Below are 72,089 nucleotides of genomic sequence, written 5' to 3'. Positions count from 1 at the left end.
GGAACTAATTAAAGAATTATCCAATGTTTAGCTTCTCATAGATAAAGAAGCATAAGCTTTGAAGCAGAAGTGTTTGCAGTGAGCTTTTGAAAACTCTCTAAAGACTGAGCAGCTTAAGTCAGTTAAGCCTTTTCCTTTGCCAATTAGACAGCTTTTGAACTGTCTTTTAAAAATTATGATAGAAGCTGCCAGAGCCTCTGAAATGTGACCAATTTACTTCTTAATCTCTGTCTAGTGACACACTATAACATAATGCTATCAGCATGAAAACTGGCATTAGGTGGGGCTGGCAAGGACTGAAGATATCACCTTCTGAGACAGAAGTTCATTTGCATGTCTTGTGTATGCAACACTCTCTGTTGCTAAATTAAGTCCTTTTCCCGTTCTGGCGCCATTAGCAAACATCAGTCTCCTGGAGAAGATAATAGTCCTGGATAGTGGTGTAGTATTTGGGAAGTTGGACTGGAATTTGGGAAACCCAGGTTCAAATCCTCAGTGTGCCATAGAAGTGTATTTATTGTTTATTTAATAGTTTACAAAATTTAGACCACACCTTTCAGTCCTCATCTGGATCACGAAGGTGGCTAACAGATTAAAAACATACATAATAAAAACGCATATTTAAAACCAAACAAAAATACTTCATTCAAACAATTAAAACCAAATTAAAATACACACATGTGTGTGTAAAGTGCCGTCAAGTCGCAGCCGACTTATGGTGACCCCTTTTTGGGGGGGGTTTCATGGCAAGAGACTAACAGAGGTGGTTTGCCAGTGCCTTCCTCTGCACAGCAACCCTGGTATTTCTTGGTGGTCTCCCATCCAAATACTAACCAGGGCTGACCCTGCTTAGCTTCTGAGATCTGACGAGATCAGGCTAGCCTGGGCCATCCAAGTCAGAGCTAACATACACATACAATACAATAAAACACACATACATGAAAATGACAATTAAAACAGGGCAGGAAGGAGGGTTCATTGAGGGAACACCTGAAGGAGAAATGGTCAAGGCCCAGCCATATTAGAATGCTGAAGCAAGTAGTAATAGAAATATACTAGCCATGCATACACCTTTTGTATCTATAAGTACCAAGCTAGTTAGTTAGGAAAAGAATGTTTTTTAACCCCTACCCTACTTAGCTAAGAAGTTGCCAGCAGTATTTACACATTGCTAGTGTGAGACAAAAAGTTAGTAGGATTCTAAGAAAACTGTCACAAAAAGTCTTAGAGGTCTTGGAAGAGCAAGTGGATGGTGTTGTCTGATTGATAACTCAATACTGCACCAAATAAGAACCAATCAATAATTGGATAAGGTTTACTTTTCTGAGTGATGTAATTTTGTTTATATAAGCTGTAAGTTTTACTTTGTTCAAGTGTCAGTGACTTGACCTCATGTAGGGATAGATGCTTTCCTTGATCATGATCAGCCAAATAAAGATCTAAGCTTCTAAGAAGGAATTTGCTGTGACTTGCCTCCTTTGAACCCCTTCAGTTGAACCCAGTTTTTTCTCCATTACACCAAGTGAAACAAAAAAATCTTCACACAGACAGTAGATATCAACAGAAGGGGAGGGGCAATTCTCCCTGGGGAGAGGGTTCCAGCATTTTTGGGCCACAACTGAGAAGGCATTCTCCTGGGTTACCACCTGCCTAATTTCAGAGGTGAGGGCACCCGAAGCAGGGTCTCAGAATATAACTGTAATGGTCAAGTAGGTTCATAAGGGAGTAGGCGGTCCTTCACGTATGCTGGTCCCAAGCCATGTAGTCAAAAGCTCTACTCATTACCTGAGTTCAATCCCAATGGAAGTCGGTTTCAGGTAGCCGGCTCAAGGCTGACTCAGCCTTCCATCCTTCTGAGGTCAGTGAAATGAGTACCCAGCTTGCTGGGGGTAAAGTATAGATTACTGGGGAAGGCAATGGCAAACCACCCCATCAACATAGTATGCCTAGTAAATGTTGTGATATAGAATCATAGAGTTGGAAGGGGCCACCAAGGTCATCTACTCCAACCCCCTGCACAATGCAGGAAATTCACAACTACCTCCCCCACACACCCCCAGTGACCCCTACTCCATGCCCAGAAGATGGCCAAGATGCCCTCCCTGTCATGGTCTGCCTAAGGTCATAGAATCAGCATTGCTGACAGATGGCCATCTTAGCCTCTGCTTAAAAGCTTCCAGGGAAGGAGAGCTTACCACCTCCCTAGGAAGCCTTTGATTTTTCTTTACATTTATCTCTGTTGAAATGCATTTTATTAGTTTTAGCCCAATTCTCCAGCCTGTTAAGACCATCCTGCAACCTGTATCCTGGCTCTGTCTTCTACCATAATTGCTACCCCTCCCAATTTAGTATCATCAATATGATGTCACCCCATGGATCAGTAATGACCTGGTGCTTGCACAGGGGACTACATTTACTTTTAAGCTATGTAGGGCTTTAAAGGTCAACACCAGCACCTTAATTGTGCCCAGAAACAGATGGGAAGCCAGTGCAGATGAGCCTAGAGTGATATGGTCCCTAGGATCTACTCCAGTCAACATTCTGGCTGCAGTACTCTGCACCCTTTGAACACTTTTCAAGGCCAGTCACTCTCTCTCAGCCTAACCTATCTCCCAGGATTGTTATGAAGATAAAAGGGAAGAAAGGAGAACAATGATACCAGCTGCTTTGGATCCCTATTGGACCTCAAAAAAGCAGGGTATAAATACCTAAATAATAAGATTTCACTCTAATCCACTTTAAACTTAAAAAAAACACAAGCGAAAGCATAGCAAAAAATATATTAAGAGTTCCAGGTTCAAGTTCCATCTTTGTATATACAGCATACAGATGACACCTAACTCTATTTCTCTTTTACAGCAATGTCAGCTGTGGTGATGGATGTACTGAACCAATATCTGGATATAGTAATGGCTTGGAAGATAGTCAATAGAAACACAGTCCAGATAAGCCAGAGGTACTATTGGTCAACAATGTAGCCACTCAGGGAATCAACCTGTTTTAGTATTCCGTCAAAAGGAACAGGGTTGCCTCTTGGGGGTGCTATTAAATCTCTTTCCAGATGGAAGTTCAGTTCAAATTATAACTCCGCTCTGGCTAATAGAGCATCTGGTCAACTTTGGTTGGCTTATCAGCCAAGGCCATTCCTTGAGAGGCTGTGATCGCATCCAGGCTAGGTTACTAATGCTTTGTTTATGGGGCCGTCTTTGTATATCATTTGGAAGGTGCAATCGATGTAAAATGCAGCTGCAAGATTGGGGTGCCTCAGGCATCTTTGTTGGGACCGGTGCTTTTCAACCTGTTCATCAATGACCTGGAGTTGGGGTTAAACAGTGAAGTAGCCAAGTTTGCAGATGACACCAAATTATTTAGGGTGGTTAAAACAAAATCGGACTGTGAAGAGCTCTAGAAGGATCTCTGCATACTGGAAGAATGGCAAATGAGATTCAATGTAAGTGTAAAGTGATGCATATTGGGACAAAAAATCCCAACTTCACATATACACTGATGGGATCTGTGCTGGCAGCGACAGACCAAGAAAGGAATCTTGGGGTGGTAGTGGATAGCTCAATGAAGATGTCAACCCAGTATGCGGCTGCTGTAAAAAAAGGCAAATTCCATGCTGGCCATAATTAGACGAGGAATCGAGAATAAAACTGATATCATACTGCCCTTGTACAAATCTATGGTGAGACCACACTTGGAATACTGTGTACAGTTCTGGTCACCACACCTAAAAAAGAATATTACAGAGCTTGAGAAGGTGCAGAAAAGAGCAACCAAAATGATTAGGGGACTAGAGCAACTGTCCTATGGGGAGCGGTTAAGACGCTTAGGGCTGTTTAGCTTGGAAAGAAGGCGGCTGAGGGGAGATATGATAGAGGTCTATAAAATTATGCATGGTTTGGAGAGAGTGGACAGGGAGAAGTTTTTCTCCCTCTCCCATAATACTAGAACACGGGGTCATCTGCTAAAGCTAGAGGGCGAGAGATTCAAAACAGATAAAAGGAAGTATTTTTTCACACAACACATAGTTAAATTGTGGAACTCCCTGCCCCAGGATGTGGTGATGGCTGCCAGCTTGGAGGGCTTTAAGAGGGGAGGGAACATATTCATGGAGGAGAGGGGTATTCATGGCTGTTAGTTAGAATGGATACTAGTCATGCTGCATACCTATTCTCTCTAGTATCAGAGGAGCATGCCTATTATTTTGGGTGCGGTGGAACACAGGCAGGATGGTGCTGCTGCAGTCTTGTTTGTGGCTTCCTAGAGGCACCTGGTTGGCCACTGTGTGAACGGACTGCTTGGCTTGATGGGCCTTGGTCTGATCCAGCAGGGCCTTTCTTATGTTCTTATGTTTCTCTACTGCATTATGGGGAACATTTCTTACTAGAATCAAAAGAATGACACTGAGTAGCTGAGTTGTTATAAAGCCTTTTTTGCAGCTGCATTAACTTGCTTCTCCAGTAATAATGTTGAGTCCGGTATAACCCCAAGGCTCTTAACTGAGTCAGCAAGGGTCATCTGAACTCCATCAAAAGCACAATGTCCTTCAAGATTACTGCCTTCCCAACCTGCACTACCTCTGACTTTTCAGGGTTTCGTTTCAATTTGTTCACTCTTAGCCAATTTGCCAAAGCAACCAGGCAGGTATTCAGGACCTCTACCACATCACTAGGGGATTTGGATAAGGATATATAGAACAAGGTATCATCCACATATTGATGACAACCAATCCCAAAGCTATGAATGATTTGTCCTAAGGGCTTTACACAGAGATTGAAAACCATGGGGGATAGAATTGTGCCCTGTGGAACTCCACAGGTGAGGTCCCACACTGATAACTCGTTTCCAATAGCAACCATTTGAGCCCTATCTGTGAGGAATGATTTGAATCAGTTCAGCATCTCCTGATACCTACTTCTGCTTCCAAGTGCCTCAACAACATGGTACGATCTACTGTATCAAAGGTTCCAGGTAAGTATAATAATAATATTTAAGTCATGTACAGCTGAACATGTGATTTAAACCACATATTTATCTAGATGTTGGTCTCCAGTTTCATTTGTAATTGAACATGCATTGGCTGTTTCTTACAAACAGATGAGGGGGCATAGCTTAGTAGTAGAACATCTGCTTAGCATTCAGAAAGTCTAAGGTTTGGTCCCTGGCATCTCCAGTTTTCTTTAAAAAGGCTCAGACAGCAGGTGGTATGAAAGTCCTCTACCAGAGACCCTGGACAGCCACTGCCAGTCAGAGTTGACAATACTGATCCAGATGGACCAATGGTCTGATTCTGTATAAGGCAACTTCATGTGTGTTCAGATGCATGCAGGTACATGCAGGTGTATGTGCATTCACTGTGACAGGGCTACTACAATACTATTGGCTTGTGTAGCTCAGTCCTTGGACTGGCAACAGCTTTACAAGACTTGGGCAGAGCTCTTTTCCAGCTCTGCCTCTGGAGAATTGCATAAATATTCTTGTGATGCTACACATTGAATGGGAAATGTTTAAAAAAAATTACCAGTTTATGGAATGTGGGAACTTACTACAATGAGATTATTATCATAACCTATGACATAGGACCCACTTTTGAACTTTCCTCCCTCTTTCATGATTTGTTTTTTTTTTTTACTCATTATCAACATAAGAGGAGCCCTGCTGGATCAGACCAGTGGTCCATCTAGTCCAGCACCGTCTCACACAGTAGCCAACCATTTAACTCTGGAGGTCCAACAACGGGCACAGAGGCCAAAGCCTTCTGCTGATGTTGCCTCCTGGCACTGGGATTCAGGGGTTTATGCCTCTGAATGTGGAGGTTCCCTTTAGTCACCTTAGCTAGTAGCTACTAATAGACCTATCTTTCAGGAATATGTCTAATCCTAAACTGTCTATGCCTGTGGCCATCACTACATCCTCTGGCAGCAAAGTGGTTTTAATCACTTGCTGTGTAAAGAAGTATTTCCTTTCCTGTGTCCTGAATCTACTGCCCATCAGGTTCATTGGATGCCCTCACATTCAAGTATTTTGGGAGAGGGAGAAAAAGTTCTCTTTCTCAATTCTCTCCACCCCATGCATAATTTTATAAACCTCTATCATGTGTTTTCTAAACTGAAAAGTTCCAGACTGTAGGGAATTTCCTAGGGAAGGTGCTCCAATCCCTTAATCATCTTGGTTGCCCTCTTCTGTACTTTTTCGAGCTCTGTGATGTCCTTTTTGAGATATGGTGGCCAAAACTGCACACAGTAAGAGAAAGAGAGCAGATAAGATGATGAGAGTGAGCTCCCAGGAAGGGAAGCAGAATGTGAGGAGAAAATCATACTCACCTTGTCCTGGCCAGAAGGGTGCAATGATTTCAGCATCTACTGGTTGTGGAACAAGGGGTGTGGGAATCCTGTGATTTCAGTGTTAGAAGGGCTGGGAGTAGAACCAACTGTGTGTGTGTGTAAAGTGCCATCAAGTCGCAGCCGACTTATGGTGACTCCTTTTGGGGGGGTTTTCATGGCAAGAGAATAACAGGTGGTTTGCCAGTGCCTTCCTCTGCACAGCAACCCTGGTATTCCTTGGTAGTCTCCCATCCAAATACTAACCAGGGCTGACCCTGCTTAGCTTCTGAGATTTGACGAGATCAGGCTAGCCTGGGCCATCCAGGTCAGGGCAGAACCAACTACAAAAATGGAAGGTTTGGTTGGTCCTTCTTATGCACCTGGATTTACCTGGGCTCCATTGGGGAACCCTGCAATTGGCCGAGCTTGGTGCATAATTAGGATCTATGATGGCATTGGACCAAAAGTGCAGGATGTGGGTTTATTGGTGGATCTGGATTTTTGTAAAGGTAACAAGAGAAAGTCAGAAAATATTCAAATATGATCATAGGAAAGAAAAAGGAGTTGATGGGTGCCTGGTGAGGCAACAGGGAAGAACAGACAAGGAAATAGCTGATGGCCCTGGTTTTGGTTAGCATTCCAGAAAAGTTTTCAACAGTAAACAGAAAACCAGAAAGGTGGTACACAGCACTTTTTCTATGAGAAGTTCTGAAAGATTTTCTTCCCAAATCTGTTCAGCAGGACTGTGTCTAGAAGACCTTCACCACTAAGGAAATTTCTTGCTGCTTCCAATGCAAAGTCCCTTTCAGCCAAGGGGTAAGATTGATTAGGACTTGGGTCAGGGCCTTTTGAACTGTGGCCCTGTAGAATCAACTACCCTCTGATACTTGACCCTATAGGCCATGAGCAGACAATAAAAAAACATTTTTCTTAAGCATACATTTAGTGTAGCTAGTATTGTGGTTTTGAGAAGACAGAAGCCTGCCTGCGGCATAAACAGCTTGCTGCATGTACTTTCCAATGGCACGCTGGTGAGGGGGTGGGGAGAGTATATAGAGGCCCACAATACTTTTAAAATCAAAAGGGGGCGGGGCAGTCCTTGGGTTGCTACAGTTTGGGCGCCACAGTATGCTCTTTCTTCGTTATTCCCACAGGTCTTTCTGAACTAGCTTGTATTTTGCCCTAATCTTCCTTCAGTTTACTTTTTTCTATTGTATTTCCCAATTTCTACTCCTCCTTTACAAGTTTGACAGAAACAGGCACACAAATGTTTCAGAGATTGCAGTGGGAACATTAGCATGGAACATTGGTTCATACAATGTCTATGAACCAGAGTGATGTAGTGGTTAAAGTGTCAAGACTAGAATCTGGGAGACTCCGATTCGAATCTATCACAGAAGCTCACTCAGTGACCTTGGGCCAGTCGCTCACTATCAGCCTAATCTAGCTTACAGGGTTGTTGTGAGGACAAAATGGAGGCAAGGAGAACAATGAAACTGCTTTGGGTCACCATTGGGGAGAAAGGTGGGGTATAAAATAAAAATGCAAAAATGGAGTGGTGAGAAAGTGCCCAGCTCAGACACATCAAATCATAACACAATCTGAAAATGTCAGAACTAAGGAAACATACTGGCATTCAGAAGAGAGCATAGCTAGCTAGGGAACTATTATAAAAATGCAGTTAAATGATAAGTATTTTTCCTCCAGTGGCAGCTTCTCCAAGTAGCATATCAGCCTAAATACAATGGTCTAGGGTGAACCAACAATAATGAATGACAGGTTCACATGCCACTAAAATTCCCAGCACTATAAATCCAGGTGGGCTCCCATCCTCTCCAGGCTTCTCAGGAACCATGACACTGAAAAGATTAATTGGGGCAGTGCAGAATATGACATGACGAAGTGTAAATTGACTCCTGCAACACTTTATTGCATTCTACATTTTTTAAAAAAATAACATGAACACAAAATATGGGTTGGATGGCAAAATACCACAATGTGTTTCAGTAAACCACCCCACCTGCCAGCAAGGATGACCAGCATGCATCCTGGCAATAGATACGCCCAGAGTTCAGACCCAGAGAGATTGGTGGGGAGGAAGTCAAAGGAAGAGTGAAAACAATGATTTGCCAGCAAACGAGGCAATTTCCATGCAAATAGTGCTAGAAACAACTACGTTAGAAAAGTAATGCTATCCAGTCAACAGGGTTGGAGTAAAACACTAGGGTGAGAACAAGGATTGAATTCACAGAAGAAAATAAATTGAGATTAATACAAGCCTGTCAAGACATCAGGCTTTAAAATACAAATGAATAGCATTCCCCCCCCCCAATATGAGTAACTGGACTTCTTGCCCAACATTGATTTCACAGTGAACACTTTCTTTGAACAAGAACTTTGGAGGGCGTACAAAGAAATTGCTCTTGGAAGAACTCAACAGGGCTTACTTCTGAGTAAACATGACGAGGAGTATTCCATAAAGACTTCACTCAAGATTAAAATTGGTCCCCAGTTCATTGGTGGGCCACATAAATACCATTCTTCTTTTCAGACAAAACAAACTTATACATGAGAGCTCCCTTCCAGATTTTATTAAATATCAGGAGATAGTTTGCATTTCAGCCATGATTAATAGCCTGTTGATTTTGTAACAGTAAGAAATCTAAGTAAGTCCAATTGGTAGCGCTCAGATGAAACCAGCTTACTTATCTTTTAAATCTGGATCTTCAACAATAGTGATGGGATTTGTACTTGTTTATAATAACCAGAACAAAATGGTTTTTAAATAAGCATTCTGTGCTTCAGAACCTTACATTTATTGAAAAAGGAAATAAAGTTGGTTTTTCCTTGTAATAAGCGGTAGCTTTTGGTTTTTGTTGTTGTGCCTTGCTTACGAGAAATTATGCCCTTTCAGCTGTGTCTCCAGAAAGGCCCTTATCTAGTGGAGATTTTGGTTAAATAGCTGTATTAAAATTTGAAGAATTAGAAGTCAGATCAATTGATCCATCTGAATTGCCCCAGAAATTATAAAACTTTATAGAACCATGAATATCAGCACTTATTTATCAGCACTTCCCATGTGTCCTAAATGCTGTGCAGTTGCAGATATGTATCACTTGCTGGACTGAGAAATGGTATAAATTATATGCATGCTCAAAGTCTTTCCGCATTTAGTTTGAATGCATATAATGGCTTGTACACTTAATCACAGAACAATATCTCATTTCCACATGAGCAGAGCTAAGTCAGAGCATGAGCACAGTTGCTTCATAGATGTGAATGGTGGGCACCCTCGCAATGTCTATAGCTGTAGGATTATGCTGCTGCTTCATTTAATGTTCATTGCTTTGCCTGAATTTACAATATGAAACAAAAGTGCCTAGCAACCTTAATAATGCTAAATGTACAGCTACTCCACTTTCCTCTCACACCTTCCCAATTCCAGTCTCTGACCAGTACCTTCCTGTGGTGACAGAGGGACAATGAAGACAACCTTTGATCTTCAGGCTCTAGAAAAACAAGCAAATTAATATTTTCTTCGTTAATCCAATCATTTCATTAGATTGCTACAAACACAATTTCCTGCCTAGCTTTTGCATACGGATATAATAGTAAGGGCTTCTAAACAATTTCAAAACACTTTAAAATGTTGTAGTATAATCATATGGAAGATATCAATTTTGCATAAATATAAGCCAACAAAAATTAAGTTAAGACTACACTGATAGATCCCTGAAACGTTCCTTCTGATTACATCAGGCTTTCAAGTTTTGAAAGGTTCAAAGGTATGAACAGGCAGAACTTCCGCAGGAGATGAGGATTTTATAAAAAGGAAGAAGAAACAGGATATTACAGAAATACCCCTTCATCACAGGTCTCCTGGAGTCCCTGACAAGCCATGAGAAGGTAAGGGAATAAACCTGGAAGTCTCTTTTTCCATTTTGATTTGTTCCTAAATTAAGTCAGGGACACAGGTTCACAGGAAGAGGAAATTAAGTCAGGGACACAGGTTCACAGGAGGAGGAAATGTTCACCTCTGTAATCTTATGGGAAGATTACACACAGGTTTTTTTTGTCACATGTATATGTAATGGAAGCCTATTACAAATCATGGTTTCCCTACACATGCATGTATTGCAGAAGAGACATGTCTGCGATATTTACAAGTGTATAAATACAGATCTGTCTTTCTACACCCGTACAAGAGGAATGCCATATGTGAAGCAAACTTAATTGTGCTCCTTAATGTCTACAGCACAAATACATTTAAAACATTCATCAGTTGATTAACAGTGCTGACAGCCAGTAAGATTCTGGGGAGCATTTCAGACTGCCACAGGAGTGAGAAGAATATTGCATTCTGCATGTGGAAATCCTTCCATCAGTGAAAAAACTCTGGGAGATTTGAGCCAACATTTTTACATTTAAACACTTTAATCTGCTTGTAGCCAACATCTTCCTTAAATAAATTATATCTTGACTCCTTTAAACATCCTGCCATGCTGTCATAGGGTTGGAGCCTACAGATCGGTCCTAATTGGTGGTGGCTTTTCTAGAGTACAAGGAGCCTTCCACCAATCCAAGAGACTCTTCTGCCAGTGAAAGGTGCCTTGCACCAGAGGAAAGCATCATTAATTTGTAGAATCCAACCAACAGTAGCTAAAGGAAGGTTTACTTAAGCACAATTAGGGTGATCTTGCAAAGTCTAACCTGAGTCAGGCAAAACTGTAGACAGAGATGGGCGAGTTACATGGATGGTAGCTGCAGCACTATTACTTTTGAGATACATTGGCCACCAGTGATTAAAAAGAGAGAGAACACCTTTCAAACCTAACAAGTCTTTTTTTCCCCCCTTTCAATGGTAGTAGTACTGCCACAAAAAGACAGCTTTTTAAAAAGAAAAATCTTAGGTGAGGCAGATCACAATTCCAGCTGGTGCAGTGAGCTCCCCACTAGGCCCCTTCTGGCTAAACAACCCTGGGCTTTCTCCATAAAAACATCAGCACATCCTTACATATCCTTAAACGGCAAGAACAGAGATATTTCTGGAGGAGAGTTTTGGAAATTTTTCGCACTTGGGAATCTGGACACAAAAAAATAACAATGGTAACTTTGGGTAACTTACAGTTCTCGGATATAAATAGAATTAACTCACTCCTGTGCCTCATCTATGGAAGCCTGAGTGAGCAAATTACTTCTTCCTAAAATGCAATACAACCTTTATGTCCTAAGGGCACATGGCATGCTCACCATAGTGATGACAAGCTATATGGTTGCATAATACTCTTCAAGGGAAAATTTGACAGAAAATAAGCACATGAACACTTGAAGCTGCTTTGTATCAGACCACTGGTTCATCAAGGTCAGTATTGTTTACTCTGACTGTCAGTGGCTCTCCAGGGTCTCGGATAGAGGTCTTTCACCTCACCTACTGCCAGACTCTTTTTAACTAGCAGTACCAAGCATTGGACCCAGAACCTTCTGTATGTAAAGCAGATCGCTGAGTATGGTCCCTCCCCAAGTCACTCCATGGTATCTTAAACATTCAAACCCCAAATGCAGGCAACAGAGAACCCTCTTTTGTGAAACAAATGACTACCATTAAATATATTGCTTTTATATGCTGCACTGTTGTCTAACTGAAATATTCTCAATGAAATACGGTTAAGGCTGGGCCCTCCTTAAATATTAGTCTTGTTCACTGACTCCATTTCTGAGGAAGCAATGTGCTTGTCCTTGAATGAGGCATATAATGACAGCCATGTCTTCTTCAGCTGCACAAAAAATTAATAGTGGGAAATGAATTGGCTGAAGAAAAGATTGGTTAGTATGGAAAAGAAGAGTGGAAACTGCCAGAGTCTATTAGCATCCCTGGAAAGCTACCACATGACCACATGAAACTGCCTTACACTGAATCAGGCCCTTGGTCCATCAAAGTAAGTATTGTCTACTCAGACCAGCAGCGGCTCTCCAGGGTCTCAGGCAGGGGTCTTTCACATCACCTACCTGCCTAGTCCCTTTAACTGGAAATTCCAGGGATTGAACTTGGGACCTTCTGCATGCCAAGCAGATGCTCTACTACTGAGCCACAGCTACAGCACATGAAAGAAAATACATGCACTGCAAAGAACAAAGAAGGTGCTCTGACACAACATTGTTGTAGATATCAATGAAGATAATGAATTTATAAACCGGGAGTGTTTACATTACATATTCTTATGGAAAGAAGGATATCGTTGCTAGGCATGAACCAGTTTTTACTGCTGAGACTAAAAAACTTACTAAGTGAAATTATTTTATAAGTGACTAGTTCAGAATTGCATAACATGATCCACAAGCTCAACTCAACCAAACCAGCCAGGTATGGTAGCCCATTAGGGATTTGATGAACCTCCTGGTTTTGTGGCTCTCCTACCCTAACTAAGAATTGGCTAGCAGCTTGTAGACCACAATACAGGACTGGACTGAGAATTCTGTTAAGTAGGTCACAAATTCTTCAGGCCTGCTCTAGAATAGGAAAATCTATTCTTAGTTATTACTAATCCTGTCTGTGTTCACAACACGTGGCTCAAATGCAGGAGAGGGGGGGAAACTGAAGCTGCTGGGACCGAGATTGTTTTTTGCTCTGATTATACACAAAAGAATAAAAGCGCACAAAAATATGGCCTGCAGTGTGAATGCAACTTGGTAGCACGGAAGCTAAAAGCCCTGTTTCAGTACATCTTCACAGTGCATTTGCCTGCAGGGTAATGCTTTACGATTCTGCATAGGAATAGCAACTGGAATATCCCCTCTGAAACCTATTTTTTGCTGCCCCAACCAATCTACGAATTGGGCTGAAATAGTAAACACATGTTCTCATAGATTCAATAACAACCACGAATAGGTTTAAGATCCAATAGTACAATCCCTAGCCCCATTAATGGTAGTGAGAAATTGAATCACAGCTTGATTTAAGATTGCATCCTATATCATTTAATTGGCTGCAGTCATCTGCCATACATTTGCCAGTCTAACACACATAAAGCCGGATTCTCAGAGTTCCGCTTCTGTCATTCAATGCGTGGCTGGTGGAAGATCAGGGTGCTGGGTTTTTGTTGTTGTTTGTAAGAATTCCTTGGCATTAACACATTTCATTTGTCATCAACTTTCCCCAAAGTTAAAACATTTGGATGGGAACTGGAGGGACTAGTTGCTTTATGAAACAAAGTTTTCTCCAAAAGGGATACACAGACCCATCAGATTTTAGAAAGAGGATGTTTTCCGCAAAACAGTAGACAGCTGCATGACTGCCTCTGCCCATCCTGGGGCTCTGAAAGGCCAAGCAACGGAACCGCTGCTTCTGCCCAACTTCAGCATGTGGATCAAATCCAGGCAGTTTTATGGCAAGTGGGAGGCTTATCCTTTTTAGAAATTAATGATACAAGACAGTCAAGCGAATAGTCTGGATAGCAAAGTGACCAGGCAACCCATCAAAGGCCCCACGTTGAGAATAACAAAATTGGTGCTTGGCAAACACGCAGTTCTATATTTATCATTCCTGACTGCCATCTGCAGTCTGCCACTGAGGTTCTTTTATAAAGCTCCTTCCCATTGAACCAGAATATTTAAATAAAGTGCAAATAGGAGTCAGGTTTCCCCAACTATTTTGAATGTTTAGTATCTTTTAACACCAGTAAGGCTAAAGGCTAGTTGGTCAACGTTAGCAGGAGGGCTTGGTGATCTTCTTCACTTTCTAAAAAAAACCTGGTGGCATTCTTCTGTGCAAGGCAAGTAGAAAACAGGCGTGCTTTTATGCCCGATGGGTATGATAGGAAGCTGCCATGAGTACCATCAGTATAATATGCAAACATTAAACAGTGCCCAAAATAGTGCATATCTGCAGGTAAAAACAGTGTCCAGTAATCACCAGAAACAGACTATATCGTCTTTGGATCTTATTGCTTGCAAAGAGTCCCAAAAATATCACTACAAAAGAACTGCGCTGGGAAATCACTGCTCAGTCTTCACTGAGAACTGCTTCTGTCTTCCCGGCATCTGTAAGGGGGAAAAATGAGGACATGGTTAAAGGGCAGATCTATGCAAAACAAACAAGACCAAATGTTCTATACCTCCTTGGATAAAGTTGTTTTTCCTTGAGAAAGTCCTGAAATCTTGGATGTTAATGTGAGCTTTGCTTTTTATTTCAGTGAAGGCCCCACTCTCTCAAAAGGCTACAGGTTATAGAAAGACATGCAGAAAGAGTGGGCTATTGGATTTCTTTAGCGGACCAGGAAATATGTTTTTACTATTTCCTTACACTGTGACAAAACCTCAATAATTGTTATGGTGCTTTGAGTAACCCAAAAAATTTAATTTCATCTCTATTGCTGATTTAGGCAAAGAAAATGACAACAAAAACCCAGTCCTGGCTTTTATCTCAACTGGCTTTTTAGGGGCTCGGCCTCAATCTCTAAAGTGAGTAGATCACTGTGGTATACTGGTTAGGACTTGGATCAGGACTGGGACGACCTAGATTAATATCCCCACTTGGTTATGCAGTTGGATGATGCTGAGTTAATTTCTATCAGCCTAACCTATCTTATGAAGTTGTTGTGAGGACAATATGAGTGAAGAGCACTATGTACATTGTCCTGTGCTGCTTGGAGGAAGGGTGGGGCAAAAACATACTAGAGAGCTCAACAGAAATCTGCAACAGGAGTGAAACTAAAACAAACTATCTCACCCCAAACTATGCATTATGAGCAGCATGTGGCAACCACCTCCCTCTGGTATGATGACATTAAAGAAGACAAACAACATGATCTTGGTGAGTACAGAATTTCTCTGCCCCAATCTCTGCTTCACTGAATACTGCTTGCAGGGTACGGAGACACTCTAGGCTACAGCCAAAGGTGCTTTTCTGCAGCAGGTCTCTTCTATTCCCTGGAGGCCTGCTTTACACTGGAGTGATGTATGAGATAAATTATGCTAAATCCAACAATATTCTTCTGCTTGTGCAAGAATATACACAGTTTCTTACACAGACACAAAGATCACTAGAAGAATCTATGTATTGCAACAATGCATGTATTTTTGAGCATATTCTTGCACAAGTTTTCAAAATACCCCCTGCCTTCAGTACTTTTGATCAAGCCCCTTCTGAGTACAATGAGGTTACATCATACATTTCCTTAGCTTAACAATCTGCAATAAGCAGATGTGGCACTGGCAGAACACATGAAGCTGCCTTATACCGGGTCAGACCACTAGATCCACTAAGGTCTATACCATCTGTTCAGATTGCCTGAGATACCCCAGAGAGTGACTGCCAAAGATATTTCATATAGCCTACTACCTGATCCTTTTTACTGGAGATGCTGGTAATTGAACATGGGACCTTCTGCACGCAAAGCAGATGCTCTACCACGGCCCTTCCTCCAAAGCTACAGATTCCTCATAACATGCATTCTGGACCTCATTATAAAGAAACAACACCATGTGATCTATGTAAAGACCAGTAGCCAGTCAAGAGAAGCATAGGAGCTAGAAGACTATGTTCATGCTGCCCCTTCTGAAAACGCAAAGACTGTGCAAGGCATATTGGGTAAATGCATGCCTTTTTAAATGCATTACCCAATTTCTTAATGCAAGCAGCTGCATACTTAGTGCACTATTTCTTTGTGCAGAAATAGTCCACTTCCATATGCATATTGCTTTTGCAGGATCAGGCCACATAGGTGTGCTTCCCTCACAAATGAATTCCAATGAGCTGGAGATACCTCAACATGGTATATGATGGTTTTACAAGTTTGAAGATATTGTAAATAACTCATCATACCAACTAAATTCCTGAATTTCTTTTTGGCTTCTGCTCTTTCTTCAGCATCAAAATACCATACAGTCATGGCATATCTGTAAAAAGAGAAGAAATCAATTTACATCTTTGAAAGGTACCCGACTGTGAGCGGAACACTAGATTTCCCCCTTATACAAATATGATAATGAAACAGGGATTTGCTGCAACATTCAGAATACATTACTAAGCAACCAGATGAGTCCATGGGTGACAGGCATGCATAGCATAGCTCTATTCACACCAAGAATAAAAATAATAGGCAACTAAAACTGGTTTTCTGGCTCTGTCTCCCTCAGGTTTTAGATCTCTACAGAGATCAATGTGGCACCAGACAACTTACTTAAGTTGCATCTAGCAATATTACCTAGCAATATTATAAAGACCACTTGGTACTTGTCCAAAATGACCCTCCTAATCATCCAGGTATCATCTGTGTATTAGGTAAACATGCCACTGGGAAGAACCATGTGGTACAAATCTTTATACAAGTCCTGATCAGGGGAAGAGAAAACAACAACTAGCAACAACAATGGTAATAGAAGGACACATAAAAGAGATTTAAGACTTGAATTGCATAAGCCTGCAACACACACCCTTGTTGGTGTTTGTAGTGACATAGTGGATGTGACGTAATCTATTGCCCACAAATACTTTGCTGTACTATGGCATTGCATTTAAAACATCCACCATGCCAAAGCTGGTTTGTCTGTATCAAGCCTGGGTGATAAAGATATCAGGCATCAGGAATTTTCAGCATCCTGAGGCACAATGGAAACACTGTGAGCCATTGGGCCAGTCTTCCTGCCTATATTATTTTATACAACTTCATGCATTTATCACTGCATCTAACAGTAAAGTGGGTGGCACATTCAGTCATAAAAGCATCAAAACCGGCCAATATAAGTGTTTCAATCCACTTGGGAGGAGTTCCCAGTTGTGCAGAAAAATATGACCTTGCAAATTAGTCAAATGAACTCCACGATCTGACCTGATTAGGACCAAGCATGCTATAGAAAGACAAGATAGTTGAGAGCAGATGGAATTAGTCTAAAGGATTAGCCATAATCCTGGAGAGGGTAATTTGGGAGGTATGGGATAGGAATTTTCCAAATTGTTTATCCTCCCCTCCACATGCACTTGGAACCCATTCCTGAAGGGGGGCAGAGCTCTCTAGGAGCCAGCGTGACCCCACACCAGCGTAGGAATAAAGTAGTACTTATGCTGGCACAGGGCAAACACATTGGCGTCCAGGAGCCACTGGCCCCCACCACTAGCACAGCCACACTGGCAGGGATTTTCTGGGAGGGAAAGTCCATGCCAGCATGGGGGGGGGGAGTTTCCAGAGGGGAGCTGCTTTTAGGCAGTTTCCTAACCCTGTTTGCCCCGGGAATGCCTCCTCAAGCAGTGGCATGGCTGCACCACATTTTTTGGTGGCGCAGCCTCGCTTTGTGCAATGGGGCATTTCCCCCTTTTTCTGTTATTAATTTTTTTTAATACTGTAGCTCAGCAGTAAAGTACCCACTTTGTATCACAAAGACCCAGGTTCTATTCCTGGCATCTCCAGTTAAAAAGGGGTGGGTAAGTAGATGATGTGAAAAGCCTTTACCTGAGACTTTGGACAGCCACTGCTAATCAGAGTAGACAATACTGATGTTGTGGTCTGTGGTCTGACTCAGTGTAAGTAAGCATCATATGTTCATTGCTATCATATGCATAATGAATACCAATTACAGTGAGGGAAAAAGTATTTGATCCCCTGCTAAATTTGCCCGTTTGCCCTCTGACGAAGAAATGACCAGTCCATAATTTTAATGGTAGGTTTATTGTAGCTGTGAGAGACAGAATAACAACAGGAAAACCCCAGAAACCCAGAAGACAAAAGTCAGAATTGATGTGCATTATAATGAGTGAAATAAGTATTTGATCCCCTATCAACCAGCCAGGTTAGGGTTAGGGTTCTGCTGTCGACAGAAGCAATCAATCCATCAGATTCCAAACTAGCCACCATGACCAAGACCAAAGAGCTGTCCAAGGATGTCAGGGACAAGATTGTAGACCTGCACAAGGCTGGACTGGGCTACAAGACTATTGCCAAGCAGCTTGGTGAGAAGGTGACAACCCTAACTGTCAACCTCCCTCGGTCTGGGGCTCCATGCAAGATCTCATCTCGTGGAGTTGCAATGATCATGACAACGGTGATGAAGCCGCCCAGAACTACACGGGGGGAACTTGTCAATGATCTCAGGGCAGCTGGGACCATAGTCACCATGAAAACAGTTGGTAACACACTACGCCGTGAAGGACTGAGATCTTGCAGAGCCCGCAAGGTCCCCTTGCTAAGACAGCACATCTACAGGCCCGTCTGCAGTTTGCCAATGCATATCTGAATGACCCAGAGGAGAACTGGGTGAAAGTGTTGTGGTCAGATGAGACCAAAATCGAGCTCTTTGGCATCAACTCAACTCGCCGTGTTTGGAGGAGGAGGAATGCTGCCTACGACCCCAAGAACACCATCCCCACCATCCAACATGGAGGGGGACATATTATGCTTTGGGGGTGTTTTTCTGCTAAGGGGACAGGACACCTTCACCGCATCGAAGGGATGATGGACGGGACCATGTATCGTTAAATCTTGGGTGAACACCTCCTTCCCTCAGCCAGGGCATTAAAAATGGGTCGAGGATGGGTATGACAATGACCCAAAACACACGGCCAAGGCAACAAAGGAGTGGCTCAAGAAGAAGCACATTAAGGTCCTGGAGTGGCCTAGCTAGTCTCCAGACCTTAATCCCATCGAAAATCTGTGGAGGGAGCTGAAGGTTCGAGTAGCTACACATCAGCCTTGAAATCTTACTGACTTGGAGAGGATCTGCAAAGAGGAGTGGGACAAAATACCTCCTGAGATGGGTGCAAACCTGGTGGCCACCTACAAGAAACGTCTGACCTCTGTAATTGCCAACAAGGGTTTTGCCACCAAGTACTAAGTCATCTTTTGCAAAGGGATCAAATACTTATTTCACTCATTATAATGCACATCAATCTCTGACTTTTGTCTTCTGGGTTTCTGGGGGTTTTCCTGTTGTTATTCTCTTCTCTCACAGCAACAATAAACCTACCATTAAAATTATGGACTGGTTATTTCTTCGTCAGAGGGCAAACGGGCAAATTCAGCAGGGGATCAAATACTTTTTTCCCTCACTGTAGAAGTACAGCACAATTAGTCTTTGATAGATTAATTTTGAATTTTTAACTTTAAAGGTGAAAAACAATGACAAATTAAAAACAGCAAAGCCAGGTTACCCATAGACAAGGTACATTCTTGCATACTATAGGCATGCATTTTATTTTGCAAGTATCAGACCTAACATGCACAGCTTTTGTTGGAAATGAAGTAAAGTTTTGAAAAAGTCGATTATTTTCCCAACAGCAGGCCTAATTTCAGCCTTCTATGAACATAAAACTACTTTATGCAGAGGTCCATTCAGTTTTATAATAGTTACTGTGACTGGTAGCAGCTCTTCATGTTTCTCACTTCTGATAACTGAAATCCTGTAACTGGAGATGCCAAGGATTGAACCTGGACCTAATGCCTACAAATCATGTGGTCTACATCTGAGTGATGGGCCTGTTTCTCTGGATCCATGAACACAAAACCACATGATCATTACCTTGTTGCATAGGCAGGCTGCACTTCATGTGGGTTCCTTCGATCCGACCAGAAGAAAAGTAATCTATCAAAGATAGGTTCAACATCTGCTACGTAGGACTTCCCCTCTGGGAATATTCGGAGAATCCCACCATGAAGCTTTTTTTTTGGGGGGGGGGGAAATGAGAGAAATAAAAGAACTGTTCATTTTATACTGTTATAGGGTCATTCACAAGCATACCTTAAAAATCACATTTTCTTCTTAAGCACACAAGAAATGAGATAGGATGTTTAATTTAAAAAACAAAATTATGAAAGGTAAACTGCAACAGAGGGATACACAGCACTCACAACTTCCCTTCACCTGTTAAGATTAATGGAATTAAGATAGGCCGCCAATTGAATAAATATGAAATTGTTTCTCAAACAATAGTTGCATTGATGCAATCCTAAAAACACTTTCCTGGGAGTAAGCCCCATTGAATAAACTGAAGTAGGATTCTAAGCAAATTGTTTAGGATTGTTCTCAAGGACTAAAAACAAATCTAGCTCTATAAAAGGGATTTTATGATACTTTTATAGTTCCTGCTTACTTTCTTATTTAGCATGTATATAAAAGTCTATTATTTTATGGTGTTCAACTTCATTTGTGTATTGCAGCGATTGTGTTTTACAGCAATTTGTATTGTCCATAAAATCAATAAACTATTCACCGGGGGGGGGGTGAGAATGTGCCTTTGCCAAGACTTTAATACTCGATGTTTCTCCGCAGAGAAACAAAGGAAATATTAATGATGGTAAACTTCCTTGTGAACGACAAGATATAATGTTTTCACTGTTTAATGACAATGGTCCCTCACTCTTCTGCTGCCACCACACTTTGGTGTGGATTTACTCCAGTCTAATTCCACATATTTCGGTGGAGTCACTGGAGTAACTTTGTTGAGGACTAAACAGATAAATAACTTGGATAATTTATTTGTATAGCACAGCTGCTTGTTCAGTGCTCTTCACTACTGCCATTAACACCTACGCAAGTGCTGGTTAGAAGCCGTAAGGTATGTTTACACAGAAGCAGCTTATGATTTCTGTTCGGCACTTTTCTTCACAAGAACCACCGCAGGAAAAGGCAGATACTTTTTTTCCTCCTGGGAAACCCTATGCTGAGACCAGAAATCTAGTCAAGTAGTCTGCAAAGCCATCTTTGGTCCCACAGTCCCTCAAGCCAGACATGAAGATCTGTAGGGGGACTGAGCTGGCGAAGGCCTTGAGGCACAGGCCGATAATAAAAGGAATGGATCCTATGTACTTGAAAGTGATACATAAGATACATGTGTCTTTTATTGCTTACATTAGTTTGTAAAATGTCCTGTAATTGCAACAACTGATGCGGATTATAGATATTTTGTATCTGGGTATCACCCAGTACAAAAACTCTGGTAACAAGCCACATTTAGATTATTCTTAAATTACAAAACAACATGGGAGTAATATCACCAAAGAAATAAAGCTCAGGGTGATTTTTGTAAGAATTCTCATACCTACATGTTTTTTTCAGATTTGTAAAATGGAAAGAGACAAAGTTGCATCTTTGGACATGATAAGGGTCATTTCATGCATTATATAGAGGTAAAGCCAGGTTTACCATCAAATACAGACTCTATGGGGAATTGTAGGCAACCTTGGCGCTGAAATTTGTTACATTCACACTTTTAAAATGTTTAAGGTTACACTTGAAAATGGAGACATGCAAATAAAAATAACATGTGGAAAATGACATGACTGATAGGGAAATTTGCAAGCTATACAATGAGCTGCCCGGCAAACAGACACTAGTTTGAAAACCCAAATGGAAGATATCACTCTCCCACTCTCTACTCCAAGACTTTAGAACCTTACAGCTTCTCTCATTTTTCAAGCAGATGCTGAAGCTCTCCTTAACATCCACCAGGGCTGGACATTACTATTAAAGAAAATGTAAATGGGATTCCCCCCCCCCCCCCGCCCAAAGATTCAGGCTTTGAAAATCTATGCTTCTGATAGTTAGCAGCCCTAAGGACACAATGGGCAAAAACGTATGGTCACTTTAGCCTCCTTTATTCCCTGTTTCAGCCAGGATTCAACCAGGATCGAACGCATGCGTTTCACCGAACGTGCGTTCGATCCTAGCTAAATCATGGCTGAAAAGGGAATAAAGGAGGCTAAAGCGACCATGCGTTTTTGCCGAATGTTAACTTCTTTTCCAGTCAAGTGTATAATAACAACCTGCCTCCAAGCCCCTAAACAGGTATTTTATCAAATGCATTGCTTTCATTGCTTTTTTACGAGGATACCGTATGCGGGGCGGGGGGGGGGATTTACCTTTGAATCCCAATTCTTATTCAGGTAGTAAATGCATGTGATACAGCGTCCATCTCCATTGGGGTTGTCTACATGACGCACATAGCCAGTTCCATTCCCAGGGTAGCAAGCGACCATAGCCTAAGGAGAAAAAAAAATAGAAAGATAAGAAGAGTCAATAAGATTCCAAACCATCGATGAATGAGTTTGTTTACACAAAAATAGTTCAGACTCTAGTGTAACTGAATGCAATAATTCTAAGGAATACTGAACCTAGTGAAGAATGTCTACACAGATTGCCTACTTAGACTGGCAGCAGCCCTCTGGAGTCTAAGACAGAGCTCATTCACATCACCTATTACCTGATCCTTTTAACTGGAGATGCTGAGGATTGAACCTGGGACCTTCACCATGCAAAGCTGAAGCTTTTCCACTGAGCCATAGCTCAGGAATAGTCTATAAAGTAGCAGCCAAGAACAGTTTATTTTTAAGACAGGATTCAAAGAGGAGCAACTGACACTGTCTTGGGTGAAATTTTCTTGTGAAAATCCCACAGCAATTAATACAACTGAGAAAGCACCATCTGAGTGCATGTGGTTGAATTAAGTAACCTTCATGTATCATATAATTTGAACAGAACTGGAATGGACAAGAAAACACTTCTGTATTTCTCACATTTTCACCTTACCCTTCCTCCAGTGAGTTTAAGATTGTGTACATGGTTGTCCCGTCCCCCCCCCCCGCCGCCGCCCTGCACACACAGAGACATACAACCACCTTGGGAAGTAGGTAGGTAGGGCTGTCGATTCGGTTCGTCCCGAACCAAAAAACAGCCGAATTTCCCGATTCGGCGGTTTTTAGTTCGGATGGAACCAAACTCAAAAAAGGCGGGAAAACGGGAAGCCGAATTCAGCAAATTCGGGGTTCAGCGCAGCAGCATAACCGTCAGTTAGTAAGCAGCATTCTCCTGCAGCCAATCGGTGGCCAAGCTGGGTCTTCTTCTGGCCAATCAGTTTGAGCGATTGAGTGCAGGAGCCCAGCTGCTGCGCAGCCCGGGAAAAGAAAGAGAGAGTATCTGTTTGTGTGTTTGAGAGAAATCCCCGTGGGGGGGGTTCTTGTGCACATTCGCTCCTTTCCGTGGCTGCAGGGGGCGCATTTTTGGGGGTAGGGATCCCAAACTTTCAGCAGAGCTTCAAAGGACCCTTCTTGCGAGACCCCCCAAGTTTTGTAAACATTGGGTCAGGGGGTCCCGAGATATGGGGCCCGAAAGGGGTCCTCCCCGTAATGTGCATTTTTATTCCATTTAAAGCACACTTTCGCTCATTTCCATGGCTGCAGGGGGTGCATTTTTGGGTGTGGAGACCCCAAACTTTCAGCAGCGCTACAAAGGACCCTTCTTGCGAGACCCCCCAGGTTTTGTAAACATTGGGTCAGGGGGTCCTGAGATATGGGGTCCCCCCTTTTCCCTATTGGGATGAATGGGATCAGCCAATCCTGTGTGCATCTCGAGAGCGGTAAATTCAAGGCAAAACCTCCGTGCTTAAATGGAATCGTACTGGATTATCCAGTCCTCCCAGTCCCTCCTGATGGAACAGAAGACATCCACAGTAAGACCCCTTTTGGGGCTTTAATCTATAATTTTTCTCCTGTGTGTGTGTGTGGGGGGAAGCAGAGTCTGTGTGTGTGTGGGGAGGGAGCAGTTTCTGTGGGTGGGGGGGAAGCCAAAGGGGGCTTTCGCCCGTTCTGTCTGGGGGGGTGTGCCCCCTCAAGTCTCTCTCTCCCTGGTTTGAGGGGGGGGCTTCAGTTGTGTGTCCTCAGGTTTTCCCTCATTCATAAGATCGGTTAGGTCTATTTTGATGCTTGCTCAAAAATTGTTTTCAAATTGTGACTTAAAGAATGCATTTTCCTGGTCCCGAGTCCGATGCAAAAGGGGAAATTCCACCCCCTCCTGCTCCTGATGCTTAGCTAGCAGGCCTCTGTCCCTTTCCATGGTTTGCAAACTCCCAGGCGTCAGGCGTTGCTTTGCATGGCTGCAAACGTGATGGTTTGCATGGTTGTGTTGCTTTTCATGGTTTGCAAACTTCTTCGCACCTGCCCCGCCCTTGCTCCCCGCAGCTCAGCTGTTTGTCGGGGCTGGGAGCTTTGAGTGGGCAGCAAGCTCTGCTAATTGCAAATGCACATTAAGGAGGGGGGACCCCTTTCGGGGCCCATATCTCAGCCCCCATCGATCCAATCTTTACGAAACTTGGGGGTTATTGCAAGAAGGGTCCTTTGAAGCTACGCTGAAAGTTTGGGACCTCTACCCCCAAAAATGCCCCCCCCCGGAGCCACAGAAAGGTGCGGTTGTGATTTTAATGGCTTTATTCAGCCGAATTTTTCCCCGAACTCCGGACCTCATGCCGAATTGCATGAACCTGAAGCGGGGGAGTTTGGACTTCGGCATTTCCCAAATAAAAATGGGCCAAATTTTGCCGAATCTGAATTTTACCAAAATAAAATTTCCAACAGTCCTAGTGGTAGGTGCCACGGTGCCCCCATGGGACCCACCTTGGGGATCCTTTTCCCAGACACTCAAACCACTACAACCCACTGACTCTTATATCTCACGTCTCAAAACTTCCACCTCCTCAAGAATGCATTTGGAATCCCACATGCAGGAGAGGGGAAGTGGTCGATCTGGAGCAGAGGAGTGGAAGGTGGAAAAAACAATTAAGCCACCACCACCCCCGTCCACTAATTCACATTGCCCCTCTCCCCAAGCTGCCATTTTTTGAAGAAAAGATGGGTTTGTTACAAGTGTTTCCTGTCATGTCTAGTCTGGGGTTACTCCAGTGGCTTTTAATTGAAGGCCACTGTAAACCAGGAAATTGTCCTGTACAATCCTCATTGAAATTCATGGCATCTGGAACACTTGCCTGTTTTCTTCATTTGCCCTTGAGAAGTCTGTTCTTACTTGATGGAGCTTCTCTCATGCTGCAGTAGCAATTTTCACTATGATGTCATTTATTTTAGGTTCCAAAATGCCTAAGTAATGCTCTCTCCCACGCTCCCCTTTTGAAAAAGTGTTCAGGCAATCCTGTCCCACACCCAAGCTGCCTTATATAATGACCACATCACGCCAGAAAGCACCAACCACCACTGAGTTTCTAATGCCTTAAAGGAAGGGAAACTTCACTGACTCTGGCCCCAGATCTCTGTAGAGATAGATATACAAATTGTGCTTCCATATGGTGGTACGTGTCTGCTGGCAGGACTGAGCTTCAGGAGTAAGCAAGCACTTGCTAGAAGCAATACTTTCATTCAGACAGATTACACACCTGTCACTATAACTATCAATTCCCATATTGGGTAGTTTACCAGAAAACCAAATATGAAACACCCTCAAAACCGCATGGCACAACAGAAGATGAGATGGAAGAATGCACATTTAGAACTGGGAGGGGATAGATCTTCCTTACAGCATGCACTCGTTTAGCCTGTTTTTAAAACTAGGGATATACCAGAAGAGGCCTGAGGCCACAATTGCTAATGATTGTTATCTGCCTCAGTTTACCTGGGAGGCCCTGAATTAGACAGGCAGGTGTGAGACGGGCCTTGGGCCACAACCTATTGAAGAGGCAGAGAAGAAAGCCGCAGTGCACGTACAACTAACTATTCCCAATCCTTTATGCATAATACAATACAGACTGGATGACAGGAAGACTGACAGTACAATCCTAAGTAAAGTTACAGCCTTCTAAGCCTATGACTTCACTGGCTCTAGAAGGGTGTAACACTTTTTAAGATTGCACTGTGACAGGCTGAATGGGTGAAACAAGGAAAGCCAAGGTGCCTAAATCATTTATTTGGATCTACATGGTAAGAATGATAATTAAATAATGTATACATGTACTGCAGGATAACTTGGACCAAGACTGGACAACATGCAGCTCATTTATACAAAGGAAATGCTCTTGGAAGGTTACCAAGTTAATTCAGCTGCAGTCCAACCTAGACAGATATTACCGGATTCATATGTTAAACCTTTTGGAATTGTAAAATATTTCTTCCTTCCCTTCCCACCTCCAAATAAAAATGCAGTTGGTTAGGCAACCTTCTTTCTCCAGTTTGACTCAATGCAGATTGCAAAACCAAAATTGTAGATTTTATGCCATTAAAAGCTAAAGTAAATATGATATTGTTTTTGTTCTGGATACTTATACATAAAACAGAAACCCTGACATCTGAAAGTTCCACTACTTGAAGAGCAAGGAAGCTGTTTTTTATTTGGGGGAAAAAAAGGTTGTTTGGATAAAACCACCACTTCTTGGATGGAAAAAATTGAGAGAAAGACCATGTATAACACCTGCCATCAATGGTCCACTGAGGCCCCAATCCATGATCCTGCAACTAAACAGATGTTTGAAGCAGTAAACCTTGTGACCATTCTTTTTTACCTTTTGGAGAAGGGGGAGGGGTGGGATTGAGTTTCCTTTAGTGATTCACAGTGGCAGCCTAAGCAGAGTGATATCCTTCTAAGCCAGTTGACTTCAATGAACTTCAAAGGGTATACCTCTGCTACAGGATGGCACTTGTTGTACTTTCAAAGGTGATCATCTGCATGGCCATTAGAAAGGGAGATCTGAATGAGCAAAACAAATACCAGGTTCTGGGTGCAAGTTTTAATTATAGAGATTACCAACACGGAAACGTCTCTGGTCTTGCTTAAATACTGTGAAATAGTTCCAGTTAGAATGCAAGCTGTTTTTGGCACACACACACACACACACACACACACAAAGGGTGTGTGTTTGTGTGTGTAATTGAGCCAAAGTTACAAAATCCTATCGATTCCTGATCCATATAGTCACCACGCCAGTTTTCAGAATTGTGAATAAGTTATTGTTTGAATAGAACTTTCATGTCTTTTCAAAAACCCCTAAAATGCTATTCCAAATGATTTTGGTGGTCTGTTAAGGTTGAGATTTTAGCACATCAGGATTTATTAAAAGCTTTTTAGATTGATAAGTGAACAGGATACTTTAAATTCATTTTCTAATTGTACTGCTATTTGTCCTGACCCTATGGAAAAGGCAATCTATGAATTTAAATACATAGGTATTTTGCATGCAAGATATATTGCTTCTCAGTCACCATTATGTTAAAAAAATAGAGAGATAGAATAAATGGCAGCAAAATGTAGGCAGAAAAGAAGTGCTGAAACGCTATATCCTTTTCCCAACCATTGGCACTGCTTGGATGAAAGCTTGGACAATGAAGGGAAATCATTGTGGCCCTCCTAGAGCCTGTTGAAACAATACCAAGTTTTATCAGAGCTTTGGCTGGAACAATTCCACAGATCAAACTGCATCTACAGGGCTTCTCACTGTTGGTGCTACATTTGGATTCAAACAAAAGAAATACTTGAGTGACCCAGATTTAAGGTGGGTAAATTGTTGGCCATATTTGCCGCATTGGATGAAAGCATCTATCACACCTCCTCCCCCAAATACACACACACACACACACTGTTGAGGAGTAGTGACAAATCAGTTTGTCAATACTTGAATGAGTGGGGGATCCTGGTCCTGGTGTACTCCCTCTTCTCCATTGTACAGGGCTCAATAGTTTCACCTATGCAGCAAACTGTGGGTTGTTTCACATCTGAACCATAAACAAGTTTGTTCTCCTCTCCAAACCAAGACTGAACTGTGGTTTAGAGGCAGAGTTTGGAGGAAGAACAAACCACAATCTGCGGTTTGCATACCACAACAAATATTTTGCTGTTACAACCATACTACTACAGTCAAAATCTGTGAAGCCAACATACAGTACCACAGCACAAAATTATGCTCTTGCCAGCTGTGGTACAGAGGCAATAAAATGGGTGTTACTAGTGTTTACCCTTATTCAAACAAACTTTGATTGGTCAGTTTAAAAATAGGTCTTAAATATATGGCATTTATGTATGAGACACTGACAACTAAAACATATCTCAGAAAAAACCCTCGTTCTGGCATGGATCAAGACTTGACAAATCTCCACATGAGCAAGGATTTCTACCTGCAGAGAGCCAGTTTCCCAAATCACCAATCTAGGGTTTCCAGCTTCCAGGTAGGGCCTGGAGATCTCCCTGAATTATAACTGATCTCCAGATAATAGAGATCAGTTTCCCTGGAGAAAATGGCTAATCTATGGCCTTATATCTGCTGAGGTCCCTTCCCTCTCTGAATCTTGCCCTCCCCAGGCTCTGCCTCCAAATCTGCAGCAATGCTCCAACCCAGAGCCGGCAACCCTACTCCACTCCCATGGCAGTCCATAACATCCTCCTCAATACACCATAGCCAGAAATCATTACACCTGTGGAAATGGTCCTCTAAATGTAGTTCTATTTAGGTTTTCATGAGTCTTCATTTGGCAGTTAACTACAATTGCATTGCCTTAATGTGACAGATTAATATGGCTGTTACAAAGATTTTGAACCAAATCCAACAAGACAGCCTTTTGCAAAAGGAAAATGGACAGAGCAGTTGTAGCTGAGTTAGCCTAGCCTGATGACTCTGGTCCATTTGCATGGCTAGAACAGCAATTTATTTCATGGCATGTGCATGCCTTTGCAGTCTCCAGTTAATCTCTGGCATCTCCAGTGACAAAGGTCTAAGAGACCATGGCTGGAAAAGGCCTTTGCCTAAGATATCAGACAGCCACTGACAAGATAGAGTAGATAAGACAGGAGTAGATAAGACAAGACCAGTGCTCTGATGTGGCATACAGCATACTTATTTAAACATTCTATAGCCTGCCTTTCTGTCAAAACCAGCACTCAGTGCAGCTTAAACAAATCTACCCCTCCATCTAAAACTCTTTTCTGGAGGGCCTTTTAGAATGATGGATGGTTTTAGAGCACATTCACAGCGCAATCTTAAACAGCATTATGCCTTTTAAGCCTGTTGGTTTACAAGGGTGTAACTCTGTTTAGGATTGCACTGTGAAACTATCACAATTTACTGTATGTTGGCTGCTTTTAGCATTTTCACTGTTAATTATTGATTGGAGTATAAGTGGTTGCTTTGACTAAGATGGCATTCTAATTATTTATTGTACCCTGCACTTGGTATTGTTAAGACTAGATAAGCAGGACAGAAGACAACATCAACAATTAAAAAACAGCAACCATAAAATGATTACAAAATCATGTATCCCCCGCCACCCCACTACAGGTAGAGAAATGCTCACAGCGCCTCTAAACAGCTAACTGGTAAACCCGTTCCAAACTCAACAATAAAACACATACATTGCCATGAGAAAAAATAGTAAGCATCACCAAAAGCTTGGTAGGAATAAAACAGACTTTTTTGTGGTGTCTAAAGGCAATTATGGTGACAGGCAAGCACCCGCCATGCTTCTGGCACATCCAGTCATAGGACTAGTCACTAAATGTGCTATCCCCATGAGATCTCCAGAAAGTACAAGATGTATTCTCCCCCACTCCATGACAGGAATTAAAACTGAGGAAAGATTAACACTGATCAAAAAGTCTACGACATTTGGCCAGTGACCAATGTGGGTCATGGCAGGGATTCAAAATTTCCTCCTTCACTAATAAATGACTGGTTGAGGGTTGACAAGGGAGAAGGAAGGAGCTTGAAGGATGGGACTTAGTCAGGGCCAAACTAGGTGTGGCAGCATCCCCAGGTCCGACCCGTGGATGCCATTACCATTTTAAAGTTCAATAAGCTGATTTTAAAATGCTGTGAGGGCCCTACTGGGCCCGCAGCACATCAGAATGAGGCGCTCTCCCCTCCCCCCCAAGCTTTTCAAGTGCCAAAACAGCTGTTGGGGGGGGGGAGTGTGGCCATTTCAACACTAAAAAAGGTGTGTGGGGGGCACAACAGCACCTCACCCCACAATGCTGTTGGCTCAATTAGGCATTTTAAAATTATCTCATTGGGCTTTAAAATGGTATTAGCATCGACAGGACCTGAGGACATCATCACATCTAGTTGGGCCCCTCAGCAAGGGCTCAGGACAGTCAAACCCCACTGAGTACAATATGGGAATTATGAAATCAATGGCTCGATCCCATCCTGTGCTTTTAGGTTTATTTTTGTGAATAAGTAAAACCAACAAATAAATGAATCTAGTCTGCAACCCAGCTAATATAACAATCCTTTCAAATTGCCTGTGTTTTGACACTTTGCATTCCCACCACAACACAAAAAGCTGAGGCTAAATAAACTGAGGTTGAATGGAGTTGTCTGGCAATATAATCATAATTTTGCTTGCTATGAACACCCCAGTCTCATCTTAATTACCGAAACAATTGATCCTCTTTCTCGTGTAAGAAGGGTGCCGCCTTGTTCTTCAGCCACATACCCTCCCTAAGATGAATATTTAACTCCAAACACTCATATTCTTTTGTTACAGCTTTGCTGCAGTCCTGAACATTAATTTTTTTTTTAGTTCAAACTGCATGCAGCACTTGTTCCCCTTTATGTTCACAGACGTGCACATTATTTTGAAAACCTATTCAGGGCATGCAGAGAGCAGCCGTGCCATCACAGCCGGAAATCTGAGGCTATTGAAAATTAATTATTTTGTTCTTCGGGATAGGATAGTCAAGAGTTAGCCTCCAATTAGCAGGTGTAAACACACTTGGTGCAGCGACTTACACACACACATATATATCAGTGAAAGCTGTTTCGGTTTAGAAAGACTTCCTCAGAACTGCTCTGCGATCTGGCTCCTTGCCAGTGAGATGATGGCTTAATGACAGTGCTACGTGCAGAGCGTGAGGCTATCAGCAATCAAATGCAAACTTCACTCCAGAGTACACTTCACAGCAAAACTGTTGAGGGAAGGAAAAGCACATCCAAAAACATACAGCACTTCTTGTTTCTGATTCCTGCTGAAACCTCCTTTTTTCTTTCCCCCTCTTTCTCACACACACACACACGCATACAAATCCTTTCTCTTTTGTGTTTCTCACATTCTCTCAAAACTGTACTAAAAAAGAGGAAAGGGAATACCAAAATAGGCTGCTTTTGGGGAAGGAGGGTTCCAAGAACAGGTTTGCAAAATTCTAACTCAACTTTTTTTTTATTTCAAACTAGGGTGGCAGCTTATAATTCTAGCAGGAAGGGCTGCTGTATCTTTGTAGATGCCGGATAGCTTCTTCCCCCCTGTTATACTTCTGACTGTTGTGCAACTAGTAAAGAAAAAAGAAGACTTGTCAGGAAAATGCGGCAACTTTTGTTCAAACACAAGGTGCTGTTTCTTTGGGATGAGATAAAGAATGAAGATAAGGCTTAGGCACAGGAAGTTTTGGCTATGACAACTGTGAAGCTTCCTTTCAAGGGATGTCCATCCTTGGTTTTATCCCAGCTATTTCCCCAACACTTTTTATTTTTTTAAAAATCAGAAACCTTAAATCACTCTTCAAAACTGCAAATGTACCAGTGAAACCCCCTGGTGGCAGGGGAAGGAAATGATTGATGTGAGGAAAATGGCTGGCACATGGACAGGGCCACGAAAACCCAAACTTCCCCACCTACACAGCAGCTATCCAGAATTTGTTACAATTATTCCCACATTTTTGGAGCAAAGAAGGTTTGGGATATCACGGGAGAAAGCCAGGGAATTCCTGGGAGGTTCACTAATTAACCACAATGCTGTGGGGAAGCAGGGAAAAAGGTACATTGTTTACTCACCGAGAAGGTCCTTTCCACTCTGAAGTAGAAGGGCATCTTGATCTTTGGGTGTTTCTCGCCCATTGATAGGGGTAGGCAGGACTAAACTAACAACTTCCTGTCTCTTGGCGAGGAACACCTCCCCTTCCAGTTATTCTACAGCAAGCTAAACAAACAGGGAAAAGCACTCACAAACAAGGAGTACAAACAACAATAAACTGAACGATAAACTTAGAACCAATTTATATGTATTGCTACATTATTAGGCTCTATGATGGTTCGCAGTGTCTCCATGCGAAAATGTTTGGCCTGGATGAATCAATTGAGAAATCTGAGATTCAGGATAGCCCTCCAGTCCCCATTCTTTTGGCGACTGTGAAAAATATGGAGTAAACTCCCTGGAGACGTTCCTGAATAGGTACTTCCTCTATGGCCCCGATCTGGATCAAGTGAGGAATGGCTTCCATCGTTCTCTGATGTTTTACAGCACTGCAGTAGCATGGAGATGCGACAAAGCAATCTGGAGGCTTGTGATGAAATTCTATTAGACATCCCTGCTGAATTAGTTGTAGTACCCAGGTATCTGTCTGGGAGTGACGTCACTGTGGAAGGAAAAGTAACCTTCCCCCCACCGCTGGATCCCTGGCGTCACTGCTTATTTTCTTTGAAGAATTTGTCAGGTTTGTCCGCCCTAAAGGACTGTAGTTGTGAGGGGCGGTTGAATCTGTTGAAACGTCGAAAGGACTCTCTCTGAGGAGCCCAGTGTAGACGTCTCTGATCCTGTCTGAACCTGGATAAGGTATGGTAGGATTGAAAGGACTGAGAGTATTGGACAGGACAGGGTTCCTTTTTATGGGATTTAAGGGTTGCCTTATTTTATCCTTAATTTCGGAGAGCATCCTATCTAGTCTCTCTCCAATAACTTTCCACCCTTGTATGGGTGACCTATGAACATGGTCTTGGACCTGGACTTATCTGACCATGGCCTTACCCATAGGGCCCTGCGAATGGCTGTATTGGAGGCGACCGCTCTAGCAGCGAAGATCACTACGTCCAAGGAGGCATCTGCCATAAAGGAGAACGCCTTTAGCACTCGAGACAGTCCCTTGGCTATTTTCTTTCTTTTTAATCTGTGGTGGGTAGAAGCTAAGTGAGCTTCTTTATCCAGACATTTGAAGCCCTAGCCATGAGTGCTATAGTGGTATTGGCCTGAATAGACAGTGCATCTGCCTCCAGCACCTTTCTGGAAAGAAATTCCATTTTCCTATCGAGCTGATCTTTAATAAAGCCCATTCCATTCTCCGCCAGGAAGTCAGAGGATTGAAGGGCAGAGATAGGAGCATCTACCACAGGCAATTCCAACATATCCATTGCATATGAGGCCATATCATATAGTTTCTTGGCATTGCCAGAGAACTGTTTATTATGTAGGGGTTTGTCCCATTCATCTCTAATAACTTTCTCAAAGTTTTCTGGTAAGGGGACCTTAATAGTCTGGGCATCCATTGTGGGAAATATTCCTTGGAACCTTTACGTCTGGATTTAGACTTAGATTCCTCAGGTGCTTCAACTTCATCAGATAGGTCTAAAGCAAAAAGTGCCTTGGCCAAAAGAGGCTGGAAATCATAAGAACAGCACAGCCGAGGCTGCTGTTCCTGAACAATGGGGAGTTCTCTCCCTCCTTATTGTCAGCCCCAGAATCCCTATCCACAGGGTAGGTTTCATTTCTCTGCTCTTGGATATTTGGCACTGCTTTCATAGCTGCCTTAGTGGGCCACTGCCTAGAGGGGGCTCTTTGGCTGTAGCCAGGCTCCTCCTGCATGGGTTCAAATACGGCTGAGGACCCACGGGAAGATGTCCAACTATGTGAAAACCCTTGAAGTGGCTGAAGGAGTCTTTGAGGAGGGTAACCCTGCTGGAAGGGTAGGATAAGAGATTGGAGCCTCTGAAAATGTCTTTCCATGGAGCCCTCTATCATATTATATACCTGTTCAAATGTGGGGTTCTTGGGGGATCCCCCTTCCTCAGGATACCCTCTGTAGGTATCCTGGGCTCCACATCCAAAGGCACAGCAGAGGATCCGGTGGGGACCTTAGAGGTCGAAGCAGAACTCTGCTTAAGCTGGCGCTTGCGGCTGCTGCCTTTTTTCCCGCCATTAGACTTGTTTTTCTTCAGCAATTTTCCAGCCGAAGTAGATGGCGGCGGCGGCGACTTTCTGGTCTCCCTCTCCGATAGTCCGCCAGGGCAGATAACGGCAGGATCCAATTTTAAGGCCAATTCTTGATCTGCATCGGAAAGGAGCTCGATGTCCTCCAGTGCAGCTTCTCCAGCAGCCATTTCATTTGCTGCCTCTTTCCCACGGCTTAGCTGTTCTCCCGCGGTTTAGCTGATAGTCGGCAGAGCCGGGAGCTATTGGATACGACAAGGTAAGGAAAATGATCTATTCTAACCTAATTTCACTAGACCTAGGCAGCAGCTATGGCTGCAACGCTCTCACCCCAGCAAAGGCAGGAGAAGAACTGGAAGGGGAGGTGACCCTCGCCAGCAGACAGGAAGTTGTTAGTTTAGTCCTGCCTACCCCTAGCAATGGGTGAGAAACACCCAAAGATCAAGATGCCCTTCCTTCAGAGCGGGAAAACCTAGCTTCCATCCCAACAGTATTGATCCCGGTGCAAGTAACCTGTGTGGAAATGGCCAGAATATCAGCTTTCACAGGATGAATGTGATGAGCGAGAGGAGACACATAGGAAAATATGGATTTGCATGTGTGAAAAGGCCTTGAAATAACTCAGTAATGCTATATGTTAGTAAAGACTTAGCATGAAAAATAAAATAAACTTGCTCCGTGTTAATTAATGTGAGATATTGCACTTTATGGGGGCGAGAAGAAAAGTAATGTGGAATTACTGGACTGTAACTGACCCGATAAGTACAATAATTTTAGATGATGGTCTTGCTTCAAAAGGTTTGAGCACCAGTGCAGTACTGGATTTTTAAGTGGAGGGTGGGAGGGGAGAAATCTTCCAGCATGAAATCCTTCTTCCCCTAGATGACAAAACAGCTGAAAAGGCGAGCAGAGATAGAGACAGGGCATGGAGTGAGAGCTTCTGAACTGCAATGCTTCCTTTCTGGGCAGATGGAGGAAGGAAGCCCACAATTATCTAATTGGACTGTATTTTACAAGGCAGATGAAACTCCTCTATTTAGCCAGATATTTATGCTGAAGTTCTGCGTACATCCCTCTCCCTCAAATGGCTTTACCCTTGGACATGCGATATTTCCATTCTTGTCAATGGGGCTTGTGTAGGAAGATTCCCCAGTTGTGAAGGTAGTTGTGAATTTCCTGCATTGTGCAGGGGGCTGGACTAGATGACCCTGGTGGACTCTTCCAAATCTATGATTCTATGATTTCCCGATTAACACAGGGAAGCTGTGAGCATGGGTTGTGGAGTGCTTGCAAGCGAATAGGCACACGGGCAGGTGGCAGGAAGATGCAGGGGTAGGGAGTTAGCAACAGTGAACCCCCCCAGAATCTCTGGGCCATGGCAGCTGCCCCACCTCAGGTATGCTGATGCCAGCCCTGAACTATACCAAGGCCATACCAGGAAAAACAATTGCTCTGAATGCCACCCTAGCGGATGAGGAAATAACATAAAAAGCATGCAGTGTTCTAAGAAATATAGAGCATGATACATTCATCTCTGGGCACACAGCTACGCACACAAAAGGGAATCAACACAGGAATAAAGAGTAAGAGAATGCAAAGGGGTCTACCAGTCCCTATGCGGTTTCCCATGTTTACACACCTACACCAATGGATTGATGGATCAGGCTCAGAGGTACACATAAAGCCAGCATACAAACATCAGAATGCTAGAGAGAGAGAGAAACCCCAAACAGCTGTATTTTGTATTTATATCACATCCCGAATCTGAAGATTTCAAAGTGATTCCTAAAAGCTGTTCATGATTGATCACCATTAATCACTTCAGAGGGGAGAACCCAGGAAAAGTAAGCAATTTTTCAACCAGCTAGTGACAGAGCCCAAAAACAAGCCAAGATTTCCTGATTCCTGAAATTGGACTTCAGCCACTGGCCCAAATTACATGGTACAGTGGTTAAGAGCAGCAGGACTCTAATCTGGTGAACCAGGTTTGATTCCCCACTCCTCCACATGAAGCCTTGTGGGTGGTTGGGCCAGTGACAGTTCTCTCAGCCCACACAGAGACAGGCAATGGCAAACCACCTCCTAACGACTCTTGCCTAGAACAGTCTACTGGGTTGCCATAAATCAGCAGTGACCTGACAGCACTTTAACACACAAACATTGGTGCCATATCTTGGATATGGTAAAGTGCCCATACAGGCACACAAAATCACAAAAACTCATAGGGAGTTTTGAGATAATGTCCATGAATATTTTGGCACCATCCAACATATTCCAAATACACATGGCTGTGTACCATAAAAGCAAAGTCTACTTCAAGGGCAAATAAGGTTTAAACTGTAGAAGACATGTCCACTTGCAAATGTAAATGCTGCACTTGCAGTTAAACTAAAAAGCCAAAATTAGGAAAGAGCTGTGGCCTCAGGAAATTTTGAGGCACAAGGTGCCATTGACAATTGACAGTGCTGTGTGTTGCTTTGTTTTTCCTTTCATATTTATACTTAGGCAAAAAAACTACAACCCCAATTTAAATGAAACGTAAGCATCTGCCCGCATCTAGTTTTCCTCAAATCCCACTTTTTTCAAAAACTTTCCTAGAACAGAAAATTATTTTTCCCTGTGTTTTCTCCCACCATTTTCCACATCTTGCCAGTCCTTTATGGCGTATTTCTTTTTTCTGTCCATAATGTTAGGTTTCAGTCCAAAGCACATGGTCATTTGAAACTAAGTTCTACTGCTTTCAAGGGAATTGGATTCCTAGTCTTATGCTTACATAGGAAGAAACAAATCACATGGCATATTGTTACAACTCAACAAAAGCAAGGCCTCTGTATGTGTGTTCACACCAGTCCAATATCAAACTCCAGGGTGACCAAGAAACAGAACCCAGGGTGAGGCTAAACAAACAAAGGAATGTGGTTATGCTCAGAGAAGCAAGATTTTCAACAGCTGGGGCGGGGCGATAGGAACAAGATGTAGCAGTGGCTTCAACAGCATCCCTGAACAGAAGTGCATGGGATAAAGTGAAGCGCTGCCCTCAGAGACAGCATTTCAGTGAGGACAAATCAGCCTAGCTCTCACTGACATGAATTATTCAAAGAGATTAAAAGTATATGTGCTCCCTACACATTAACATACACACACACACCATGACAGACACACTGCTAATTAACAATGCACTTCTCCTACTTCAATTATAAGTCATGTTAACTGTGCTAAAGCCATCCTATAAAATCCAGCTCTAGACTAGATAGGGGGTCAGGTCTGTTGCTAATGCAACGAGATTTATATCACTGGCTCATTGGTGTTACCTGTGTAATCAATGAGAAATAAATGTCTGAAGATGTATAACCTACCACGGAAGAACCCTGATTATTTCCTAGTTCATCGATCACGCTGGGAACAGCTACATGAAGAAAGCAAGAGTATTAATCTCTCAACCCAAGCAGCAATCCCCCCCCCCGAGATTTTTTCCCCCAATGGACATATACATGCTTTGTCCTATGGATGCTGACTCTGGAGAATTGCTGCCACCACCTGACAGCAAAGATTGCTTGGTGTGACTGGGCTCCATCTGCACTTGATACAACACCTCACACTAGGTCAGGGGTGTCAAACTCAATTGTTACCATGGCCGGATATGACATAAATGTCACTTGGTCAGGCCAGGCCATGCCAGCTCAGACTGAGAGGGTGTGTGTGTGGCTGCCTCGGCCGGTTAAGAGCTCTCAAGGGGCTGGATGTCTGACATCCCTGCATTAGGTTAAAAAGAGAAAAAGAGAGTATTAGGGGGAAAAGGCCAGTAAAACAAAATCGATGGAGTAACAGATTCTCCTACACTGTAAAAGGCAATTCAAATAATACTTTGTAAGGGACCGACAAGCCAGTTTCGCTAATCAGTCACACTGAAATACATATCTGGGCTAAGTGTGGGAATACCCATTCTGAAACTGACATCTTGGCTGCTAAACTAAATGTATGGTAGTAACAGACTATAACCGATGCAGCTCACAGGGATCTGGAACCTGCACTACAACAGTACTCTAACTGCTACTTCCAAATCATTTGTCGTTTGTCACAAAGACACTAAAAGGACTTACATTTTCTGTCTTCCAACGGGATCTGAACCTGCAAAGCTGAATGGACTTTCCCACCATTTCAAGAAGAAAGGGTGAAACAACATTTACGATGGTCAGCTTTGTTTCCTTGGGTCATTTAAAGCAACATTTCAAATGTAGTTCCCTGGCGGCCTATGGAAGCTTTCAAAGTTCTTCACAGGCAGACGTTCCCCCCAGGGAAGAATAGTTTCTCACATCAAGGCCTTGCTTCATACTTCAGTGCTTGACCATTGTTTATGGGCTTATAGAACCAGACAGCAAGCACAAATCATATCTACCTATCTCTTTATGCAGTGCTCAAAACAGGGCAACCCCCATCTATATTGCATCCTAAGTGCTACTGCAATACGAGTAGTTCACGTATCTCATGGACGTGAGCTATAGTAAAACATTCTCTAGTCTGAATCATATGTGAATCACAAAACAAAAATAACAATTAGCAAAACACTTATTTTGATAATACTAGCTGAAACTGATCTTATTTTCAAAAATTTCTTTTGACATTGTAAGTAGTTTAACTTGAAGTCCCATTCAGATAGAACTTCAAGGAAACTTTGAACCAAATAATGGCCACAATCTAGAAATTCCCCAAGGGCATGTAAGAGTTTGCATAAATACAGTGGGGCTTTTTAATCTAGCAGGTGAGAACACCGGGGAAATTCTTGCTGACAGCCACTGAGTAAGATCTATGTTACCTATGGACTTCATTTATACCCCGCCTTTCTCCTTAATGGAGACCCAAAGCAACAGACATCTTTCTCCTCTCCTCCATTTTAGCCTCAGAGCAACCCTGTAAAGTATATACCAAGTGGCCATGGTTAGACACAGGATAATGGGTTGCGGATCATGCATTGGTAGATTTTGTTCACTGTTTGATAGGTGTAGAAGTATACAAGTTTTTTGTGATACAGAACACTTAATCAACTTGACTTCTGTATGATTCAAAATCATAATTGTCCTGAATCATCAAAAGGCTGACACAGGATGGCCTGTTTTAAAATCAAGCAAAATTTAAATCAGCAATACAAATCATTTTGGATTGTCTCAACATAGGGTTTTCAAGGTAAAGGTTGGTCAGAAGTGGTTTACCAGTGCCTTCTTCTGCGCAGTACTAACAGGGTTCGCCATAGTGGCACTGCCGTTGTCTACGAAAGATTCTCTGCCAGTGTCACCTTCCACTACTGCTGCTGCCCAGTAGCTAACCTTCCGGGTTAGAAAGCTGATAGGAAGAAAGCTGATAGGAAGAAAATAGATTCCTTTGAAATGTGGTGTTGGAAGAAAGTGTTACGGATTCCGTGGACTGCCAAAAAACCAAATCAGCCACTGGAAAAGACAGTCATGCTAGGAAAAGTTGAGGGCAGCAGGAAAAGAGGAAGACCCAACAAGAGATGGATTGACTCAATAAACGAAGCCACAGCCTTCAATTTGCAAGATCTGAGCAAGGCTGTCAAAGATAGGACATTTTGGAGGACTTTCATTCATAGGGTAGCCATGAGTCGGAAGCGACTTGATGGCACTTAACACACACAATACAAATCAAGATGTGAAAATAAGCTGGTTAAATTTTTTTAATCCATTATTATTTTGATACTAATTTGTTCCTATAACCATAAAACATAGCGATTATATGTGTGTGTTTCTTAAATATTTCAAAATATTTTTACTACTGTAAAAATGGTTGCTTATTTTTAGATATAATCTCTTTTACAGCCTGCAACCATGACAGATTGTGGTAGACAAGTGCTGATTGGAATCAACATTACAAATCGTTTATTTTTTCCAGTGTCTTTTTCTGTTTTAATCTGACTCTTCTCTTTGGTAACAAGTCTGCCACCCACAAAAACATATATGATCTCAGAAAGGAGCAAAGGCTGGTATTAATTTCTAGTCAGATCACTGTTCTCTATGAAATGGAAGGCAAATGTCAGTGTTCACATTATAATTGGAGTACTTAGCGCAATGCAGAGATCAGGGAGTTCCTAGACATAACACACAAATAAAAAGGTCACCTAGATGGATCAGTGGATGAAACTTGGGGTGTCTCAACAATCCCTGGCACCTAGTATTAAGGCATAACGTAAGTATACAAACTATTGTACTATATGGTGACTGATGAAGAGGCTACCCCCCCACACACACATAATTCTTTCTTTACAAAGAAAAGCAGCTTTTAGAGACTATTTATCTACAGTGTGCCTTTCTCGAAAAGACTCAAGGAGTATTGCATGGTGTAAAACAAATTTAATGAAACAGCATGGAAGACCTAATAAGCAATGCAATAGGACTAGTATTACAAAAATTAGAAAAAGTGCAAAAATATAAGACATGATATATCAAGTGATGCAGAAAATGGAGTTAGAAAAGCAGGAAACCATGCAGAAAGGGCAGAATAAGACATACAACATATTTGCATTAAGTTCAGATTTAATTTTAAATCCTTTTTTTTTTTAAAAGAGGACTTTATTATAGCCAAAATATTTTTTTTAATTGAGCCGACATAACAATTTTGTTTTGTTTTTCCTCCCATGCTTTGGGATCACACAGTAACAAGAACCTCTATCAAGATTAATCCTTCCATATCTGAACTGGAGTTTGGGTTACTGGATCCTGGGTTTTAGCAGTTGTGTTGAAGCACCAGAGACCAACTGCCATGCAAACCAGTGCTTTAGGGGACAGGGGTTGCCTGCCTGGTTGCAACCAAACAACCAGTCACTATACAGAGGCACACATCCATCTTTAGAATTCAGTCGTACACCAGGACAGGCTAGGCTGCATGATGCATGACTAACAGCAGTGAAAGAAATTCAAGGCTACCAATCCACAGTGATGAAAGCGAGGTTACTCCAGAAGTGTACACCAACTACCAGTGGCATCCTTACCTCAGCAACAGCAGCTATGAAAACAATTTTCCCCTGGTTAATTTTACCTGGGCATAATGCACTTTGTCTCATTCCTATCTGAACAAGACAAAAGATGCATAAAATAGGGCTCCCAGCTTTGTGGCTCTCTTGTGCACATGAGCTTGTGAAGGGAGAATGACATTTACTGAAGCAGCTCATTGTGGAAGGAAATAAAGATACCAAAGTAAATTGTTAATTCAATTAGACGCCTGGAATTCCTTCTGCAAACAAACAGGTTTGCCTTTCAGCATATGCGTTTGCCGGCATCAATCAAGGTAATGAACATCAATGCTTTTCAGTTCATTAGGGACACTTTTAATGCATTATTCAATCCAAAAAAATTTCTGGGGGAAAAATAATTTCCTTAAAATATATAAGCAGGGCCAATTTGTTTTTGGATGGCCTTTGGTGAGTCTGGAATGATGTTCTGAACAGAGACTGTTGGGATTTGGAAGACTCCGGTTCAAAGGCTGGAACTTCTCGTGGTCCTGCTTCAAGCCTCAACAAAACTCATTCAGAGGAGTGACCTCTGAAAAGGTGTCACACGATACAGAAGTCTTACCAAAGACCCTTAAAGATGGACTATTAGTCAAATGCTGTTGGTGATAGCTTTCAGAAAGCCACTATCTTTCAGGGCCAAACTAGGTGTGAAGGTGGAAGGGGCACTGAAGCCTCTCATGCCTTATCTTCCTTTAAACTGTTGCTCCGGCCTTCCCCCACCCATTAATTCCCAAGCATTAGCGCAAGGGAGAAAAATGGCTGGTAGAGAGGGCTCTGTGCACCCTTTGGATCCCTCTACTGTAAAGCATAACCCACACACGCAAACACATCCCCTACTTTATAGGGGAATGGAAGAGACACATAACTAAAAGTGGCAACACATCTCTTTTTGCTTGCACTCATTGGGCTTTTTATTAAGGACTGTAAAAGTGCTCTGTACACGGGAAGATGTTTTGAAATCATTAATAAAGAAGCCTTTCAGAAAGGAGCAAAGAAGATCAGAAACTCCTACAAGAGACAGGTTCAAACTGAACACATTAATGCCAGCAAAGCAATGAACCCTGATGGAAATTTTACACCTGTGTTAATATACCTGATACAGTTTAGCATCAATTAAAAGCATGTCCAGTGTGTGTTACATTAAAAGGCTGGTGGTGTTTTCCTTTAAAGCTTGTATCACATGAACAGGGTTCACAAATGTCACCAGCTTTGATCCAGACATGTGTAACAGATTCAAATAGTTTGGAATACAGAACATGAAGGGAGCACAGGTGCACACCTCAAAGACAGACAGGCTTTCACTATCTGAAAATATCCATGTGTTGTTGATGAGCAAAGCTTTTCACCACCCTTGGAGGTGAGGAAAGAGGTCTGCTGTTCCCATCCATGCAAGATGTTCTCACACACTCAGTGGACTCCCATGTTGGGTTACACAGACTAAGAACAGCTCGGGTGGGGGGGATCACCCCTTTTTCTGCAGGCATCAGAACTCAACCTGTCAGGGTGGATAAAAATTATATTGATGCAATGTTTAAATTTTTTGGTAAATTAATTCCATTAATCCATTCACAATGTCATGCTCTTCCAGAGGTTTCTGTAAGATTATTTTGGGCAATTTTTCTATCTAGAAGATATTATTACAGATGCTTGGTTTTGCAGTTCTCAAAACTATCAATTTGTATCTGCAGAGATAACATGCCTCTTCTTCACAGCAAGAATGTTATAAAATAAACATACAAAGTTGCTCCTTTGCAAATCTATGTGCACAGAATCAATCCTTTACCTCTTAAGTGCTATGTTACAAGAAGTTCAGTTAAGTTCAATGATTGATTGGAGTGGAATAGATCTGCACAAGGAGCTAAGTGTACAGAGGGAGAGGCAAGCAGTAAAAATTGTAGTGAAACCATTTGAGCAGAATTCTCCCAAGTATTGGGATCATTGTGTGTATAGCCTGAGGTTTATCATATTATTCTCTCCCTGGAGGAGAAAACCTATAATGGCAGCAGGCCATAAAAGAGACCCAGCTTGGGAATATTGTAATGAAGTTCCTCTACATATGGGTAAGGCAGGCATGCGTGCAAAATGCAACACTGCAACAAAGAAATGCAAGGCCTGGTGGCCCGAATGAAACATCATAAGAAGTGCTGTTTATGTCAAAAATTATGATTTAAATCTAGCCTTACTGACTAGTACTATAAATCAATTTGATTTAAATCAAATCCACCCTGATGTGTGTTATGGATCTTTTCATAAGTAAAAGTGAATATTCAGTTAGATACAGTGGAATAAAATCACCTGAGTCACTACTGCAGATACTAATGGTGGAATGACACCCCCCAACCCATGTTTACCTCATAACTCTAAGGTAGGACCGTTTGCAGGGAGAAATCAGTGGGGAAAGGATGGAAAGCTTAACCCATATCCTGACACCAATTTTACCCTTGTATCTTCTGGCACCTTAAAGACAGAGTAAGAATGCCACTCATTGCTTTTGAAAGGTAAAGTTCTAGTCCACAAGGTAAAGGTAAAAGTAGTCCCCTGTGCAAGCACCAATGGGGTGATGTCACATTCTGACGTTTATGTTTACGGGGTGGTTTGCCATTGCCTTCCCCAGCCTTTAAGGTGCCACAAGTTTATTTTTGCAGCAACAGACTAACTCAGACACATGTACAGAATTATAATTAATTCTCCCTTGTAACCCCTTCCCGCCAAACAGTTTTCATATATTTCTTCACTAAGCCTGATTCTGAGACAGGAAACAACTCTGGCAAGGGGAAAACAGCTAGAAGTAAGAGGGATCGCAGGAGGGAATCAACAGCCACAGAAAGCATGTTCCTTTCTCCCTTGATTCTCTCCAGCAAACACGTACCCCTGGATTCACATATGTTCAGCAAATATAGATTTTAAAAACCATATTTGTCAAGGTAATGTGTACCTCTCTCCATATACTTGAATTCTCAAGGGTATCCTGAAAATTCTATTCCTAAGAATTTGCTAATACTTCTCTCTTATGACTTTCAAATTGCCATCCCCCATGACTAAGAGCATGACCAGTTCAGTTCCCAGGAAAGGTCACCCAGAGTTTAGGCAATTTATACAATTACTTTTTACAGGAAGTGGCAGAAGAATTGTCAACAGCAATCTGACCGATCAGGTTGCTGATCAACAATCTGATTAAAAAAAACAACGCATGGAAGTAAACTGAAATTGTCTAGTGACTTCATGCTTTGGTTTTGGCTCTGGGCAATCTAAATATTTGATCTAATGGTTTAATGCAGTGTATATTTTCAAACTTTTAAATAAACCTGATCAAACCCTAGAGACCAAATAGTCTTATTTTATTTATAGCCCACCCTTCTTACTGAGACCCAAGACAGTCTGCATAGTGTAAAATAATGCAGAATAACCAAACGGAATGAGAGAAAGATTTTTTTATGCTTGGGAAAAAGTCAGTATGTTGGGACAGTCAGTGAGCCACTCTCTAAATAGCATTACATGGGTAGGGAGCAACTTGAAAGTCAGATAGTAGAGTTGGTGGTGTAGGAGAATCTCCATTATCCATCAACTGACAGAATCACAATTCATCGTATTGCACATCAGTGCTCTTGAAAAAGTACTCTCCCATCAAACTTTGTATACCAGTTATTCTTATCACAGCTATTATTCATTGTGATTTGCCATTGGAATACAGTACCGCACAACAACCCTGTGGGCTGGGCAAAGAGTCAGAGGTGTGTCCCCCAAGACCTAACCCTTTAGTCCAACATTCCTTACACAAACTCCATCTTAATAACATGAAATTGCATCTGCACAGTCTTCCCATTACCCAAGCCTTTGTCTTTCTTCCTTCCCTCCCCTGTTGTCTTCTGTATTTTAAAACCGAGACTGCAAGTTCCTCACAGGTAGGACCTATATTATTGCTTATTTTACTTTGCAAAGTGTCAGCTACACTGATAGTGCTACATGCTATTAAGTATTTTCATTATTAACAGCAGCAGTTTTGTGGCCTTTCAGGAACTGTTGCATGCCACACATACCCCCCAAGCACTACTCACACCTCAAATTTTATGATTATGGAAAGCTGTATTTTACACTAGGAGCCTCAAATTGCACGTAGGTTCAACGCCTCAGTCATCATGAGACACACCCAAAGCCTACACACAAAACCCCTAACCCTGCATACCATCAACCATACTAACTAATCAAGCTTGACAAACACAGATACAAACATCAGTTCTGACACAGCCATGGCAACTGCTCTAGGATCTCTGCCAAAGTCAAATTCTTCAGTCTGATATAATAAAATGACTTGTCTGTTGTATTTACAGTTCTGGTGGCTCTGAACCCACTCTGATGAACATTGGGCATCCTGGCAGCCGGCCAGGAGAACAGATTTGAACCCAACCGCTATGCCAGAACATGTGCATTTGATTAGAAAAAAGAAAGACAAATTATGCATATTTCTCCAGGATGGCAGTTTTCATCAGACCTTCCATTGTAAACTAATTGCAAAGCATGCTGCTATGCAAGTATCATCAAAATCCTTTGTAACCTATAATAAACAATTATATTTCCATAGGCGGTGCTCTTCAGCAACCCAATAAAAAAAATCTCTCACACTGCTGCTTAGGTTTCATGCCCAGAACAGAGTAAGTTTGTAGCGGTGCAGTTTATATTTTTATGCGACGAAATATATAATGATTCTCTACCCCCATAATTATGATGAATATAACCACCAAAGCAGGCTGTAGAAAATACATGGATTTATTAATTTTCCTTTGGCTTGATAACAGCAGTTGAGTACAAAAGTGATATTAGAAATAGACTATCTCATGGTCATGAGATCTCAGGAAAAAGACAAAAATCTTCAAGCTGTCTGTGCTTTAATTTTGACACATACCAAGGCCATTTCTGGATGCATAACCATATGGAGAACCAGCGTGGTGTAGTGGTTAAGAGCAGTGGACTCTAAGCTGGAGAACCCAGTCTGATTCCCCACTCCTCCACATGAAGCCTGCTGGGTGACCTTGGGCCAGTCACAGTTCTCTCCGAACTCTCTCAGCCCATATGGAGGCAGGCAATGGCAAACCACTTCTGAATGTTTCTTGCCTTGAAAATTCTACGGCTGCAATTTGACAGCACTTTACAAACACATACAACTATATGGACCTGACCAGGAACATGTGCACTGGCCCACCTTCGATCCAGCTGCACCCTGCATTGTGGGTGGAGCTCAGTGGTATATCAGCTGCTTAGCATGCAGAAGGCCCCAACTTTAATCCCCAGCATCTCCAGTTAAAAAAAAGATCAGATAGTGGGTAATGTGAAAGACCCCTACTGGAAACCTTGCAAAGCTGCTAGCAGTCAGACTGGACAACACTGACCTTGACAGACCCATGGTCTAGCCCAATATAAGGCAGCTTCAGATGTTCATCTCTACCACCACCAGGGTTTGGCTCCAAACAAAGCAGGGCTGCCAAGCAAAGCACAGGTGCAGTCTACGAGTCCATTGACAACACATTTGGTACACAGCCTGTGCCACTGCCACCTAAGATAAGGACTACTTGTTTGAAAACACCTTTCAAATGCAGAAGTAACCCGTTATAGAGAATGCTGCTGTTCAACATTCTTTCCGAGGACTCAGTGACAACTTACGGTTTCTTTGTGGGGTTTTTTGCACATTTAGCCACTGAGATCGCTTTATCAAGGGAAGAGAAGAGCACAAGGGAAATCACCCTTGCCTCCCCTGACACCCTATCTCTGAAAACAGCCACACTTGACTTGCTTCTAAGCCTGCTGGGGAAGGTATAATCAACTGAGGAATGGTTTTGTTCAGAGAGAAAGCAGTGGTGGGGAAAGGTTAAAGTTCCCCCCACTCTCCCCCCCTGCCATTCTCCTTGATAAAGCAATCCAGTAGTGAGATTTGCAAAAAAAAAAAAAAAAAAACCTAAAATTAACCCTTGATATTCACATATATTGTCCTCTGCTGGACCTCCATTCATTTTGGTTGGGTTGCTTTCCATTTACAGGAGTTTTTTTTTAATAATAGGAATAAAATTTCACCCAAGGATGTAGTTGTGCATCTCTGAAATGGTACACTTGCGTGGAGGCCCATTTCATGTGCTCTGATGATTTTGCTCTCAAATTTGCTATGCCAGCACATAAATGCCTAGGGTGTGTGTGAATAAGCAATACACTGCAATGTCACAGAACATTAACGTTACCACCACTGCAATGTTATTGCAACATTAGTATAAGGTTATTGCTGTTGAATGCCAATGCAACAATACAAATATTTAAAATATTTAAAATATTAGACCATTATAAGGGACATAGAGCTATATCCCTCCAAGCTAAGCTCCTCATACCATGCAATATGAAGAAGCATTCTACAATTTTGGATAAGATCTCTCTCCTATCAGGACACTTCCTTTAGAATACAGGAACCTCCCACAGTACTGGAGATGATCTTTCAAGCCCAATAAACCAGCACATTCTCCTGAACAACCCTAGAGAAATGAATGGAAGCATGGTAATGAACGCGCACGATAGCATAAAGCTGCCTTACACCAAGTCAGAACACTGACCCATCTAATCTACTGTTGTATACTCTGACTGGCAGCAACGATCCAGGGACTCAGGAAGAGAAAGGTCTTTCTCAGCCTTACTACCAAATAACGTTTTAAACTGGAGGTGCAGGGGGGAAACCCAGGATGCATGCAAAACTTGTACTCTGCTTCTGAGCTCTGGTGACTGTGGTCAGAACGATCCTCCAAGCTACAGCTTGTAAACTGACGGCAAACCAAGTTTTCCTGTAACGATTTGAAAGTTATGGCTAATGACAGTTTGCTTTTTCAAATGCCACAGAAAACTATGGTTAAAAAAACTAGGAAACTGAGAAGAATAAGAACAAGAAAAGAAGCCTTCAACAAAACTTCATGTTCCCAGTCCTTCAAGCCGTGGTCAGAGCTGACAGTGCCACCTGAAGCAGAGCTGTACCCTGCGAAGTTCATGGAAGTCAACAGGCTTTGAAGAGTGCAATTCTCAACTTCTGGAGGAGGGCATTATATACGGGAGTGGGGTGGGGAGTCCCAGGTCAGACAGGAGGACATGGCTAAAATATTCCACTGTGGATTTGACAAGGAAAGAGGGTTTTAAAATTCCACCCTAGATAGCATGCCTATGGGAATTCAATTAGTTATTGTACTTGTTTCGTTACAATTCTGAACAACAGAACTATTTAATTTTGCAGCATTGTTTAAAGTCTCCTGTTCCTACAGTCAATATGTAATTGCTGATGGCTGAAGGCAAATCAGTATAAAATAGCTTTCTTAAATCATGTAATAGCAGACATTGGTGTAAAGGTCAGTTCTAAGTCTGACTCATATAAACACTCAGCTCTTTGTCTAGTTTAGGATTACTGTGAGTTGGTACATTATTTTTACTATAAGGTATGAAGAAAGCTGAAGTCAAGCCTACCAAACACTACTGCTGTTTTGAAATTGCCAAATTTTATTTTCAGTATTCTTCTGCTGTGAATTATGCTAACATAACTATCATCAACATTCTAGCAGATTTTTAACACTGATGTTATCAGTGTGGTGTAGTGGTTAAGAGCGGACTCTAATCTGGAGAACCAGTTTGTTTCCCCACTCCTCCACATTAAGCCTGCTGGGTGACCTTGGGCTAGTCACAGTTCTCTCAGAACTCACTCAGCCCCACCTGCCTCCTAAGGTGCCTGTTGTGGGGAGTGGGAAGGGAAGGGAATTGTAAGCCACTTTGAGACTCCTTACGGTAGAGAAAACCGGGGTATAAAAACCAACTCTTCTTCTAAATCCTGGAATTAACCTATTTCTTAATTTCATTAGAAGTTTAAAATACGTATTCAATTTAAGACATTTTCTCAATTTGAGGCTTAAATCAGCACCAAATACAAACATCAGCTACATTGACTACAACAAACATTATTTCTCTTACATTCTTGCCCTTGCCCCATAACATAATTTATACATAACACAAAGAGCATAAGAGAAGCTCAAATGCTAAAAACCTTCAATAGCAACAACAGTTCAGTAGTTGGGAGTCAACTTTTTTTAGACCTGGTACAGACATTAACACTGCCTAACCACTTTCCAAAGACCAGGAGTCCCCAATGGTCATGCACACTTTCCCCCACATTTCCAACATACACGCTCATGCACTAATTCCCCTCCTTTCAAATGTGGGTGCTAGATCTACACTATGTACTGCCATTTTCACACAGCTTCAAACCACAGTTTTCAACTCTGGTTAGAAGCAGATCTGCAACTGAGGTTTGTGAAAATGGTGGTGTAGAAACAAGACTATGCCACGGATATTGGGCTGAATTTATTATAATAGCAACACTTAGCTATAAAACAGGTTAGAGGAACTTAAGGACACAGAGACTGATGAGCAGATTTGCATTGTGCAATTCAGCTTTAGTTATTTGTCCTCCCTGCTCATTCACGCACTCCACCTACTTAGACACAATGAGCTGCAGAAAACTGTGATGCACAGCATGTTTTATGACAATGGAACTGTACTGAAAAAAGATGATCAGCAAACAAGTAGTTGGACCCAATAGTTGTACTGTTGCAAACAACAGAGTGCAATCCTATGTGCCCTTGGGTATAAGCCCCACTGAACTTAATAGGATTTACTTCTGAATAAGCATGTACAGGACTGGACTGCAAAACAGCTGTACATGCACATGCAGTGATACATCAGTCTTGTAATTAGCTACCTGCTCACCCAGGGTACTCAAAAATTCCTTCCAGGTGAGCAGCTAAACCCAAGCTACTTGACACTGAGAGCAGGTATACTTTCTGTGTGCTGGGGGAAAACTGTACTTATCTGCAAGTCTGTTGCACACTGATCCTCCATCTCCTGAACAGCATGATCCTACGCATGTTTCTTCAGAAACAAGTCCTTCTTAGTGCAGTGGGATTTATTCCTAGGAAGCATGCTTATAATTGCCACTTTAGAGAGTTTTTCCTATATCGTTGAAAATATATACATATTTCGGTTGAAGTCACTGAAAGAACTAGTCTGACAGCTGATGACTATCTTCGTTAACCCCATGGTAAATAGGTACAGAAAAAGAATACCTTAAATATCCTTTGTTCATTGGTTAGTAGATGGACAGACAGCATGTACAATACAACTAACCAATATGGTTTGCTTTTTCTCCAGATGAGTACACACATATTCTTAGGTTGCAATCCAATACATGCACATATCTCATTGAACTGGATGGGACTTACTTTTGATGAGACCTACATAGGACCAGGGTGTAAATTTTCTATCTTCAGTGTAGTGGAAAGGAAGTTACCAAAAGTTTCAGGAGAGTAGCTGTGTCAATCTGCAGTAGAAGAGGTAGATTCAAGTCCAGTAACATCTTATGTATCTGACAAAGGGAGCTCTGACTTTGTAAAGCTTATCTCCCGAAAATCGTCTCTAAGGTGCTACTGGACTTGAATCTAGCTGTTCTAAACATGTTAAACATTATTTGGCGGCAACCCTGGTACATATTTAACTTGAGAGCAAGCCCCACTGTGCTTGGAAGGGCTTAATTCTGAGTAAGTATGCAAAGAATCAGGCTGCTAGAAAAGAACAGACTGACAGATGACACAAAGCTGAAGCATTTCTGTAGCTCCATGAATACAGCAGCTTTGAACACCAGAAGGAATTCATGCTTGGACCAACCCTCCTGTTACTTTCAAAAGAAATTAGTTTATTAATTGCTATAGATTTTGTTTATTTATTCAGCTGTGCAATAGTCTTTGCTAGTACATGTGTGCATAAATGAGGGATTCAATTTATTAATGCTCTAAAGACCAACAAAGCTACCCAGGAACCCAAGAAGCACTGGGCATGCAAGCAGCACGAAGAACCAACCTGCAGCTTAGTGGAAAGTAACCTGTTAACATCACTATGAAATAGACTTTGGCAAACTTTTGACACCTTCCCAACTCATTTTGCTTTCTGAAAGCAGCACCAGAAAAACATTTCTAGTACTTGGACACACTGCGCTTCTGTGCCCGGAAAACCAAGTGCTGTATAGTCACTGAAAACAACCTGGCATACCCCCAATGCAGATAAGTTACAAACTTAGCTGATTCACAAGCATGTGCTGCACTTGAAAGATTTTTACAATGCAGTCCAGCGCAGTTACTTCAGTATAAGAAATAAACAAGCTCAGATTGGAGTTAACTCTGTGCAGGATTGAACTGCTGGACTCCTAAGCACATTTCCTTGGAAATAAGTTCCTATTAGTTACAAAGTTATTTTATAAGAGACTCTTTAGAATTGTGCCTTTAGAGAACAGAAGCAGTATCACTGTGGTAACACCTGGCAGCCACCTCTTGCAGGTGAGCATGTAAAGATTACTTCCAGTGTTAACCTTAAATTAAATAAACCCATTAGCCTCCCAAAATCTGCTACAGGATCCCACCGCATTACAGGGGGGAAAACTTTATAAAAAGTCTTCCATTTCCATAAAAGCAATCTATATATCCCCTGCTAGCGGCTGCCAGTAATTCACCCCTTTTAGAGCTCTTACCTTGGACCTTTCTTTCACATAATACTTGCCCAGTCTACTGCCACAGTACATCACCAGCCTGTCTGTCAGCGACAAGAGAAAGTTGATGGCCTCACATCCTTCCTCGGTGCCTGCGATCCACTTTATTTGGTCTCCCCTCAAGTGCCTTTTGGAGATCCCATTGCTCTGGCCAGCCAGTTGACCGTCCTGAAGTTCTCCATCATAATACATCTGCTTCACACGTTCCAGGACACAGTCCCCTACTAACTCCCCCAAAAAATTGTCCAGGTAGCAGAAGCCGATGTTGTGCAAACAGGGCACAATGTAGTCCAGGGCTATTTTCTCTAGATCTAATCTCATGATATGTCCCAAAGGCATTTTTAGTGAGACTGGAGAATCCCCCCTTCCTTCTATAAAGTCACCAGTCCAATCAAACAGTTAACCAATAAATTATCAATAATTGTAAGAAAATGAATCAATAATTCTATCAAACTGAATTTAGCACTCACCCAGCATTTTGAACTTGTTGATTTAAAAAAATATATATGTATGTTTACATATACTGAGGAAGGGGATCAAAACTATGACAGGATAGCAAAAGAGTTTGGTGTGTCCCAAAGTTTTGCCAAGTAATAACTTTGTCTTCAGTGCAGTCGCAAATAAGCTTCTGGACTCCTCTCAGAGACTTGATAATGACACCAACCGCGGTTGTGCTCCTGCCCCGGCCTGACCTGCACTCACCACTGACCAGAACCACCTTGGCACATACGGATAGCAGCTCAACTAGGAAGCGGCTGGAGCCCTTTTCTCTCTCCGCTTTGCGGGAGATCAGTGTTTTTAAGCGAACAGCCCCCCCGGTTTGTGATCACGCCCCCTTTGGGGAATCTGGGTCCGGCGAACTCGTTCTCATTTATTCCACCGAGGCAGCAGACGGCCCCTCTCTGATTAATACGTCTGCTACGTGCAGAATGTGTTCTTGCTTCGGCGGCGGCGAGCGAGCACGTGGGTGGAGCCCCGACCCAGGGCCAATCTTTCCCCGCGCCTACCCCCCAGATCCGTGGAACACGAATCCAGCCAATCAAGAGGCCGGCGGGGCGGGGCCTAGCTCAGACCGTCCAACCTCTACAGGGTTCACGGCGGTAATCAGCGCCTGGGGGGAGGGAGGGGGGGAAGGAAAGCCCAGCGCCTGGAGGAGGTGTGACTTCTGGTTGGCCAGGGGGCGTGGCCTCCGCCATTGAGGAATTCTCCCGCAGCATGTACGCTTTTCTACTACGGCCGCATACTACAAGCCAATGTCAACAAACGGTGGGGGAGAGGGTCTAAGGGAGCGGCGGCGGCGTTTCCCTGGGCAACTCAATACCTCCCAGAGTTTACAACCACTTTATCATTCGTCTCTTTTCCGAAGACGTCCTTCCCCCACACCTTCTGCAGACAAATCGTCATTAGACGGCTGGAAAATTGCTTCGCAAACAACATAATCCGTCCCAAGTGCCCGTGCTCGAGTGAAAGGAAGCGCTCCCACAGCAAAGGCTGCACTTAAAAAGTATTCGTCTAACTACAAGCCTTTTTTTTTTACCGCCTTTGAAAGGCAGAAAAGGCCGTCTCGTTCCGAATGGGTGAGGAACAGTTTCAACACAAAATTAACAAACCTTCGCAGAAATCATTTAAATTTTTAAAAAGGCCATTTCAGGCGACCCTTCGAAACTTGAGAAAGAATTGTTGGTTTAACTCGTGGGGCGCGTTTTTGATGGGGGGGGGGGAGTAGGAAGCATCAACAAGCCCTGAGTTGCCTTTCGTGTTGGGAGATTAACCCGCTTTGTGCCAGCGTACAAACGTGAAGCCACGTTAATTTGCGCCGACGTCAATACACATTAAATGAATGGTCTAGGAAATAAAACAAAAACACGTCGGGGGCGGGGGGTGAAAGCTACTGAACAGAAACGCAACAAAGTTCCCAGAAACTGCAGGCAAAGCTTAGTTAAGATCTTGAGCGACAGGGGGATGGCAAACTTCGCAGAAGCCCGAAAGAACTTTGCCGAGAGCCCCCGCCACTGAAGCGACTACCCTTATGTATTATTATTATTATTGTGTAATGCCCCAGCTTCCCATCTGCGTACACGAGGAGTGTATCCAGCCTTTTCAGGCGGTAGCCTATGTTCTCGCAGCCCGGCTCACTGCCCTCTACCCACAACATCTGGTCCCCGCGAATAGCTTTGCTGCCGCCCGGCTTCTGGCCCGCCACGTCCTGCAATTTGCCACTCGGGTGCAAAGCCAGGACTTCTTGCAAGATTGTCTCGGCCGCCCTGTGGCCCAGGAAGCGGTCGGCCGTGCGCAAGCCACAGGCGTCCATGCAAGGCGCTCCGTAGCGCCCGCATCTCTGAGCATCTCTGCGGTGCTCCCTGCGAGGCGCTTTCCTAGGCGGCGGGCTGGAGGGCGAGGCGCCCACGACGGCGCGGCCGTCCCTGGGGCGCGGGGTGACTCCCCGGGGGGAGCCGCTCGCCGCCGGGCCCTCGGGCTGCTCCTCGCGGCGGAGGGAAACCCGCCTCGTGCTTTCTGCTGAGCCTCCACTGAGGGCGGCCGGGGGTCCCGGGCGGGGGCCGCCCGCAGGCAGCTCGGCGCGCCCTCCCGGCCACGCGGCATCGCCTGCGGCCCTGCCGGGGCTCCGCGCGGGAGCGTGCGCACGTACCGACGGGAGCGAGCGCCGCGCGTCCCCTAACCCCCCGCCCCGGCCCGCTTCCCCTCCCTTCCTCGCGTGCCGCCGCCTCCCCAGCCCTCCCTTGGGGACATGGGCTGGGAACACGCGAGATCCAACGGAGCGCACGGAAAAAGCTCCCGGGCAGTGCTGGACGTGCAAGGAGCGCCTGGAGTCTGGGATTGGGACGTGCCTCCGCTTGCTGGGAACGACCAGTCACCCAGGGAGCGTTGCTTTAAAAAAAAGCAGCTGTCTCCATTCATTCACCTGGATGGACCCGGTCTTTGTCTTGGAATTTCCCCCCCACCCGCCTCGCCTTGCCCTTTGTGGAGGGGTGGTTACACCACAACTATTTCGACTGTTTTAGATACATTTTTTTGTATAGGACAAAAATGTGTGTAAGGACTTTAGTACTCCCGAAGTAGAAAGTTCTAGGCAATCGGCCATTTATTCATGGAAGGTTTTGCATTGGATTTGCCACTCTTTAGATGCACTTTTCCCCCCATCCAGATTCTCAAAACACAACAATAAGCCGCCATGCAGAGTTTTGAGAATTCAGATGGGGGAAAGGTGCATCTATAGAGTGACAAATCCAATGCAAAACCTTCCATGAATAAATGGCCAATATTAATGTCTCAACACTCAAAAATAAGCCCCCGTGCAGAGGTTTGAGAATTCAGATGGGGAAAAGGTGCATCTTCAGAGCAGCAAAACCTCCCATGAATAAATGGCCTAAGGTCTTTACAGTAATTCGGTCCTCTGGTAGGGGACATGTGCTGGGGGCTCATGGTCGCCTAGAAGTCATAAATCCCTAATCTAGAAGGCTCCACTAAGCTCAGTGGTTGGAAGGAAGCAGTGCTGTGGGAGCTATCTGTACATGCACAAAGCGTTCTCTCTTCTGTGACCTCAGATGTACCCATCAAGAGACTCAGGATGTTCTTGGCTTTCAGACTCATATCAGCAATCGCAAATAATCTATCCTAGTTACTAATTCTGTTTCACATAAAACAAACCCAAGCCCTGGCACATCCTAGTATGGGTTCAAATCGAAAACACACATGCTTGTATCTTGATGGATGTCAGAACATTTTGGACCTCAGATGTACCCATACAGCCCAGTGTAGATATTCCCTTCTTGGAAACGTCAGTCACGTACAAGTCCTCCCCGCTAAATTAAACAAAACCAGAAACCAGCAGGGCCTTACCCATTTTTCCTAGCAATAATTTTATAAGCAGCATGTAGAATTGTTTTCTTCTTGCATCAAATCAATAGTCAGTACTGAACAATTTTTAGAACTATCCCATGATTAAAAGACTATGGTTGTATGTTTACTTTCTTGGAAACCAAGCCCCACGAAACTCAGTGCAACTTACTTTTAAGTCAACGTGCACAGGACTGGGCTGCATAGCTATAATCCTAAACACACTTGTTTGGCAGTAAGACCCACTGATTTCATCATAATTTGTTTCTGAGTAAATGTGCACTAGACTGTAAATGCTTTTGAAATTCAATCCTTTTAAAAATCTTTATTCATAAACTCAATCAAACATTCATACATGCAATACAATTTAAAACTCTGTACAAAATTCATAGTAATAAGCTTCCTCCAAAGTATTTTTATTGACAGTGTGGGGTCACAATCATTGTAACTAAAGTAGTAGTCATAAAGAATAATCAAGGCAGAGTCCAGGCTATCCAATTAATCATATAATAATATAATTTTTAGACTAAAGTCTGGTCTCAAGCACATAACAAATGCAATCTGCTTTATTCCCCCTCAAGTAACTGATATGTACCTCTGGGCATCACTGGGGTCAAGTTCTCAGTAGAACTGCTCATTAGTAAAGTTACTATATTTAAAATATCTACTCCATCGATCCAATAGAAACATACATATTTCTTATAGGCAGAAATAATATTAGATACATGCATTAAGTATTTGGATAGATTATTTTCTTTGATGCTAATAAAGGGGATCCATACATTGTTAATATTGTGCTACTGTGAACATACACCTGCTGGATTTTCCCATTTGGGCAGGAAAACCTGGAAGCTTAATGACTAGTATAGCACTCTATCAACCAATATTTTAGCCCCCCACCCTTTCTCTCCACGTACCTTCTGAATTCTCTATGCCCTGCTTGCATTCAGGACTGTGTTGCCACAAATCAACCAATATGTGAGTCCCCTCCCTTTTTCTCCAAGTACCTTCTGAATTCTCTATGCCCTCCTCGCATTCAGGACTGTGTTGCCACAAATGTTGCCTACCAGTATTGCACATGAAATAAGGAAATCTCATAACATCTGGGGTGCAAGTGGTCTTATTTACAGCACTGTTTTTCAGGTTTGAAAAGTAACATATCAAAGGGGGGGAATCAACTATTAATAAATCATGCCTTGTATGTAAATAATGTCAATTTGGAATCTGAACAACTGAAATTCAATAAATGCATTTCCTTGTCTTGGAAGGGATTTGCCTGTCCTTCTTGATTTATAGTGGCAACTTAAAGAACAGCTCCCAGCACTGGTGCTTAAATTTAAAACAGAGAAAGAGAGATTTACTATAAATCACATTTGATTGTGTTAAGATCTAGTTTCTTTTAAAATATGTTTTTCTTCGCCTCCCTCCTCTTCCACACGGTGCCCTAGTGTTTCAAAATCTGAACACTAAATCCTACTGATAGATACACGGCTCTGCATGCAATCCCTCTGCTGTAATGCATACTTCACTAATAAAAGCCTGTATTTATAAGTGTCACAGATGGAGTATTGAGCTAAGACCACTTCAGGCACTAAAAGCGTGATTGATATAATTATTGGGAATGTCAGTTTAAAAATTGTATGGATCTTTAATTTTTCAGACTTGCTTAAGATCAAATGCTGACACACAAGTACCATATGTACAACACATTGCATATTTAGCAATGTTTAGTTTTATATTAATTGCCTCCTGATTTTAAAAATATGTCTTAAAACGTAACCTTCCCCAAAAAAATCTAATGATGAACGCATTTCAGCTTGTTAATCTGATAACCATATATTACAGAGTTTCTGAAGTTTTGTAATATTAGGTAAAGGTAAAGGTCCCCTGTGCAAGCACTGGGTCATTCCTGACCCATGGGGTGACGTCACATCCCGACTTTTCCAAGGCAGACTTTGTTCCCGGGTGGTTTGCCAGTGCCTTCCCCAGTCATCTTCCCTTTACCCCCAGCAAGCTGGGTACTCATTTCACCGACCTCGGAAGGATGGAAGGCTGAGTCAACCTTGAGCCGGCTATCTGAAACCGACTTCCGTCGGGATAGAACTCAGGTCGTGAGCTGACTGCAGTACTGCAGCTTAACACTCTGCGCCACGGGGCTCCTTTTGTAATATTAGGATTCCCCAAGTGAAGAGAAAGATGTTCAGGGCTCGTGTAGAAGCTTGAACCTATAAATCCACTTGAACACATGAAGCTGCCTTATACTGAATCAGACCCTTGGACCATCAAAGTCAGTTTTGTTTACTCAGAATGGCAGCAGCTCTCCAGGGTCTCAGGCAAGGGTCTTTCACATCACCTACCTGCCTAGTCCCTTTAACTGAAGATGGTGGGGATTGGACCTGGGACCTTCTGCATGTCAAGCAGATGCCACAGAACCTCCCCAAATATAAGTATAAGACATGAGGCTGTCTTACACTGAACCAGACCTTGGTGGTAGAAAGCGTGTTCAAGTGCCAGCAGACTTATGGTGACCTCATAGGCAAGAGACTAACAGGCAGCTTGCCATTGCCTGCCTCTGCATAGAAACTCTGGACTTTCTTGGTGGTCTCCCCATCCAAGTACTAACCAGGGCTGATTCTGCTTAGCTTTCTAAATCTGACAATATCAGGCTATCCTGGGCCATCCAGGTCAAGGCCCATTGGGCCATTTAGGTTATTATTGTCTGGCAGCAGCTCCCCAGTATCTCAGGCACAGGCCTTTCACTTCATTTACTACTTCATCCTTTAAACTAGAGGTGCCAGGAACTGAACCTGAAACTTCTGTGAATTCAAAGCAGATGTTCTACAACTGAGCCATGGTCTCACGTCAGTTGCCAAAGCACAAACAGTGGTAGGTATACAGGATCCTGAGTTTGGCAAATTCAGCACAGCCACCTTTTCATTAAGACGTGAGACAACTGAATTTGCTCCTGGGACGTTCATGGAGAAGACAGTCATGGGTTTGGATCCACTGGACTGTTGTCGCAGATGGAAGGATTTTGTCTGCAGAATTCTCATCTCTCCCATCTGCCACAGCCCAAAATATGCCCCCCCCCTCCAAGCTGCTCCCGGGTAGATAGCCATATATTCCTAAGAGTGGTGGAAGTTGTTTTGGGAAACAGTAACAGCATTCATAAGGGTTTGTTTTCAGAACAGAGACTGGCGAAACAATTTCTGCCATGCTTAGAATGTCTGTCGGACTGCACCTTCTGAAGGCCAGCTGTGGGAAGCTGTTGCTGATTCCAAAGGAATTTCATTCATGCCAGTGCTATGTGAGGGATAGATAGAAGTAGATACTGTAGCCTCATAGCCATGCTTAGGAACAAGCCAGATTAATTACAGGGGATGCCAGTTATGCCCTTACACTGGATGACTCCCATCCCTTTCCTATAGCCTTAGATACTGAAGCAGCAAATCCCAAAACTCTGGATCCAAGGGGGAAAAAATTATTATATTCAACCAGAAAGCCAGTGTGGTGCAGTGATTAAGAGTGGCGGACTCTAATCTGGAGAACCAAGTTTGATTCCCCACTCCTACACATGAAGCCTGCTGGGTGACCTCTGGCCAGTCACAGTTCTCTCAGAACTCTCTCAGCTCCATCTACTTCTCAAGGTGCCTGTTGTTTGTGGGGGAAGGCAATTGTAAGCCGCTTTGAGACTCCTTATGGTAGAGAAAAGCAGGGTATAAAAACCAACTACTACTACTCCTCTCCCCAAAGCATTTTACAAGTAAAATCAGTAAACAAATTTATTTAGATAATGTATATGCCTGCTTACAGATAGTCACAAGTAAAAACAATACCATAAAACCACAAAAACAACTACATAAATTATCGATATTAAAAACAAGCCATTAAAAACAAGCCTTTGATATAAAACAGCATAATACCAAGCAGACTGAAAAAAATCCATTAAAAAGTCTTGCAAGAGAGCCACATGCAGTTCATGCAATGGTTATTGAATGGCCAGCCTAAAAAACTGGGCCCATAATAGTCAAGCAGGAGTTTATGTCTGGTATTCCTGGATCCGGGTTAGAGAGGCATATGTCATCTTTTGGGAAGAAATAAGAAAAGCGAGAAGGAAGGAGAAGGATTAAAAGGCAGTAGAAAGAAAGGTGCTTGGATTAGTGGGAAATGGGTGGAGAAGGTAAGTCCTGCTGTTGACAGTTTCATCTTTAAGCATACACTGTCAAAGTAAATTGAGTTTTCTTTACGACCATTTTTTACATTTTACAAAAGTAGTGTTTTTTGTTTGCTTTTTAAGTTTCTTGCTTCAAGCCATGTTTTTATACAATGGCCTGGTGTATGTATGTCTGGTATGCTTGGCCTCACAATCACCACATGCACAATTGATCTGTTACCATGTCTAATCACAGTAATTAAACACAAAGTATAGTCATCCAAATATGTGCTCCTCTGCACAGAGACAGTTCTGAGGCAGGAAAAAAAGCTGCATGGCAAATTCTTTCTTCAACGTACATACACAAAAAAAGATACTTTGGTTTTTTAACCCTCCAGAGAGTGTCTGCTCTACACCGGAGAGCCAAAAATATTTTCCTGTGGTACTCTGCGCTTACACAGCCTCTCATTTAAACTGGCTTGCTGCCTGTGCATGTTAACCAGCATGTGCAGCTGCTTTGCACAGGTAGCAGCCCAGTTTTAACAAGAGGCTCACATGGGACAGTGTTTTTGCCTTGACAAAATCAAGCTTAGTAAAGAGGTCTTTTTGGCAACTTGAATCTTCCTCTTGGATCATATCCAAAACCTCCATAGAGAGAAACTGTGCACATGACTTAATATTTTGATGTTACAAGCAGAATATCCTCAGGGAATTGTGTGGGCATTTTATTTCCCCCTGCCCATTTCCTGTTTCCTTTTACTGAAAACTCCCATTGCCTCTCTCCTTTTCTGATTTCCTTGTCTCCTTCCAACCCACCAGCCAACATATACCTGTATGCCACTGAGGGCATTTGTTTCTTAAAACTAGAGGTACCACTTCTACCATATGTGTTGTTGTATGTGTTCTACAACTCTTACACAGGACCCTTTCAGCTTCTGCTTCTGATAGTGGTTTTGAGAATCAGCTCATTAGTTATTTTCACCTGTTGCAAGTGGATACTAACTTAGTGATACCAAGAGTCACTGTGTGTGTGTTGTGTCTTCAAGTCACTTCCAAATTATGAATTAATGACCTCAAAAATATCCTTTCATTTACGCTCTTGTTCAGGGCTTACAAATTGAGGGCCATGGCTTCCTTTATTGAGTTAATCCATCTCATGTTGGGTCTTCCTCTTTTTCTGTTGCCTTCAATTTTTACTAGGATTATTGCCTTTTTCCAGTGAGTCTTGTTTTCTCATAATGTGATCAAAGTAGGATATCCTCAGTTCTTTCTTTCTTTCTTTCTTTCTTTCTTTATTTCTTTCTTTCTTTCTTTCTTTCTTTCTTTCTTTCTTTCTTTCTTTCTTTCTTTCTTTCTCTGACCTACTAATTTTTTTGCCATCAAGTCACAGACAACTTACAATGACCATGTAGGGTTTTCAAGGCAAGAGTTGTTCAGAGGTGGCTTGCCAGCGTGGTGTAGAGGTTAGGAGCGGTGGACTCTAATCTGGTGAACCGGGCTGGTTTCTCCACTCCTACACATGAAGGCCTGCTGGGTGAACTTGAGCTAGTCACAGCTCTTAGCCTCACCTACCTCACAAGGTGTGTGTTGTGGGGAGAGGAAGGGAAGGAGATTGTAAAAAAGTTTGATTCTCCTTAAAAGGTGGAGAAAATCAGCATATAAAAACCAACTCTTCTTCTACTTCTCTGTGCAGAAACACTGGAATTCCTTGGCGGTCTCCCACCCAAATACTAACTGGGGCTGACCTTGCTTTGCTTCCAAGATCTGATGAGATCAGGCTAGCCTAGATTATCCAGGTCAGGGCCCTCAGTTTAGTCGTTTAGCTTCTGATTTCTAGGTTGCAGCCTTCTTTTTGGTTGATGATGGAGCCAAAGAATAGAACATTTTGAACAATTTCAATTTTTGCATCATCAACCTTAAAGTTGTGTAATTCCTCAGTAGTCATTACTTTTGTTTCCCTTACGTTCAACTGTAATCCTGCTTAGGTACTTTATTCTTTAACCTTCATCATCTGCATATCCCAAATTGTTAATGTTCCTTCCACCAATTTTCATTCCACCTTCATCTAAATCAAATCCATCTTTCTTTATGATATGTTCTATATAGATCGAAGAGATAGAGAGATAAAATACATCCTTGTCTGACATCTTTGCCTAACTGGAAACCACTCTGTTTCTCCATATTCTAACACTAGCCTTTTGTCCAGTGTACAGGTTGTGCATCAAAACAATCAGATGTTGTAGCACACCCATTTCTTTGAAAACCAACCATAACTTTTCATGATCCACACAGTCAAAAGCTTTGCTGTAATCTATGAAACGCAAGTTGATTTTCTTCTGCAATTCTTTCTTATGTTCCAGGGGACAATGTAAATTAGCAATATGATGTCTAATACCTCTTCCTTTTCTGAATTCAGAGTGAACATCTGGCATTTCTCATTCCACATATGTTAACAGTCTTTGTTGTAAAATTTTGAGCATCACTTTACTAATAGTTGCTGCAGTCTTTGTCATCTCCTTTTTTGGAATTGGAATGTAGATCAAACATTTCCAGTCTGTGGGCCACTGTTTTGTATTCTATATTTGTTGGCATATTCTTGTTAAGATTTTAATGTACTCCATTTTTGTGACCATGAGTCACTACCTGTCTTTAATTGTGAACTGTCCAGAGAGAGCTCCCTGTGTATAATGACAGCTTTGTTGCCTATAAACTTAAGCCACAGCAGTTCAGCTTAACAAAAAGCCTTGTGCCCTCACTCTGTTGCCAGTACGCTGCAGTACGCTGCAGTGTGTCAAAATTTCCTGGTTAGTAAATGAAGCTTCATTTTTGCACTTCAGAAAATTGTACCAATGGTCACCCTACTGGTTGTAAATGTGATTTCCCAATAGCCACAGGCTTGTTCTACTTCTTTCAATCTTTTCTTGTCTCAAGAGCTTTCACAAATTGCCCTATTAGCAACAAAAATCAATTGGTTATTAGGTAATTACCATCAGTAAAAAGTTAGCAGTAAGCAGTCACAGCAGCTATCACACTTACATAGCTGTCAACTCCTGCTGGGCAAATATTATACTTAAAAAACCCTTAAATTTCTTATCGTAATGTTTAAACACTTTGCAAGCTGCATTAGAGTCTCTGACATTTGGTTCGCAGGCTGTTGACTTTCAAAATGATGTCAACTTTCAGCATGTCGGCTGCAGTATATATCAATGCTAATCGCAATCTGGCTTTTCAAATAAATTCCATGGCTCATACGTACTAAGAAATGCCAACGTCAAGAGAACTTTTCAAAAAGAAAATCCACTCCTATTAGTACAGATTATCATAATGACCGCATATTTTAAATACCTTATTTAATTTGTCACTGTCAAGTTGTTTTTTAGACATGTTGGAACTCTTTTTATTTATTGTAATCTCTGATATTTATTCGTTTTATTTCATCCCTTTTAATGAGGATGCTCAAAGCAGCTAATAAAACTGAGCAAATGAATGACCTGAAATAAACACTAAAGAAAATTATAAACTGGCTCCTCCTTCTGCTGATGAAAGCTGATTGCTCAATGTGTCAGGAAAAGGATGGCAATTGAAGGCAGCCCTTCATGCGCTCCTTTTCCAGCATCTGGTCTTCTTAATGATCGCAAAGGGATAGCCATGTTGGTCTCTTATAACAGAATAAAACAAAATTCCAGTGGCAACTTCAAGACTAACGGCATTTATTTCAATATGAGCTTTAAAGCACCTCATCCGAGTGATTAAGAAGCTGAAAGTTCTCGGAAATGGCTTTGGGATCCTTCACTTTGGCGGAACACACCTGATCCAATCTGTGCCTGCTGAACTGAATATGGATCACACCATTGTGATACAGCTTGCTGAGAAAAAGGAGTACATGGCCATCAGCAAAATCCAGTCCAGTTTGAAATGGGAAGCACAGTGGGCCAAACAGTGCCGGATTTACGTATAAGCTAAACAAGCTATAGCTTAGGGCCCCACTCTTTTGGGGCCCCAAAAAAAATTTAAATGAAAAAAAACTGGATGTACATTTCCAAAATATAAGATAAAAAACAAATAAAATAAAACCTACATACAGCAACAGTGTTTTGTGTTGTGTAGGCTCCTATGATGTAAGTAATGGGCCCCGCCTGCTAGCCTGCTCCCTAAAATATCACTGGTTTGTATTTCAGTTCAACAATTACTTTGATAAAATACATATTTTGTTACGTGCAAATGCCTTTAGATACCTATTAGGTCCATAAATTACCACATAGCATATAATCAACACAAAAAACAGTGACAATTTGTTGTTGACAAAGGACAGCTGGACATATAAAGGGCCCCCTTACCTTCAATAGCTTAGGGCCTCATTAAACCTAAATCCGGCCCTGGGGCCAAGCAGGTGCTGGACCACTTGTTGAAAGAAGGGATGGCCTGGCTTGACACGCAAGCCCCAGCAGAACCCCAGTATTGGCTTCCGGCATTCTTCACAGAACTTTACTCTCATGCCAGAAGAAGCAAAAGAAGCTTTGCCCTTTGCTCAAAAGGTCTTGTTAAGAAAATGTTTGTATGACCACATTCTTACCATTTTGGCCTCCCTTTCTGTTCCCCTCACCACTTATTTCATCAGATCTTCTAATATGGGACCCTAACTGCTTCCCCAGGCTGGCTGTGGCCTTGTGTGTGAGTAAACAAGCACCATTTGACTTTAATTTAGAGATTGTTTTTAGCTGGGGGTAATTTTTGTATATTTTTATTGAGTCTTATGGTGTTTTTATCTGATGTTAGCCACACTGAGCCTGGCTTCAGCCGGGAAAAAGGGCAGGATATAAGTATAAAAATAAATAAATAAATAAATGTTGTTAGTCTTGAAGGTGCCACTGGACTTTTGGTATTGCCAGCAGCAGAGATTGCAAACAATGGCAGAACTGTGGTCCCACTCCCTTCCCCTGCTATTGGCTATAATAAGGAAAACTTGAAGTAGTATCTAAAAGCTACATGCAAGGGTACTATAATTGGGAAGTTTAGAAGTGAGACTTTGAAGAGGAAAGAGTTTCTAGATAATGATCTTAAGAAATTTGTAATATTCCAAGAAACCCGATACAGTAAAAATTAAAGGAACTGATAATAACATATTTGATACATTAGCAAGCACAAGTAATTTTTTCCTAAAGGACTAACTTTGTTTCCTGGTTCACGGTAAGCTATTGTTTGTTTTGTCATTACAATTGAACCAAACTGTGGGGTTTACAGACTTCCAAACATGCACTAGAGGTTCATGGAAAGGGAGACATTTGACTCATTTTTTGGCAAAAGTTATGTGTGAATTTTTGATCTAGTGTACCTGCTCCCACAAAACTAGCCTTGAGGGAGCTACCACCCCACTGGGGACAATAAATGAATTGGTTTGTGGTAACAGTCATGGTGTGGAGGGATGGAAGCCGTTTTTGTTATCCAAATACTCCTGAATACTGCTTTTCAGTTCTCCTCAGTTTAGTTTCATTGACCTGGATGGCCCAGGCTCACCTGATCTTGTCAGATCTTGGAAGCTAAGCAGGTTTGGCCCTGGTTAGTATTTGGATGGGAGATCACCAAGGAATTCCAGGGTTGCTGTGCAGAGAAAGGGAATGGCAAACTACCTCTGAAGATCTCTTGCCTTGAAAACGCTATAGGGTCACCATAAGTCAGCTGCTACTTGACGACACTTTACATACACATCAAGCCCTGATGTGTTCAGTTAGGGCTTGAAGGCTGCAATCCTGAAGGGGGGTGCTGAAGCTCCTTAGCAGCTGGCCTGACCCCACGCCGGCATAGGTGACCATTTAACCCAGGCTAATGGGCACTTACACCATCCTGGGGGTCAACACACCGGCGCTGGGAAGCCGTGGAGCTGCGACAGCCTCCGCCACCATACCGGCAGGGAATTCTCAGAAGGGAAAGCTTGCGCTGGCGTGGGGGGTGTTCCTGGGGGGCAGAGCTGCCTTCAGGCAGATTCCTAACCCCTGTCGCCTCAGGAATACCCCCTCGCTCTGAGGTATTGCTGTGTCACTTTTTTTTGTGGCGCAGCCTTGCTATTTTCAATGTGGCCATTTGCTGTAATTCTATTTTAAAACTTTTAAAATGTCATTTCAGTGGCTCCCAGTTGCCATGGATGTACTCCCCTTTCAGGAATGGGCTGTCAGTCTATAAAAGATTATTTTTTTGTATTTACATCTATCCCAACTACTATAAAACAGAGTCAGTTTTCATAAGAACACAGCTATTAAAGTTTGGATATACCATCGGTCTGAATAATTACTCTAAATTGATTTAAAAATTTTTTGCTTTAGTTAAAATAACCCTTTAATGAAACTTGAATTTCTCTCACCCATCAATAGGTCAAAACTTTAACCACTAGAAACCAAGCAGGGAAGGAATTTCTACTCCTGTTATTCCTGATGACTATATATGACTTATATGACTATAGTTTGACCAGTTTGACTTGTTCTCAGCAAAAGTTTGAGAACATTCATTCTAATAGGCTCTTAATAACATGTTCTGTCCTAAACATATTTGGCATGATTTGTCTCGCACACACATTTGCAATTCCCAGAATCCCTAATGCCAGGTGGATACTGGGAAAACCAAGACAAATTTGCATCTATTCCACAACTGTTCTAACTTGTATGAAAGATCAAAGAGTCTTCTATTGTACTTTCAGAAGAGACTGAGAGTGCAAAGATGACTTTGCCCTATGGGCCTGTGGTGAAGGCAGCTTGCCTCGTGACTCTTAGAAGATGCATTTTGTCTCTTGAGTCTCTTGAGACATATGCAGAAGTGGAAGATAATGTGTTTGCTTCTCAGATGAGTACAAAGCCGACCTTTAGAAGAACACCTAAGAAGTCTTCTCTGGAAAATAAACATGCTTCTTTTTTTAGGCACATTCACACATTAAGAGATAGATGTGCCAGGACTGTTTTCAAACTGCCTTTGTTTTGGAGTTATTTTGTAACTACCCTTTTACTATTTGTGCTAATCTGTATTAATCAATGGTTTTAGGCTGCATTTATTATATATTATAGAAGGGAATAACAATAACATTTCTAAGATAAATCCCTGCATACAGAATAGTATTGACACCTCTAATTTCTTATCACATTTCCACCCCCACCCCCACATCCGCATGTTTCCAATGGTTTAGAAGAACTCACTTAATGACCAAAATTGGCTAGATGACCCAGCAGAATACAATCCTGTTTGTAATGTAACATATATGAGAGGGAGGAACTGGCCATAGTTCATCTGATCCAGCTGGACATTTTTTCCAGAGACCAAAAAGGAAACATCTCAGTTACATCTTGATCATGCAAACAGCACCCCACCCCTCTCACTACAAATGACAAAAATGCTTCTCACACTTTTTCAGTATTTTGGTCTATTCAATATAATAAGCCTATTTGTAGTCCTATAAAAAAGGTACATTTCATGTATCCTGAGCTCTGCCATTTGATGAATTCTGCCAATACCAAGTTCTTATATGTCCCATTGAATTCAGCAGGAGAGAGTTAGAAATGCAGTCCTAAGCAAAGGTACAAAATTGACTTTAATTGACTTAAAAGGGTATAAAGTCTTTTTAGGATTGCACTGTAGCTCTTCTGCTCAGTCCTCCCAATGAAACTAACATGATACAAATAGGTTAAACTTTCGATAGGTTGTGTCTTTATTAGTCAGTTATTGTGGTGTGGTGTGATTAAATGTTTTGTTTTCTTTTTGGCATGTGAAGATGTACTGAATGTTGTATAAACTTATTCTTTGGTTTGTTATTTGAAAAATCATATATGTTTCAATGTCCAAAACTCAGTTTAACATGCAAACATGTACCTATACTGTACCTAGTCATAGCAATTTATATCGGGTTATGAATGTTAAAATTGTTGCAAGCTGCATGAAAATACACACATAAACTTGTATTTGAATGTAACTAGAAACAAGCCAATGTTATGAAATGACAATGATCTGAAAGAACTTGTAACCCAAATACCCAGAGATGAATTAAAATAAAAGCTTGCTTTTTTCTTAGGACATAAACTCTGTTGGCTCCAAAAAGCATTCACTGCAAAACTGAATTTGCATGGAGAATACATTTTGTTCTTGGAAGACAGAGAATAAGTTCAGTGACTCTAATTATTAGCTAGGCCTTCTAACATGCCGTGCCTACACTCCGGCATTGCTAGTGACACAAAGCCTGTGTAGTTTTTGTTCCTTGAATACAGCTGAAGTTACACGAGGAGAACACATGCCTTAATTCAAGGCAGAATTATTCATGTCCGGTCTTTGCTTATTTATAGAGGTTGCTCACCCAAGACTGATGGAAATAGAATGGGTGGATTTATAAATTCCACATGAGATACATTGAGTCAACAAAGTGCATTATTTCATCTATAATATTAATTCTTGAATGATAAAAGTGGCCAAAGCAAAGGGACATATAGAATTTCATAAACTGGGTGGTGGGGGAGGGTTTCCTTTGGATAGTCATCTGCCAAACTCCATAGCATGTAGTAGCTGACAATGGAACCATAATCGCCTTCTGTTTTCGAATAACTTTCTTTGCTTTTGCCAGTTCTCCTTTCACCCTTTCACCAGGAACTGTACATTTTATTTGCTTTCACCTATAGTTGGGAACTGGGCAAGTCAGTGAAACCATCTCCCAGAGAAATGTAGACAGTATTGCAGGTCCAGCAAATGAACTCGAATGCTCACACAAACAATGTGAATTTACACTTATATTTGAGATAGCGGGTTGTAACATTCCAGCGTATTCTCATGCTATATACAGTCTTGCAGTCATTGTTCCTTATTATTATTCCATCACTGGGGTGAAGAGTGCTGTGTAAAGGCTGCTGTCTCACCACCAGTTCCGGGACTGGTTCTACAATTCTGGTCTTTCACAATGTAAGCTATGCCATTTTTTCCCCTATAAACTATAATTGTAGGTATACTCTTACAGCCCAAAAACATTTACTTTGAGAGTGCAAAAGTGTAGGAATGACAACTTGCAGAGGATCATGCCCCCACATTTTGGAATATTTGAGCATATTTCCTGGGTAGAAGGTGGAAGGTCTGAAGCAATGACTCACATGAACACATGAAGCTGCCTTATACTGAATCAGACCCTTGGTCCACCAAAGTCAGGATTGCCTGCTCAGGGCGGCAGCGGCTCTCCAGGGTATCAGGCAGAGGTCTTTCACATCACCTACTTGCCTAGTCCCTTTAACTGGAGATGCCAGGGATTGAGCCTGGGACCTTCTGCATGCCAAGCAGATGCTCTACCACTGAGCCACGGCCCCTCCCCAGAGATACAAAGGGTAGCCCATGAAAACAATAGTGCTGTGTTTAGAAGGGTGTAAATTTGCATGGGATTGTGCTGTAAATCATCCAATCACACCCACTGCAGAGAACATTAGAATTATCCACCCATGATAGGGGGTCATTGGAACAGACACAAACCATACAGTGACTTATGCAGAAATGCAGCAGGCAGCCTCCTCTGTAGACAGGTGCTTTACATTCACAGCAGTGTTTAATTACATATTTTTCATTTCTCATGATGAATTAGCATATTCTTTTGTAGCACATTAATGTGTTCTAGCCACAGTCTGGGAATTGCTGAATTATGGAATGATTGCAGAAATAAACTTTTGTTAATAAGAATGCAGAATGTAAATTCTGTTTATTGTCAATGTCCTATTTAACTTGCTTTAATCTGCTTGCTTTAAATGGTTTCCTTTAGGTTGGAACTACACATTGTATACACCAGGAAGAGGCAGAAGAAAGCAGTCCATTGGCAAGGCCTTCTTCTATAACTAGGGTTGCCAGGTCCTTCTTCGCTGCCGGCAAGAGGTTTTTGGGGTGGAGCCTGAGGAGGGCAGGGTTTGGAGAGTCCCTCTCCTCCCCAAATCCTGCCCTCCTGAGGCTCGCCCCAAAAACCTCCCATATGGGGCTACCACAGGAGAGGGGAAGGGATCAAAGCCCTGAGTTCTTATGAAGTCTTCATAGCTGTGTAGTTGTCTGTTCTGAACATACAGCAAACTAATGTGCCCTGCCTTCCCTCCCTTTTGAGAAAAGACCATCCTTCATATACAGAAAAGGGCTGTAAAACATGCAGGTAGTCTTTGTCTTTTCTGAATTTTCTTCAGTGGGTTTTTAATTTATTTATTGGCTGACTGACTCCCTCTTCGACGATCCTGGGTTAAACAGATGCTTATCCACTCCAAAATTTACACTGCACTGGAAGGACAGAAAAGGAAGCTACATAAGTTAAATTGTGGTGCTGTAACTCTGTAGATAGAAAAAACCTCTTCATTACACTGTACAGCTGTTTAAACTGCTGCCTTCTGATTTTTCAAGTCCAGTGAGAATGGTGAGTTATTAACAGGGGAGGCAGAAAAGGCAGAATTACTTGACTCCTCTTTTGTATCAGTCTTCTCCCAAAAGGGGAATAGTGCTCAACCTGAGAATAATGGAGCAGAGGACTCAATTGGGGAATTACAGCATAGTATAGACACTGAGATAGTACAGGAATACCTGGCTACTCTCAATGAATTCAAGTCTTCGGGGCCGGACAAACTGCATCAAGGGTGTTAAAAGAACTGGCTAAAGTGATTTCAGAACCACTGGCAATAATCTTTGAGAATTCATGGATAACAGGAGAAGTTCCAGCAGACTGGAGGAGGGCAAATGTGGTCCCCATCTTTAAAAAGTGGGAAAAAAATCCCAAACAATTATCACCCAGTCAGCCTGACATCAAAGCAGGTAAAATACTAGAACAGATAATTAAACAGACGGTCTGTAAGCACTTAGAAATAAATGCCGTGATCACTGACAGTCAACATGGGTTTCTCAAAAACAGGTCATGCCAAACTAATCTCATATGTTTTTTTTGAAAAAGTGACAAAGTATGGTAGATGAAGGGAATGCTGTATGGTAGATGAAGGGAATGCTGTAGATGTAGCGTACCTTGATTTCAGTAAAGCCTTTGATAAAGTCCCCCATGATCTTCTTGAAACAAAGCTAGTAAAATGTGGGCTGGACACTGCTACTGTTAGGTGGACTGGTAATTGGTTGACCAACCGAACCCAAAGGGTGCTTTTTATAAATGACTTGGATGATAGGATAGAGAGCATGCTAATCAAATTTGCAGATGACACCAAGTTAGGAGAGGTAGTTAATACCCCGGAGGATAGGGTCAGCGTTCAGAATGACCTTGATAGACTGGAGAGCTGGGCCATATGTAATAAAATGGATTTAAATAGGGAGAAGTGTAAAGTACTTCACCTAGGCAGAAACAACAAAAGGGAGAGAGTTGGCTTGACAACAGTACATGTGAAAGAGATCTGGGAGTCTTAGTGGACCACAAACGGAACATGAGTCAACAGTGTGATATGGCGGCTAAGAAGGCCAATACAATTCTGGGCTGCATCAATAGGAGTATTGTGTCTAGATCAAGGGAAGTAATACTACCACTGTATTCTGCATTGGTCAGACCTCACTTGGAATACTGTGTCCAGTTTTGGGCTCCACAGTTTAAGAAGGATGTTGACAAGCTGGAGCATGTCCAGAGGAGGGCGACCAGAATGGTCAAAGGTCTGGAATCCATGCCCTATGAGGAGAGACTTAGGGAGTTGGGTTTGTTTAGTTTGGAGAAAAGAAGGTTGAGGGGAGACATGAAAGCCATGTTTGAATATTTGAAGGGATGTCATGTTGATGAGTGAACTAGCTTGTTCTCTATTGCTTCAGAGACTAGGACACGGAGTAATGGATTTAAACTAATAGAAAAGTGATTCCACCTAAACATTAGGAAGAACTTTCTGATGGTGAGGGCTGTTTGATGGTGGAATGTGCTGCCTTGGAGGGTGGTGGAGTCCTCGTCTTTTGAGGTCTTTAAGCAGAGGCTAGATGGCCATCTGTCGGGAGTGCTTTGATTGTGGGATACTGCATGGTGGGGGGGAGGGTTGGGGTCACTGGGGATGTGTGGGGGAGGTAGTTGTTAATTTCCTGCATTGGGCAGGGTATTGTACTAGATGACCCTGGTGGTCCCTTCCAACTCTATTTCTATTCTTCTAGTTACAAGATGCCCTTAAAAGAAGGCTGGAGTCATTGACATCTGAAAGCATCACAGTCAAGGAAAAATAGGTGCTTCTCTATGGCAACAACTAGCCCAATTAAAGTCAAAGCCAATTCATGCAGTTCAAATACACACTCTCAAAACAACTGTGGCTTTCTTATGCCAGGAAACCATTTCAAATGCTGCCTAATTGCCACATTCAAAAGGGTGTGAAAATATTCAAAAAGGTATTACTTAATGCTTATTTCCTTCACTGAGTTTCAGCGGGAAACGTGAACATGGCTAAAAAAAACTATTGAATTACACTGGTTTTATTATTCCAGTTTATGTTGATACAGGTAGGAGGACACCATGAACTATGTAATCTCTCTGCAGAAATAA

General features: G+C 42.3%; 1 protein-coding gene across 1 annotated transcript; it reads right to left on the bottom strand.

Moving 5' to 3' along the window:
• Positions 1-13,607: 13,607 nt before the first annotated feature.
• EGLN3 (egl-9 family hypoxia inducible factor 3) lies at positions 13,608-51,945 on the bottom strand. The gene is made up of 5 exons (XM_056851224.1): positions 51,589-51,945; positions 22,175-22,294; positions 19,836-19,972; positions 16,150-16,223; positions 13,608-14,366 (listed from the first exon to the last, which is right to left on the bottom strand). The coding sequence occupies exons 1-5, from the start codon at positions 51,943-51,945 to the stop codon at positions 14,329-14,331; spliced, it is 726 nt and encodes a 241-aa protein (XP_056707202.1). The 3' UTR covers positions 13,608-14,328.
• Between the last annotated feature and the right edge of the window lie 20,144 nt (positions 51,946-72,089).

This window comes from Euleptes europaea, chromosome 6 (assembly GCF_029931775.1).
Source record: "Euleptes europaea isolate rEulEur1 chromosome 6, rEulEur1.hap1, whole genome shotgun sequence".
Classification (NCBI taxonomy): Eukaryota; Metazoa; Chordata; class Lepidosauria; order Squamata; family Sphaerodactylidae; genus Euleptes; species Euleptes europaea.
This window is presented reverse-complemented; position numbering and strand designations above follow the sequence as displayed.

Excerpts from the sequence above, each read along its gene's own strand:
- EGLN3 (XM_056851224.1), bottom strand. The coding sequence starts at position 51,945 with ATGCCTTTGGGACATATCATGAGATTAGATCTAGAGAAAATAGCCCTG. Across the intron at positions 22,295-51,588 it reads ATGTGAAAGAAAGGTCCAAG|GCTATGGTCGCTTGCTACCC; the intron begins GTAAGAGCTCTA and ends TTTTCTCCTTAG. Across the intron at positions 19,973-22,174 it reads ATAAGAATTGGGATTCAAAG|CTTCATGGTGGGATTCTCCG; the intron begins GTAAATCCCCCC and ends CCAAAAAAAAAG.